The sequence below is a fragment of the Jatropha curcas genome, chromosome 11 (assembly GCF_041381405.1).
Source record: "Jatropha curcas cultivar XTBG-Jc1 chromosome 11, XTBG_Jcur_1.0, whole genome shotgun sequence".
Taxonomy (NCBI): Eukaryota; Viridiplantae; Streptophyta; class Magnoliopsida; order Malpighiales; family Euphorbiaceae; genus Jatropha; species Jatropha curcas.
The window spans coordinates 15,205,705-15,277,793 of record NC_143161.1 but is presented as its reverse complement, the minus strand read 5'-3'; the positions used below and the strand labels follow the sequence as shown (position 1 = coordinate 15,277,793).

General features: G+C 34.0%; 1 protein-coding gene and 1 long non-coding RNA gene across 2 annotated transcripts; both read right to left on the bottom strand.

The window, feature by feature from the left end:
• Positions 1–48,629: 48,629 nt before the first annotated feature.
• Positions 48,630–52,366, bottom strand: LOC110010749 (uncharacterized). Its single transcript, XR_002285761.3, has 2 exons — positions 52,100–52,366; positions 48,630–49,139 (listed from the first exon to the last, which is right to left on the bottom strand). It is a non-coding gene; the product is annotated as an uncharacterized LOC110010749 (long non-coding RNA).
• A 4,318-nt stretch (positions 52,367–56,684) lies between these two features.
• LOC149492623 (plant intracellular Ras-group-related LRR protein 5-like) lies at positions 56,685–59,532 on the bottom strand. The gene is made up of 3 exons (XM_089715830.1): positions 58,722–59,532; positions 57,326–58,272; positions 56,685–57,008 (listed from the first exon to the last, which is right to left on the bottom strand). The coding sequence occupies exons 1-3, from the start codon at positions 59,254–59,256 to the stop codon at positions 56,880–56,882; spliced, it is 1,611 nt and encodes a 536-aa protein (XP_089571956.1). The 5' UTR covers positions 59,257–59,532; the 3' UTR covers positions 56,685–56,879.
• Positions 59,533–72,089: the final 12,557 nt, after the last annotated feature.

Here is a 72,089-nt window from a genome sequence, read left to right as displayed (position 1 = left end):
TTAGGAAAGGGCCTAGCACCACAACATGTGGCACTAGGCACTTCATTTCAAAGGTCCAAAACGTTAACAATTAATAAAATCGTCTTGATTCGGATATCCAGTGGCAAAGCTCCAACCTTGATTTGTTTGGGATGCGTTTTTGTCCACAAATGGGTTTAACAAACATGAATAAACAAGATTTTGAGTACTGATGGGTGTATTTGTTCGTCATTTATAATGAACATCAAGACCTTGAACTCTAATCTTTAATTATTACCTTTTAAATTAATGTTTTTTACTTTCAAGCACTTTTAATATTCTATCCTTTAAATTTATGCCCTTTAATTTATTGTATTATGATTATTGTTGCACTAACCCATTATTCATCGACTCTTGAACATAAACATGCTTCATTTGATCATTTGTTGGATGAATGAATGCTTATGATTCTATGTATGGGGTTATGATTCATTGAATGTGTTTTATGTTTGGATTTGTGTTGTATGGATGCCCTTTTTTATTTCTATGGTTTTACATTGTATATTGGCTTAATGTAAAGGGTCTTAAATGGATTCCTTATATTGCTTTGATGTAATAATCAGTTTAGTTAGGAAATTCTAAAGGAATGAGGGTAGATTATATTAATAGGACATGGATTGTAATTCTTGTCTCCTCCCCCCCCCCCCCCTTCTTTGCATGTTTATTTAATGCTTCATAACAAAATGCTTTATTGATATGTTTTCCAAAAATTGCATTAAAAAGTATTTTATATCTCAATCTTAGTTAATTGTATTATTAAATCATTATGAATTAATGGACAACAAACAGGTTAGTTTAACCGGGCGATATGGGTGCCTAACACCTTCCCATATCATACCTAACTCCCGAACCATATCTTTGGTTTAAAACTCAGTTAGTCGATTCCAAAGAATGGACTAATTCTAGAATATTCCCTAAAAGAGGGTAGCGACTCCAAAAACTAAAACTCTTACCAATGCAAGAGATTTTCTACAATCCCTTTTTCAAAACGATTACCAATTCTAAGGATTTATAAACGGGTTTAATAAAGAGAAGACCACTTTTTAAATAAAATCAACCAAGTCCATTTGGACTCGATTCTTTCCTTCCGTAGATCTATCACGCGTGCTCAGTACCATAAAATGCCCCTCAAACACTAACCTGAGAAACATCCAATTGGCTAACCAAAGTGCGTGCTTTTACCTTGACTAAGGCAAACATCGACCTTCTTTTGTCTGTTCTATGACTAGTGATGGAAGTATACCCCATCACCCTTATCGAGCCTACCCAAGAATGGCCATAATTCTACTTGTTTGACCTAGACCAAACATCAATAGAGATCTCCTTCCCTAATATCAACCCAAGAGACAGAAAATGACCTTGATTCTTTAAGAACCAGTTTAACCAAGCACTTTCCTTCAACCAAAAAGCCTCAAATCTGACCTGAGCACCATTAAACTACTTCATCCAAGCTGCATGCTTTAATCTTGACCAAAGAAAACTCAAACCCTCTTTTGTCTCCCCTCTTAATCCGGATGGAAACAGATCCTATCAAACCAAGTGCCTCTTCAGAACTGCTCCTTGGAGGAGTCATAGAGCATAACCCGGTGTCTACCGAGTCTAAGTCCCAGTCTAAATCCAAGTCTGAGTCATAAACTGAAAGTGAGTCAAAGTCCAGTTCTTTAGACTCTATGTCTTTTCTTTGTCTTTTTATCATACCATAGTGGTTTTTTTTATCAAACCTAAGTGTAGATGCCATTCAAGGCTCTTTTATTTATATTGAAAAGTTTAACTTTCCTTGTTACCATTTTCTCTAGCTTGAGTGAGATTGCTGGGAAAAAAAAACAGAGAGAATAAATGTTGGCACTGAATTTGAATTCAATATACATTTGTACATCGTGATAAACATGGGGCTGACAGAGCTCATTAGATAGTTTCCAGACTGCTTCACAGTGGGGTAAATCCAAAAATTGCTCGCACACCTGTTGACAAATCAAGCCAATCAAGAAGAAGACTATGAAACAGAAGTCGGAGAATTCTTTGAGAATTATGGGGATACATAACCTTCATTAAAATTCCAACCAAGGTAGCGCTTTTTTCACCAGTTCATGGACAAAAACAGTCCTCCATGTAGACATTCAAACTCTTTTAGCCTGAATCATAGGGAAAAGCTGATTGCCCGAAGCAGAATGGGTTGAAGGCCACTATGATCAGTTAAAAGGAGAGTTGAAGCCCTCAAAATCAGGGTTATAAAAAAATAATAAAAAATAAAAAATAAAATAGCATGGTGCTTTAACAAGAACGACCAAGACTGAAAATTAGAAGAAGTGTATCTTGTACTCAAGAAAATCAGAATTCTTGTACACGACCCTCGAGGTAAAATCAAGCCAAACTGAATAAGCCCTTCATATCTTGAAGAAGATTCTCTTTGAAGGAAGTGTCATCTAACCTGACATTGATGGCAACAAATTTACAAACCCTTGCAATTGGGATTAGCCAAAGAGGTGCTTCATGTGAATGCATCGAGGCATTAGCACCTGAAATCCTTCCCCCATATGTAACTATTAAAATTGAACTATGGTGTCCTTACTCTCGGAAATATGTTCGTTAAAGTACGAGATATGTAGGTAGCCCAGCCTGTGGGTGCAGTCAAATAAATAATAAAAATATATTTTGCCCCCTTCATGAAAATTTCAGATTTTCACTGTGCCAACTAAAAAAAAAAAAAAAAAGAAAAAAAAATCATCAAAAGCTGAATTGAAAACCTGAAAAGGACGGTTCATGCAAAAATAAATATAGTTAAGTTGAAAACTTGCAAAGGCAAGCGGCTTAGGCAAAATTAGAAAATCCTACTAAGTCAAAAACTTGAAAGGGCGGCTTAGGCAAAATTTAGGTTAGCTTGCTAAATTGAAAACCCGTAAAGCCAGTTTAAGCAAAATTTAAGGCATAAAGCAGCAATCTCATAAAGGCTAAGCTAAGTGTCCTTTTCATAATATGTGTCAAAATGATTTCTCTCTTAAATGTCTTTAAATCAGTATGGGTCATGAAAAAGAAAGTCAAGAAAGACTTATCATCTAGGTATTTGTCATCTACCACTCGTCATTACCTAGTGTCAAGTGTTCATCCCTATATAGTATAGGAAAAAATATATTGAAAGCCCTATAAAAAATAGGCGAACAATTCACTCCTAGTCAAGATCCAAAATCAGAAATGGATCAAAAGACGAAAGTCAATATCTAATTCAATAAGTCAAAATGCACTATAGATGTAGGAACTCGTCTGCATCACCTTGGATGCATGTCTTTGAAGTCTTCTAAGTCATCGGAGTCCTCCAACACGATAGGGTCGAGAACTATCTTTGAGGTTGCCCTCCGTCTACCCTCAATCCCATGAGTCAGTCTTGCTCTACGGCTTCTCTCATGGTCTCTGTACTCTTGAAATCCAGCCTTCTCTAAAAAGCCTACAAAACCAGACTTTTCGCCTCAATCCAAAAAACAGGCATTCACATGCAAACCCATCCTAAGATTAGACACACTCAACTGTACCTATCTTTAACTCCTTGGCCTTCCTCAAAGCATGCTAATCCAACCAGAAACTTAGAGTGAATTCAGAAATGGCTACCTAAAGCAAAACCAAACCTTGCAACCAACAACAGGCATCCATATGCAAACATTTCGCAGATTAGAGAGACTCATCTATACCCACCTTTATGTCCAACCAAACTTAAAGCAAAGCCAAACATTGCACACAAAATCCATAAAATAAATGTTCCCCAACACATTAACAGATCAGCAGACTCAGTTGTACCCACCTACAATATCTAGCCATATCTAAAAAGCAACCAAACCAAACCAGACACTCAAACCAATTCAGAATTGGTCACTTGAAGCAAAATCAGACCTTGCACCAAAATGCAAAAGACAGGCGCCCATGTGCAAACCATCTTAACCATCAAAAGACCCAGTTGTACCCATTCCTAAGATCAAACAGACTCAACTGTACCCACTTCTGTATCCAGCCTTACTTGAACCAGAATCAGACATTACATCAGAATTTAGAAGACAAGCAGCCATGTGTAAACTATCCTACCTATCAAACAGATCTAGTTGTACCTAACTTCAACACAGCCTTTTCCAAAGGCAAGCCAACCAGATTAGAAACCTAAACCAATTTAGAATCGGTTTCTTAAAGCAAAATCATACCCTGCACCAGAATCTAGAAGACAGGAACTCATGTGCAAACTACCCTACCCTCTAAAGACAAGATCCAGTTGTACCTATTCTAAGTCTAAAAAGATCAACATGTGCTTGTCAGACAGACTTAGCTGTATCCATTTAACAAATTAAGTCATATTTAGCCTCAAGCATCACCCTAAGCCTTATCCTTGAGCACCACAAGCCTCATCCTTGAGCTACCTTTTCCAAACTACCAAAAGCCTTAGATATTCACCTAAGCATTTATCCAGCCTCACTTGAAACAAAACTAGACCTTGCAACCAAAAGGCCTGTAAACCATTCCAAAATTAGACAGACTTAATTCTACCCCTCTTTAGCACTTAGACAGTAAGAAGACCAAATCAAAACAGACTGCGCTATACCCTATTGTAAACACCTAGCCTTTTCGAAAAGGCCTGTAAACCAAGTCAGAAACCAAAAACCATTTTGGGCATGGATATCCTTCATTAACCATGGCTTTCAGGTCAATAAAGAGCAGATAATAGGCAACCATTGCAAATTAGTCAAAAATAGGCAGTCAGTGCAACCCATCAATCAAAAACAAGCAATCAGTGCAAACATTCAAGAACAGGCATCCAATGCAATACTCTGAAACAGGCATTCAGTGCAACCACTCTGAAATAGGTAGTCAGTGCAATGTTCAAGAACAAGCAATCAGTGCAATATTCAGAAATATGGAATCGGTGCAACCAGTCACAAACAAGAAATTAGTGAAATCAACCAGAAATAGGTAATCAGTGCCAACAATAGGCAGCTAGTGCAACCAGTCAGAAACAGGCAACCAATGCAACCAGTCACAAATAGGAAATCTGTGCAATCACTCATAGGCAACCACTCCAAACCATTCATAACAGGAAGCTAGTGCAATATTCAGAAGTAGGCAATCAGCGCAATCGGTCAAAAGCAAATAATTAGTGCACACCATCCATAACAAGGCAATAAATGCCAAGATCAGAAAATCAGTGCAATCCAGTGTAATCAATCAGGGCAGTCAGTGCCAAAATCAAAGAATTAGTGCAATCCAGTGTAGCCATTGTTCAAAATAGTGCAATCAGTGTCGAGATCAAGAAACAAGTGGAATCCAGTGCATTCATGGATCAAAACAGGGCAATCAGTAACAAGGACAGAAAACCAATGCAATCAGTGTAGAAACGGTTCAAAACAGGGCAATCAGTGCCAAGATTAGAAAATCAGTGCAATCACAATCAGTGTAAGTTACAGTTAAGCAATCAGTGCAAAGCAACCAATCAGTGCAGAATGGGTAATCGATGCAGGATGAAAAGGCCAAGCATTCAGTAAAGAACAATAAAAGACAAGCACAAAAGACATGCAGAGATAAACAAAAAATTCGATAAATATAAAAAGGATAGCAGATCATATGATAACGTTTAGTACCTAAACTAGGGTAGCACCTAACCATACATATCACAAGTGGCTACCAGAGCCTATAACCGTCGTGAGTCCTAAAACTGAAAAAGGAAGAAGGAAAAGAGTCAACAGCATTTCCTCGACCTCTCTAGCTTCGCCTCATCCAATTGCTTGCTAGCGAACTCTCCTGAGTGAGTGACTCTAACAAGTGCAACCCAGAGGTGGCCAATGGAAATAGGTATCTCCTTATTCTAACAAGGGGGAGCCTACAAGATAGATAAGACTGACCAAGTCAGTAGGCAACCCTTTCAAAATGACCAAAGGAAAACAGTAATCTAGAAGCAGACTTACCGGCTGACCCATAGGAAAGTCAAGACACGCCTACTGAATAGTCATCAAAACTTGGAAGATCCGGCACGAAACCCAATAGATCAGCCATGCGGTCAGGCTCGAGTAAGGAATGGTCCACATCTATTGGGCGAGCACCAAAATGAATCCCCGCCAGCACTATAAACTCAAAGGGAGTCAATGTCCACTCTCCAACCGGTATGTGGAATGTGTCGGTGGTATCCCACTAATGCTCTACCAAAGCTCTCCATAAGCATGGTAGGCATTGCCAATCTCGAACGTGGCAAAATGATCCAAACCAGAAGGGGATACCCAATCCCAAACCGCCAGATACCTCTAAAAGATGTGTCGAATGATACTCAGATCCTTCAATGTCCCTCTAGAATAGAGGTTGCCTAAAACAGGCACCATAGTGCAAAAGTGTTATATGTAGCAGAATTGACAAATCATCCAGGAAGATAGCAAGCAGGCTAATCACAAAATAACCAAACTCAAAATAGGGTCTCTAGACCAACTACTAGGGTATCCAAGCTGTCAATAGGGTTTCCAGACCAAATATAGGATAATCAGCCTTGAAACAAGGTTTTCATACCAACTCCAGACGAAAAACAAGGTTTTCATACCAACTTCAGACGAGAAATAGGGTTTCTAGGCCAACTATAGAGTAATCAGACTTAAAATAGGGTTTTCAAACCAAATTCAAATAAACTATATGGTAATCGGCATCAGAATAGGGTTTTTATACCATCTCCATATCCAAAATAGGGTTTTCAGACCAACTACAATTTTTTCAGACTAACTCAAATCAGAAATAGGGTTTTCAAACCAACTACGAGGTAATTAGTCTCAGAACAGGGTTTTTAGACCAACTCCAGATCAAAAATAGGGTATCTAGACCAACTACAGGGTAATTAGCCTCAAAATTAGGTTTTCAAACTAACTCCAAATCACGAATAGCATTTTTAGACCAACTACAGAGTAATCAGACTTAGAGTAGGATTTTCAAACCAGCTCCGGACAAGAAGCAGGATTTCAAAAACAACTACAAGATAGTCAACCTCAAAATAGGGTTTTCAGGCCAAGTCCAAATCATACTTCAAATAGGATTTTCAAACTAAGTCCAACTCAGAAATAGGATTTCCAGAACAAGTCCAGAGTAATCAGATCAAAACAAGGTTTTCAAACTAGTCCCAAACAATTAGACTCCTACCGAGACTGGCAGCAAAGTCTAAGGAGGTTACAACTTTGATTAGAGCTGAAAACATGCAACTAGGGTAAAAGACCAATTTTCCCAACAACTAAGTGTAAAACAGTAATTTTTAAATAATTAGACTCCTGCCGGGACTGCCAAGAGGGTCTAAGGAGGTCATAGATTCGATCAAAGCTGAAAACAGGCCACCAGGGCAAAAGACTAGTTTTCTTGACAACCAGGGTAAAACAATAATTTTAAGACAATCAGGCTCCTTCCGCAACTATCAACAGGTTCTAAGGAGGTTACAGCTTCGATCAGAGCTGAAAACAGGTCACCAGGCAAAAGTCTAATTTTTTCGATAACCAGGGGTAAAATTGTAATTTTCAAACTCCTATCAAGACTACCTACAAAGTCTAAGGAGGCCACATGGACTTTTTAAAATCAGCCGAATCAGACTGGCCCCGAAATAATTTTCTCAGAATCAGAGGAGACTCTCACAGGATGTTCCAAACATCGCCACGACCTGCCAGGTAGGGTTTTTAGACCAAAAATACATTCAGAAGTGCTGAAATCAGTGTCCATAAGCTTGAACCTTGATCAGCCCCGATCTTCCAGAGGGGCAAACATTAACCACGATTGCAGCACCGAAGCATGAGAATAGGCCTAATTTCGAGTTTCGAGGTATAAAAGGCTAGACCTAAGGCACCATAGGCCCCACCTATGGTAACGAGATGTAGGAAATTCCGTCATGATTCCAACACATCAAGAATCAACTCAACCAGATGTCATTTGGGCCTCGAACCGGCATCCAAAACTGAAGCAGCGCGAAAAATTAGACTAGACGACATAGGTACCAGAGACCTCTTAAAATGGTACCAGCCATGGTTGCTAGTGGAGGATAAGCCGGTACCAATTTTGAGGTGGTCAGTACCACCGTGTACTTGCCTGGCAGCCCCTTTGGTCTATAAATATGGCCCTTCCCCCCTCATTTCAAGAACCTCTTGTTGCTTGATTGAGCGCTTCTCAAACATCAACGACTCTCATTCACCCTTAAAACTGTTCTAAGGCAATATAATCTGACCTTGCTATTCTTCCTTAGTTGAGTTAAGGCCCGACTTAGTACTCAAAAGTCAATCCTTTCGACTTTCACACGCACTTTGGTCTTCCTTAGACTAAAGCTATTAGCTAGTTAATTTATTACTAATTGATTTAAGCATTAATTAATAATCGATTAATTAGCAATATTATAAGAGTATAATTCGAGTCCTCATGCCCTGCCTTGGCTCGATTTGGAGAAAGACTCAACCTCTTTGGTCGATTACCACTATAGAGCTCTAATCCGACCGCATCACGAATGCAAGGGTATAATCACACTAAACTCAAAACTTTGTCAATTAAGCTCGGTCCGTCCGGTGCCTTATAAAATATCAAGCCCGGTTTGTCCGGCACTTCGCATGCTTTAAGCCCTGTTCATCCCGCACACTAAGCCCGGGCCGTTCGATAAAACCAATAAAACCAAATTTTCAACTAAAGCCCAATCCGCCCGGCAAACCTTATAAGCCCACTTCCCGAGTGGCTCCCTTAAAACCCTAGCATCCTAATCGATGGTAGAACTTCGTGCGGCCTGATCCTCATACAAATGAGGTACGAAGGCATACTTACGGATTTCAGCCTAGGTAGCAGGCCCTGACCAAACTGACTGGTCGGGATTCAGGGAAATGTGTCGCATGACCTACAATCCTCGATAAACATGATTTGAGTCGGACTCTCCTCTGAATTACACATAACTAAAGTTATTTACAATAATCATACGATATGCACATGATAAATGAAGGCTGCTATCAGAGAAAAAAATTTATTGTGGGTCCCGTATACGTATGGCATACAAGAGGAGGGGTGAATTGAGTTTTCTAAAAATTAAAAATTTAACTTTCAAAAACAAAATCATAATTCTGTTGAAGCGAAAATAGAATGCATTTGTGAGAGTAAGTTATAAGATTAAAACTTCCACACAAAGCTCAATGCAAAAAATAGAAAGACTTTGTAAAGAGCAGCTATTGATTAGAATTGCTTCACAAACTTTAAGTAAACTTAGAAAACTGATTAAAATCCAAATTGTGAAATATACTAAATATAGAAGAACAGATTAGAATTTGGTATATTCACAATGCAGAAGTCCAGAGTTCTAATGTTTAATAAAGATAAAGATTATTCGAGTTTAGAACAATAAAACCAATAAAAACTTTGCATTTCTAAAAGATTAACAGAAGTGTAAGTAAAATGGAATCAAGCAGAACTTCAGAAAATAAAAAGATCAACACCAAGATCTACCCTTTGTCCCATTAGATTTTCCAAAGGTTCTAGTCAACCTCAACCTTTTCTGTTTTTGCAGAGAATAGAAACTCAAATCAAGACATTAGAATCTATTGACGCGTGTCTTTATGCCCCCACCTGATCCAATGATGATATGAGGATGTGGAATGAAAGGTTAATGTTATCTAGAAGTCTTTTAATCCAAGGATTTAAATCAAACCAATTTTAAGTTTCTGGTTGGGTCAGTCGCGTCAACCAACTGTCAGTCGCGTCACCCAACTACCAGTCGCCTCACACAGCTATGAAAATGAGCTGCGTCACGCAGCTGTGTCCTGACCTACCTCTATAAATAGATCTTTTTCTCATGTTTGAGACAACGGGGGGGGGGGACGATTTGGAAACCTCAAAAATACACTCTGCGGCCACATTCTCTTCCAGAAACTCTTGTGAGTTGATTTGAAGGAAAATTGCCATTAGATATCAATTTTAGGTGAATCAAACCATAAAAAGAGAGAAAATAACAAAAGATAAAGAAAACACAGTTAAATCCTTAGAAACAAAGCTTCTGGGAAATCTTAACTACCATTTGTTAAGACATTCAATCCATTTACAATCCTCAATCTGAGGATTAGGTAATTTCTTTAACCTTCTTTGTATTTTGTACATATTTTTCGTGGTTTTAGTAATTTAAGCTTCTTTAAATTGTATTTTGTTCATATTTGGCCATTTTATATATCCTTAAATTACATTTAAATATGAAATGATGTAAATAAACCGTTTGAAAACGAGCTTAGGCAAGAACAGCTGCGTCATGCAACTGTTCATCCAAGAACAGCTGGGTGACGCAAATGTTCATCCAAGAATAGTCGGGTGACGCAGTTGTTCATCCAAGAACAGCTGCGTCATGCAACTATTCATCAGGAACACCTGCGTCACGCAACTGTTCATCCAGGAACAGCTGGGTGACGCAACTGTTAGCTGTGTGACCCAACTGTTCTAAGCTTCCAGAGTTAATTTCTTCAATAAATCTGAAAATGCCTAACTATGAACAGATCACAGTTTAATTAAGCTTAGAATACTAAAATGTGATTTTATGTGTTTATTTGTATGAATTTTACAATTTCTGTTTAAATTAAAAATGAAATTAAATTTGTTGTTTATTAATAATTTGCATGTTTAGGATTAAATAGAAAATAATAATAAAAATGTAATTTTTATTGTTAAATAATAAATATGAATGTTTTTGGGTTTATATGTTTTATTTCAAATCGGGTAGAATGTATTTTAGGTTTGGTTTGTGGCCCGCCTTTAACCATAAGGCAAGAGTGCGTCTTTTATTTATTTGATTTAATTACTTTGGTTTGAATGATTATGGATGTGATGATTGGATTTGATTGGGACGATTAATTAATTTTCCACATAGGAACTCGATCCGATTCATTTGGGTTGGGTTCAAGTAAATAAATAAATTGGCTTTTCTAACTAAAATAAATTAGAAATCGTAGGTTAAAAGAGGCCGGTTTTTTCGGGCGTCGGCTACCAACGGGCCGACGTACCTAATTCCCTTACCCAGAATCGCATTGATGCGCCTGACCAGTCTTTTAATAATTTGGCCTTAAACAAAATTGGGCTGAAAATGGAGTCATTTTTATAAAATAAAATTGGAAACGGTCCCATTGCCGAAATAATGGGTGGCGACTCAAAATGTTTTATAAGACCGATTTATCGGCATCGTATTCAATAAAATGTTTTGCCACCACTGTTCAAAGTAAAATCACTTTCCATCAAAAACAAAAAGGGAACGTTTTTCGGATCACTCAGGGGCGGTGCGAAAATAGATTAGCGACTCTGCTGGGGAAAGCATCCACTAATCCCTGGTGATTTTTTAAATAACTAGTTGGTTGCAATTAGAAATTAACTCTAAACCTACGTTTTCTAAAATTGTAAATAAAATTGGTTAGAAAGCCGTGGAAAATTCTTTAATCATCCTTGTTTGTTTATTTGCTTTCCTTTATTTTTCTAAGTTCTTGCATTCATACTGCATTTCTCTCTTCTCACCACTTTTTACCCAAATTATCCCTCGGTATCATTGTAAACTTCGGATGTGGATCCAGCCTAAACCTTGCGTTTTAGGCACTTCCACCCGAGGATTAGCAATTTTACCAACCGCATGCCTAGTACCTTTAAAGGTGCGTCAAAAGGAATAGGCTCACGTAAAAGCCCGAATCCTGTTTACGGAACCCGGACTTTGTAAGCCCAGTGGACCAAAGCCCATGCATGTAGTTGAAAACCCTAGTCACTTCCCCATAAGGAAAACCTAATTCTGTTTGCTGTTGTTTTGCCGCATTCATTTCCGAGAGTTTATATCGTCAATCTCAAGACCCCCTGCTGGTTGTCGAGATTAGACCAAATCCTAGGAAACAGATGTCGAAATTTCTACCAACAGAACTCGTGTGTGGGAGAGATAAGGTTGGAAGGCATGCATTTCCCAACTCCCGTTCCCCTATGTGTTATAAACTGTTCATATGCTGTGACATTCATGCATCACGTGATACTTTTTGTTTCAGCCATGCATTAATAAGGGCTAATTTTCGGTATGAACGTTTGATCTTGCTGTTGAGAGTGGACCTCTAATTTGTCTTGAACAACATAATGCAATCATTTATAGTGAATTAATGCCCAAAAAGAAAAGGGAACTATAAGGGGGTTGCAATTCCTTTGTATTTTCACATTTCTCACATTATCTGAAAGTAAGCCTGAGAGTGCAAAAAAAAAATTGTAATCAATCAAGATAAAGATCCTGCTTGGGACCATCTGTTCCAAGGCAAAAAGTAAGGACACAGAAAAAAATAATAATAAGAAGTATCCCGCTTGGAAATTCTTTCATTCCAAGGCAAAAGTTAGGGGCTCGAGAGAAGATGTCCGACTGTAAAATCCAAAAGGAATGGTCACAACAGATAATGCCGAAAATAGGGGTGGCCATATTACGGTTCCGGGAACCGGAACCATCGGTTCAAACTGGTCCGGAACCGGTGAGAACCGGAATCGGTGAGAACTGGAATCTGGCCGAGCAGGAACCGAAACCGGAGATTTCTAGTTCGGTTTCGGTTCCAAATTTCTGGAACCCAAACCGACGGTTCCAGAGAACCGATCGGAACCGGACTAGAATCGCCGGTTACCCGGCCGGTTCGAACTGCCGGTTCAAACCGGCGGTTCTAGCTGTTATAAACTATCAGACCAGTTTTTTTTTTAAAATTTTGTTGTGAAATCTCTTAATTACCCCTCCCAACAGCCATAAACGGCTAGTTTCAAGGGTATTTTTGGAAAAATGAATTTTTGGATTTATTATAAATACCTCATTTTATTTACAAATTCATTACAAAAAAATCTCAACTCTCTCTACTATATACTACACTCTACTTACTCTCTCTACAATATACTACACTCTACTCTATATTATTCATTTATTCTTCTCTACTCTATAATCTCTCTTATTAAGTTATTATTCTCTCTAATTTTTTTTTTATTCAATTTTCCAAATTATATCTTATTATCATATAATGGCAAGTGGAGGAAACTCAAATTCGGGTAAGGGCAAGGAAAAGATTGGAGAAACACAATATTCATCTATCCCTACAAACGACATCTATGATTTCACTCCCAACCAATTTAATTTTGAGGGATATCCAAATGAAAATTTGGAAATTCCAACTCAAGAATCTGAATTTAATGAGCAATTACAAGAAGAGGAAGAGCAAGAGCAAAAGCAACGAGCACAAATTGTTGGAAGCGCAAGACAAAGTTCCAACATATTCGCCATTCATTTCACGAAAAAATTCAAAGGTGAGAAAATGTACGATGTAATTTGCATTTATTGTGGAAAATCTTATAAATTTAAACAAGCGGGCAGCTATGGATCATTTTGGAAGCATTTGGAGACAAAACATCCAACAAAAATAGGAGTTGATCGGTTTCAAATACAAATTTCCGGGTACGCATCTTCTAACCTTTCTTTATTTCAATATTCTGAAAAAATACAAAAAGAAGAATTAGCAAAAATGATTTCTATGGAACATTTATCTTTTAGTTTTGGTGAAAAAGTAGGTTTTAATAATTATTGTCAAAAAGCTTTAAATCCTTCTGCTAAAAGAGTGCCAAGAAATACTGTAAAACGAACTATTATTTCTTTATATAATAAAGGAAAAAAGAGTTAGAGCTTTTATTTTCTCAAATGAAAATTCGTGTTTCAATTTGTTGTGATATTTGGAGTGATCATTGGCAAATGCATTCTTATATGGGTATTACATGTCATTGGATTGATGATAATTGGAAAATTCAATTTTTAAATCAATTATTGAACTTAAAAATATTTGTGAACCAAATATTGGTGGAAAATTTTTTCATATAAGATGTGCATGCCATGTTTTAAATTTATGTGTACAAAATGGTTTAAAAATTCTTGAATTTTTTATTTCTCCAATTAAAAAAGCTATTTCATATTTATGGGGACATCCCCAAGTGATGAAAAGTTGGGCTAAATTTTGTAAAGAAAATAATAAAAGACCAAAATGTTTTCCAAGGGATGTCCCAACTCGTTGGAATTCAACATATGAATTACTAAACGAGTCTTTTTCTTATAAAGAATTATTATGCTTTTTTGTTACTAATAATATTGAGGATATTAATTTATATCCACAAAATTGGGATATTTGTGCAAAAATTTTAGATATTTTAAAAATTTTTAATGATGCTACCTATAAATTTAGTGGGATTTATTATCCCACATCTCATTTATTTTTACCTATGTGTATTAATATTGTTAGTGCACTCCAAGAATTTGAAAATGATGATTTATTAAAAGATTGTATTTTTTCAATGAAAAAAAATGGTTATCTTATTTTAAAAATATACCACCCCTTTATCTTGTTGCTATTGTATTTGATCCTAGATGTAAAATTGATGTTTTATGTGATTATTTGACTATTTATTATGAAGTATTAAATCTTAATTTAGAAGATAATGTTAATATAAATGTAGTAATGCATGAAGTTAAACAAAATATTATGCAATTATATAATGAATTTGTTCAAGTTTCTAGTTCATCTACTTCTACTTCTTCTCAATCTAATATTCAACAATTTCCAACACAAAGGGTAAGTGGTGTTGGTGTTGCTCAACAAGTTTTACTACAAAGATAAAAAAGAACAAGGGAATTCAGTTCTTTTTCTGAATTTGATAATTATCTAACCACTTCTTTTGAGTTTGGTGATGATTATGCAGATACTGATTTTCCAATTTTAGATTGGTGGAGTCGTCACGCAAATACTTTTCCAATTCTTTCTTTAATTGCAAAACAAGTTTTAGTAGCTCCGGTCTCCACTGTTGCGGTTGAACAAGCTTTTAGTTAAGGAGGAAACATACTTGATGAAACACGATCTCGTATGACACCCGATTCATTAGAAGCACAATCATGCGTGGATGATTGGACCAAGACCGAACTAAGAGCCCAAGAAAATCCAAAAGAAAATGAAGATTCATATGATTTATACGATGGGTCCTCAACGGGAACATCAACCGGTGGTGCAAATAGCGATTAAGGTAAAAGGGGTGAAATTGGTATAAGGTAAGTAAAAACTACGTGGGCTTTGATTCCTCTAAACCCCAAGAGGATACGTAGGCAACTTAATTTTTTTTTTAAAAAAAAAAAATTAAGTTCAAGCCCCCTTTTTTTTTTTAAATTATGTTCAAACTTTTTTAAACAAAAAATAAATTCAGTTGAAAAATTTTTTTTAAAAAAATAATTATGTTCAAGTCTTTAAAAAAATAAATTTAATTGAAGTATTTTTTAATTTTTTAGGTGTATTTTTTAATTTTTTATGTTCAAATAATTTTTTTTTTAAACCGGTCTTCAAAATTTAAAATTTAAAATTATGCGATTCGCCGGAAAACCGATCGGAACCGTTGGTTTTGTCACCGGACCAGAACCGGACCTTTTCGGTTCGGTTCCGGTTCCAGTTTTTCTGGAACCGGAACCGTGGCCACCCCTAGCCGAAAATGTTTAAGTACAAAGTAAATTATTGCTATGTTATTCATGCCGAATTTTAGGTCCAGTCGTCGAAAACGAGATCTTATTTCCATACTGGTTATTAGCACATTAGATTTGCATTTCTCATCCTGTGTGCCCGCATTCTTCATGCATACATGACTCAGATCTATCAACCAAAATTGATCTGTCCCGGGAAATCACTTCGAGAGTTTGGCATCGACAGCCCGGTCAACGTCTGTTCAAAAAAAAATTAATAATTAAAACTTCTGTGCCTTAGTTCAATGTTTAGTCCCTACATGTTGATTTGCTTGTATTTCACTTTTTGAAATGGAAGTCTTGAGTAATATACCATGATTAAGAGATTTCAATGATCATATGTTTAGATTTGATTGTGAACTTAGGTATTAAGGGTTTGAAACATGACATGTGAAGTTTCTTTAGGGAAATTGTAAATCTCTAGTTAAAAAAATCTAGACATAATTTTGGCTTAAGAGAAGCATGAATCCTAACTTGAATAAGAAATAGGAAGAAAAGGGAAACTAAAGCCATAATACAAGTATGTTTCAAGTCAATAAAGGATGAGGGTATTGCGAGAGAAAAATCAAGATTGAGGGAATAATGGAAATCCGTTTTAATGAAAACTGGTATGGAGCATGAAATACAACCACTTTTTGCTTATATTCCCACCAAAAAAAAAAAATGCAATACAAGAGGTAGAGTGGAGCATAAAATGCAACCACTTTGTGAAATAGAACTAGGTTACCCAAAAATGCCTTGAGATGAGAAACATTACATATGTGCTAAACTTGTCCTAAGTACTTTCTATTTTGCATTCTAAGGAAGGAGAATTGCCTATCTCATATTTTAAAGTTTGGCTAGATTTTTAAACTTGAGATTTTGTTTGCTAAATTGAAGTTTTAGATGCCATGTTCACTTAGAATGCTTGATTCAAAATCAAATCAATCTCTTATCTTTTGGTAGATCACTTTAGAAGTCCAAATCAATGAGTAAAAATAAACATGGTCAACATAAAAAAAAAAAAAAAAAAAAAAAAAAAGATGAATGTTTTGCTTAGGGACAAGCAAAGAGCTAAGTGTGGGGGAATTGATAGCCTCGCAAAGTGGGCAAATTTGTTAAGTTATCGCATGAGTTGCATGACTGCATGTTTGTTTTGAAGATGTTTGACTGTTGATCCTACCTGAGTGTTGGATTCTTCTAGACGGCGATCAGGAAGTCAAATGCTATTTTCTCGGTGATTTCCTTGGACGGATCGATAAAGAAAAACCATGAATGAAATTCCTAGCACTTAAATAGGTTCATGCATACATGAGGGAGTTGCATATTTTATCTGTCTGAATGTTACAGGTGATAAAATGATCACCCCATTGTTTGTCAGTAATTTAAGTTTCTGTCCTTAGTTAACAAAAAAAAAATCCACTTTAATATGCTTTCATTTTTTTAATCCAAGGGCAAGAGGCCCAAATGCTAATCCAGCAAATAATTTCGAAAGAAAAGATTTGTTGTCTTTTGTTGTATCTAAGTGCAGAAAACAGGAATCAAAAAGAAGAGAACTGCTGGAATTATTCATTGAAAAAATTCACCAAAATGGAGTCGATGTGTGGCTCATATACTTCAATAATTCCATATACTCACCACACAGGGGGGCAAAATCATCAAATACCCTCAGGTAAGTCTTCTTTCAACACCTAATCAGGAAAAGTCTACCTAAAAATTTGAGACTAGAAAAATTTATCAATTTTTGCTAAAATTTAAAATTTTCTTGCAATGGATAAAAAAATAATAATAAAATTTTCAAGGTTTGCTTAAAAGATAATATTTTTTGGTTCCGGGACAGAATTCCAGACTGGGGACAAAAATAAAATCTTTTGCCCTGATGCAAAATTTCAAATTTCAAAGTTTATCTTTATTAATGCATAGGGGCATGTGACGCTCCAACATTTAACAAAGGCAAAATCTGTTTGTATACAGAAATTGCTCTTTGGACCCATAAAGCGAGATCTATTTGTACACAGAAATTGCTCTTTTCAAATCCTCTAAAGCCGATTAAACTGAGCTGAGGAGGTGAACAACAAAGCCGATTAAACCGAGCTTTGGACAAAGCAAAATCTGTTTGTATACAGAAATTGCACCAAAAGCAAAATCTGTTTGCATACAGAAATTGCACCAAGCAAAATCTGTTTTTATACAGAAATTGCATCAAGCAAGATCTGTTTGTATACAAAAATTGCCCTAAGCAAAATTTGTTTGTATACAGAAATTGCACCAAGCAAAAGCTGTTTGTATACAGAAATTGCATCAAGCAAGATCTGTTTGTATACAGAAATTGCACCAAGCAAAATCTGTTTGTATACAGAAATTGCACCAAGCAAAATCTATTTGTATACAGCAATTGCTCTTTAGTCCCATCAAGCGAGATCTGTTTGTATACAGAAATTGCTCTTTGGACCCACAAAGCGAGCTCTGTTTGTATACAGAAATTGCTCTTTGCCCTGATGTGAAATTCCAAATTTTAAAGTTTATGATTATTAATGCATGGGGGCATGTGATGCTCCAACATTTAACAAAGGCAAGATCTGTTTGTACACAGAAATTGCTCTTTTCTCTTGAAAATATTTTCAGGTCAACCGGTGATGATTTCACGAAGCCGTTTGGTCCCATCGATCAGTGATGATGTATTACGAAGCTGTTTGGATCTTTTTCTCGATTAGTGATGATGCATTACGAAGCGGATCGAGTCAATCCTTTTCCTGATTAATGATGATGGATTACGAAGTTGATCAGGACAATCTCAACCAAACCCTCTGAAGCCGACTACACTGAGCTGAGAAGGTGAATAGCAAAGCCGACTATACCGTGCTTCGGACTCTTTTCAAACCCTCTGAAGCCGACTACACTGAGCTGAGGAGGTGAACAGCAAAGCCGACTATACCATGCTTTGGACTCTTTTCAAACCCTCTGAAGCCGACTACACTGAGCTGAGGAGGTGAACAACAAAGCCGATCAGACTGAGCTTTGCTGTTTAGATCTTTTTCTCGATTCGTGATGATGAATTACGAAGCGGATCGAGTCAAATCCTTTTCCTGATTAATGATGGTGGATTACGAAGTTGATCAGGGCATTCAAATCAAAATCCTTCGAGCCAATCAGACCGAGCTTCGGAGGTATCTTCATAACCAATCAGACGGAGTTTTGGAGATTGTTACCGATCTGACTGGAGCCAACAAAGCTGATCAGACTGAGCTTTGGATGTGACCAGATGATCAAATCAATTCAAATCAAAATCCTTCGAGCCAATTAGACCGAGCTTCGGAGGTATCTTCAAAACCAATCAGACCGAGTTTTGGAGATCGTTATCGATCCGACTGGAGCCAACAAAGCCGATCAAACTGATTTTTGGACGTGACCAGATGATCAAGACAGCTACTTCATTCAATCCAAGGTTGAAGGCGCGTCAATGGGCCACTTTAACATTAATCGTTTACACAATTAATGATAAAGTGGGGGGGCAAACTGTTGACACGTGTCTTTATGCCCCCGCCTAATCCAATGATGATACGAGGATGTGGAATGAAAGGTTAATGTTATCTAGAAGTCTTTTAATCCAAGGATTTAAATCAAACCAATTTTAAGTTTCTGGTTGGATCAGTCGCGTCACCCAACCGCCAGTCGCGTCACCCAACCGCCAGTCGCGTCACCCAACTGCCAGTCGTGTCACCCAACCGCCAGTTGCGTCACCCAACTGTCAGTCGCGTCACCCAACTGCTAGTCGCGTCACCCAACTTCCAGTCGCGTCACGCAGCTATAAAAATGAGTTGCGTCACGCAGCTGTGTCCTGACCTACCTCTATAAATAGATCTTTTTCTCATGTTTGAGACAACGTGGGGGACAATTTGGAAACCCTAAAAAATACACTTTGCGGCCACATTCTCCTCCAGAAACTCTTGTGAGTTGATTTGAAGGAAAATTGCCATTAGATATCAATTTTAGGTGAATCAAACCATAAAAAGAGAGAAAATAACAAAAGATAAAGAAAACACAGTTAAATTCTTGGAAACAAAGCTTCTCGGAAATCTTAAATACCATTTGTTAAGACATTCAATCCATTTACAATCCTTACTCTGAGGATTAGGTAATTTCTTTAACCTTCTTTGTATTTTGTACGTATTTTTCATGGTTTTAGTAATTTAAGCTTCTTTAAATTGTATTTTGTTCATATTTGGCCATTTTATATATCCTTAAATCACATTTAAATACGAAATGATGTAAATAAACCGTTTGAAAACGAGCTTAGGCAAGAACAGCTGCGTCACGCAACTGTTCATCCAAGAATAGGCGGGTGACGCAACTGTTCATCTAGGAACAGCTGGGTGACGCAACTGTTAGCTGTGTGACCCAACTGTTCTAAGCTTCCAGAGTTAATTTCTTCAATAAATCTGAAAATGCCCAACTATGAACAGATCACAGTTTAATTAAGCTTAGAATACTCAAATGTTATTTTATGTGTTTATTTGTATGAATTTTACAATTTCTGTTTAAATTAAAAATGAAATTAAATTTGTTCTTTATTAATAATTTGCATGTTTGGGATTAAATAGAAAATAATAATAAAAATGTAATTTTTATTGTTAAATAATAAATATGCATGGTTTTGGGTTTTTTTGGGTTTATATGTTTTATTTCAAATTGGGTAGAATGTATTTTAGGTTCGGTTTGTGGCCAGCCTTTAACCATAAGGTAAGAGCGGGTCTTTTATTTATTTGATTTAATTACTTTGGTTTGAATGGTTTGAATGATTATGGATGTGATGATTGGATTTGATTGGGACGATTAATTAATTTTCCACATAGGAACTCGGTCCGATTCATTTGGGTTGGGTTCGAGTAAATAAATAAATTGGCTTTTCTAACTAAAATAAATTAGAAATCGTAGGTTAAAAGAGGCAGGTTTTTCCGGGCGTCGGCTTCCAACAGGCCAACATACCCAATTCCCTTACCCAGAATCGCATTGATGCGCCTGACCAGTCTTTTAATAATTTGGCTTTAAATAAAATTGGGTTTAAAATGGAGTCATTTTTATAAAATAAAATTGAAAACGGTCCCATTGCCGAAATAATGGATGGCGACTCAAAATGTTTTATAAGACCGATTTATCGGCATCGTATTCAATAAAATGTTTTGTCACCACTGTTCCAAGTAAAATCACTTTCCATCAAAAACAAAAAGGGAACGTTTTTCGGATCGCTCGGGGGCAGTGCGAAAACAGATTCCCACATAAAGAGAAGGTCGGTTGATAACCTATTTCACAATAGCTTTTCACCTAAGATATTATAAAAAAGTTTTTCAAATAAAATCCTGTCTACAACAAATTACAGAATCTATATAGACAGAGAAAAATACAAATATAAGCACAGGAAAAACAGAAATCAACATTAGAAAATCGTTTTAAAGAACAGAACTGTTTTTCAAAAGAAGTTGTTATAAAATTTTCTTTTCTCTTAAAAATAATACATGAAGCAATAAGATGAAAAGAAATAAGGGGGTTAAGAGCAAGTTTTGAGAAATTAAAAATTTGATCAATGGACTTTCACTCTTAAAACAAAAACCCGCGTCTTTATAAGGGAAAGATGCCTTTTATAGAGAGGGATGTAAATCCCGTTTTAGAAAGTAAAATCTCTAGTTTTTAAATAAGAATATTGACTTTCCAAAACTAGAAGATATGGAGATCTTGTTGCCAAAAATGTTTTAAGTTAAAATCTTTTCTTTTAAGGTAAACGAATAAAAGTAAGATTTTGGGCTTTCCTTAAAAATAGTTTCCGAAAATAAAAATATAAAATCTTTTTCAAAATATTTTGTTACCAAAAATGATTAAGATAAAATCTCTTTCATTTAGGTAAGCGGATAAAAGAAAGATCTTTATAAAGATAGTTTCCGAAAATGAAAAGTATAAAAATCTTTTTCAAAAATTTTATTACTAAAAATGATCAAGACAAAATATCTTTCATTTAGGTAAGCTAATAAAAGAACGAGATTCTTGACTTTCAAGGAAACTTTCAAAATTTATTTTTGAAAAAGAGAAGAAATATTTTTGTGCTTATAAATGAATATTCTCTCTATCCTACAACAAATCTTAATATAATAACCACTAAAATCTTCAATGGTCTTCATGATCTTCAATTAATCTTGGATTTGTAGGAATTTGCCTTGTTTATTAATTTCCATATTAAGAAAAAATAATTCTATGTAAAAGAATATTAACACAAATAAAATAATTAAATTTATTTGTTTTGCTTAATCATCAAAATCTCAAGATAAAATTGACCCTTGAGTCAACATTTATATTCTTTTCTCTATCTGACTTTTGGTCATATCCATGTTCTAGTGTAATTCACAAGGCAGTTCCTCTTCTTAGGCATGTTCTTTAACTCGACCTTCATTCTAAATCATTATGAGTTTACTTTTAATCCTTGAATGAACCAAAATTCGAGGAAGAATTTTTCTAAAGGGGAAGATTGAAATTGCCCAAGATTTTAATTTCAAAATCGATCGGATTAGATTTAATTTTAAAAGCCACGTAAATATCATCCCTTTGAACTAAACTACTTTTATAGGTCGATTTGTACGAACCAAATGGAAAACCAAGTAAACCAAACCAAATCTTAAATGAACCTAAATCAACTTCTTGATAAAGTTGTTGACTAATAATAATAATAATAATAATAATAATAATAAATTAAAACTACTTATCCTAAGCCTACAATGTTACCTTCCCTCTGTCTTTCCCTTTCTCTTTCTTTTTTTCTTTGCTTCTTTCTTTCTTGCACGGTTCCTCTCTCCTCTTACTGCAGGCCAACATTGCTGACTGAAGAAGGACTCGCCAGCAATGACACGAGCTCTCCTACAATCTCATACTCTCTATCTCCTCCCTTTGTTGTTGTACTTGGTTATCGTGCGGTCAAGATAATGAGCTTCAAAAGATTTAAGTTCTTTTTCTAGCGAGCCAAATGATTTCCAGCAACAACCTTCAAATAGGTAGGCATATTTCTACTCCACATCATATTTAGATAAACAATGTTATAGGCATACTATGGGTCTCGATAGCCTTAAGCCTACCTGAGCCCTAGTGCTGGTCCAGCCCATGAAAATGGGTCGTGACAACTATCCACCGACCCATTGGGTAAAGTGGCTCAAATTTCTAAATTAACCATTTGAAAACCTAGAAGGAAGCTTCAAGAATTTGCTAGAAGAAGCCCAAATCGAGAATCTTCCATCCCTTCAGTTATTGAATGTTCGAGAAGCTTTATCGAGGAAACTACCATACTATTTCTTCTACTTCCTATAAATAATATGTGTATGTGTGTGTGTCTGTGTCTGTGTCTGTGTCGTTATATATATTTTTAATATCCATCTTGAGGAATGAAAAGACAAACTGATATAGTTTTTTTCATTTTCTAACATTTGTCAATCTATAATCCAAAATATCGGCAAGTGGCAAATTGTGCTACTTACACATGGCTTCGATATACTCCTTTTAAAATTTTTTTGTATTTTTTTATTAATGAATGATCAGAAATACTCTCGTTACAACTAAAAGCATATTTCAATAGTCTTGGTAAGTCATTCGTTTTTGCCATACTCTAGAATTATTTTTCATCATAGAGAGATTTTTTAATGAAAACTACGATATATAAATTGAAATTGGAGAAAGTTAGCTCTAAGCTGCATATTGGTCAGTTCAGTTATCAATAAACTTAATTTTTTAAAAAACAATCAGTACTTAATTTATAATTCTGAAAGTTAAGTAAAACAAAAAAATTCTATTATAAACTAAAATAAAATTAATTCTAAACCGTATCAAATTAAATGGAATATGCGATATGATTTTTGTTTTTTTTTTTTTTCAAATACTATCCACCCTACCCTAGTGGGCAAAGTGGATCAATTTCTAAATTAACCATTTGAAAACCAAGAAGGGATAGAAGAAGCAACCTAGGTCGATGATGTCGTATTCATCGCAATAGAATGTGGGACCAAGTAACAGCACATTATCTGCTGACCTATTAATGAATTAACAATAAACAGATGGTAATTTGTGATCTTTAATTAATTGTGTTAAGATTAAATACATAATGCATGAGTCGAGTTAAACATATAATAGATTCAACTCAAGTTGATCAAAGTTTGAATAACAATTTATTCAATTTGCATGACTTGGGTTATATGTATTTTAATTTAATTTAATGATATTATCTTGATGGAGAAATTCTGAGGTAGACTCAGTCTACCATATTATTTATAGACCCACCCAATGAAAGAAAATCACATCAACAACTTATTTTTTTCTAGCCTACATCAATCTCTCCTAAACCAACACAACTACATTTCCTATCTCTAATCAAATGGGAAATGTGAAAGAATTAACAGGAAATAAGCTTTAAAAAGCAAGTTATTGTTGTGGGCTTATTTCATTGGGTGGGTCTATAGCTAACGTAATAGACTGAGTTAACCTAAAAATTTCTCATCTTGATGGGGATCTAATGTATTTTAATTTAATTTAATGGCATTTTCTCGATGAAAATGTAACTAATAGATATTATCTTGATAAAGCATTATCTGAAAATATAAAACAACCGATCTCCTTACAATTGTGCTAAATAACTGCTCTCATACACTTGGTAGATTGAGAGACTTGCACTTGGATGTCAATTAAGATAAACTCCTATGCTTTTATATATTTTATGGATTCTTTAAATAATATATTGTAAGAAGACATGTTTTTTCCTTATCAAGAATTAGAAGATTATATTCCTTATGTGACAATTATTTATTTTCTTATTAAAAAGTTATTTCTTATTTTTTTATTCAAGATTTTAGTTTCCGTCCCCTTGGGGACATCCGACAAAATTGCAACGATACGAAGAAGACTAAAATTTCAGTTTTCAAATTAGACTATGAATCATTAAATTGAACGGTCAATTAATATATTGATTAGTTATGTTAATTTTCTATTTGAATCTAAATTCTATTACGAAGTTTAATCTAATTCTAAGTAGAAAATTGTCTTTTGTTTCTTTCTAATTACTCAGGTGTCTTATCATACCAATATATATATATATATATATATATATTTCTTATTTTAAAAACATTTTAAATTTAAAATAAGAAATAGTACAGTTAAGTTAGAATTCACTGAAAAATCTAAGAAGAAGCAATTAAATCTCTTAAAAGCTCATTCAATTAAAATACTAGAGATTAATTCTTTAATTAAATCTAGAGAAGAAGATTTAAAAGATGCACGAAATAATATGTGTTTAAACAAAATTAAACAACAATTAGAGACTAAAGAAATACAAGATAAAATCACAACATTAAAAGAATTTATGGAAAAGGAACTATGTGCTGATCATCCACATGCTTTTTGGGATCGTAAACAACACATAGTAGATTTACCATATGAAAAAGATTTTGATGAGAAAACTATTAAAACTAAAGCTAGACCAATTCAGATGAGTCCTGAATTGATAGAGCATTGTAAAAATGAAATTCAGGATTTACTCAATAAAAAATTAATATCTAAATCTAGAAGCCCATAGTCTTGTGCAGCTTTTTATGTTAATAAAAATGCTGAAATAGAACGTGGTGTTCCGAGATTAGTAATAAATTATAAACCATTAAATACGGCTTTAAAATGGATTAGATATCCAATTCCTAATAAAAAAGACCTTCTAAAAAATTTATATAAAGCAAATATTTTCAGTAAATTTGATATGAAATCTGGATATTGGCAGATTCAAATTGATCCTAAGGATAGATATAAAACTGCATTTACAGTTCCATTTGGTCAATATGAATGGAATGTAATGCCTTTTGGACTAAAAAATGCTCCTTCTGAATTTGAGAGGATTATGAATGATATTTTTAATCCTTATTCTAAATTTTGTATTGTATATATTGATAATGTACTTATTTTTAGTACAACTCTTCATGAACATTTAACACACTTAAAAACATTTTTTATGGTAATTCGACAAAATGGTTTGGCCTTAAGTAAAACAAAAATGGATTTGTTTAAAACTAAAATCAGATTTTTAGGTCATTATATTGAGCAAGGTAAAATTCAACCCATAGAAAGAACCCTGGTATTTGGAGAAAAATTTCCAGATGAAATTACTAATAAACTCCAATTACAAAGGTTTCTTGGTTGTTTAAATTATGTCATTGATTTTTACCCTAATTTAAATTGTATGTTAAAATTATTGCATGATCGATTACCAAAAAATGCTAGTCCTTGGACGGATAAGCATACTCAAATAGTTCAAAAGATAAAATCTTTAGTAAAAGAAATACCATATTTATATATTCCTAATCCTACAGCATTTAAAATAGTTGAAACTGATGCTTCTGATATAGGCTATGGTGGTATTTTAAAACAACAACTTGATGGTAAAGAGCGTATAATCCAATACACTTCAGGCCATTGGACCCCCGCTCAACTTAACTACTCCACTATTAAAAAAGAAATTTTGAGTATAGTAATATGTATAAATAAATTTCAGTCTGATTTATTAAACCAAAAATTTTTATTACGTATTGATTGCAAATCTGCTAAAGATGTTTTACAAAAAGATGTTCAAAATCTTGCCTCTAAACAAATTTTTGCACGATGGCAAGCATTATTAAGTATTTTTGATTTTGATATTGAATTCATTCCTGGTAATAAAAACAATATTCCAGACTTTCTTACTCGTGAATTCTTACAGAACAATGGGCAAGAAAAAGGATAAGGGAAAAGCCATTAAAGAAGAATCCGACTCACCCACTAAAGCTCTTTCTGAGCATTCTGAAGACCTCACTAAAACCCCAGCCTTAAACACTAAAACCTCTAAAGATCTTCAAAAATGGATTGAACAACTTAGTCAATCTCCTGAAGTTTTAAAGGCGTTGCAAGGTATAGCATCTTCTTCCACAGAGGATGCAGGTATGTCTTCTAAACTTAAAACGATCGTGCCCGTTCATGGTACGGCTAGTCTGTCTCAAACGGTAGACAGTAAAGACTTATCAAATCCGTTGATGGCTGTGGATTTGCCAAAAATCCAGTATACCACTCAAGGTATACATAAATGGTTTGTTAAAAATATTTTTGATTATGAAATTGAGATCGAGGATGGGTATAATAATATTAATCCTTGGTCAATTTTAAAACACTATTACCCTGAGGATTGGTATTTTACTCCAAATAATCTTTCAAAACCTCAGGAATATTATTATAATATCTTACTTGATACTGACTCTGTAAAAATTAAACATAATTTTGATCCTAAAAATAAATCTATTATTTTGTATTCCTCCATAAAAATCCACAAAGTAATTCATCCTAAAGATTGGCCTGCTCCATCCCTTTATACTCCAGTAAAATTCAAAGTTTTATATAAGCATGTGCATAGTACTACTTATAATTATTTTGATTATAAAGAAGCATGGGAAAAAGTTTTCTATATTCAAAATCCCACTGCTACTCATTCGTGGTTAATTTATTTTGATCAGTCTTTTCGTACTGATTTAAAGATTCCCAACTGGTTTAAAAAATGGTGGCAAACAAGGGGTTTATCCAATGATATTCTCCCTTCTCCTATCATCTCTTTATATCAGTATTTTAAAGCCCATTATAAACCTAGACCTGAAGAAGCCCATATTCCATCCTTAATGTACTATTGTATGGCCTTCTTTACGCCCTGGGTATATCAATGGTATTTGGACACTCAGTATGCCATAGGAACTCAAATTCCTATGTTGATAAAACGACACAAGATTAAATGGTGGGGCTCTTTCAAGAACTCTACTACTGAACTTAAAATCGATCAATGGATTCGAACTAAACTTTCTGGTACACCTGCATTAACCTATGCTACAACTCTTGCTTTAAAGGATCAACCTACATTTGGAATCCAAAAAGCACAGTGTCAAGCCAGGTTAGCAGCGGCTAAAACACCTGATGAGTATAAAAGAATTTGCCAGGAAATGTTCCAACAACTTTCCACAGATTCTCCAGTAAAAACCTCCTCAAGTAAACGGCCAGCAGGTTCTTCAGATAAATCGTCATCCAAACCCAGTCTTAAAGGCAAAGCCAAATGGGCAGACATGGCGTCCTCTTCTTCATCCTCTTCGTCAACAGCATCATCTTCTCTTGTTTCAAGTAAAGATAGCAATGATGATATTCTTCAATCAATAATAGTAAAAAGTAAAGCTGACAAAAAAGAAAAAGGAAAAGCAAAGTTAAAACAAAAAAGCAAAGTAAAAAGAAAAGAAAAGAAAAAGAAGGACACGTCGTCCTCATCTGATTAAAAGGCAGAAGGAACCTTATTCCTTCACATGCTTCTACAGTAAAAGATAAATGGCCGACCAAGCACTATTCCTCTACAGTAAAAATCCGTGACAAACAGAGTAACGTGTATCAACAGTAAAAGTAAACAAGAACGATTCTTTTCTTTATAAAGGGAGCCTCTCCCCTTGTGAAGGCATAAGTTTAGATAAGTTTTAGTTTTTAGTTAAGTTAACCATAATCCCTCTCTCCTTCTTCGCTCCTAGTTCAAGCTGTAAGCGTTCAAGTTGGAGAAAGTCTAAAGTAAAATTATTGTAAGTTTTAAATATTGTATTTGTATTTTGTAATTAAATAAAGTTTGTATTTTATTATAAACTGCTACGAATATAAGTCCGTGTTTACGGCACCTTTCTCTTCTCCCTCCACACTCTGACTTAATTCTGGGGATCCCAGGTTAAGGTTGCAGGAACCCTAAACCTTTGTGCTAAAATTGTTGATTAAAATTTGTTATAAGTATGCTCTGTGGATGCAGCTTAGTCTGATCTTCCACATCAGAAATATTGTGTAAACTGTATGTTGATTCTGAAGTAAAATTATACTTAATGAATTATATAAGTATTCATATAAACCCAATTAATCATAGTATTTTAGTTCACAGTTATGATTTATCTTTAAATGTTTGTATCTGTATTTATTTAAATCCTAGTAATAATCTTAGCGCTCTACATATATATGACTTTGTTTAAAATCAAGTTTTAAAGTCTTTATACAATAAAAATTAAAAAGCATAAGTCTTTATCAACTTTAAGTTTTTGTTGGAAAACATAAGTCTATATACGATAAACAATAAAAAGCATAAGTAAGTCTTTGTTTTTTAAAGTCTTCAAGTCTTTATCATTTTATTTTCAAAGTCTATAGTCATAGGTCTTTAGTCATAAAACACGCTTATTTTATATGTATTTTGCCTACTGAACCCACGCCTACTGAACCCATGAGTAAGTCCCATGTGAGTGGCGTCTAACGGGTATAACCAGGAAGGGTATAACCAGGTAGTCAAAAAATTTTATCGTATATTATAAAATGGATCCTTTCTTATGTAGATCGGCTAGTAGTAATAGATCTGAAGACTCCGATAACTCAGAAATTAAAAGAGTCATAAATAGAAATGAATTAATTTTGCAAGATTTTAGTAAAGCAATTGATGAATGGGAAATTCCTAAAGTTGATAAAGAACAAATATATAAAGTTTCTAAATTTAATTTATTTAAAACAGATTATGTAATTAAAACCGAAGAAAGAGATTTTCAATTAAGTAAACCCTTTGAAAGAATAACTCTTTTATCTTCTAAAATTTTGCAACATCATAAAAGTAAAAAATATAAATATATTCATATAGGATTAATTCAAGTAGGAATAAAACCTTTAACCAGAGAAGGATTAAATACTAGTATACTTGCAGTAGTAAGAGATGCTAGATTTTTAAATTTTCAAGATTCTTTATTAGGATCAGTTGAAACTAGCTTAAGTGAAGGACCGATCTCCTTTGAGGTCTATCCAGATATGACTGTCTCATTAAATGATTTAAATATTTTAGAAAGTATAGTTTTGGAAATTAAAACTCATAATTATAAAATGAAGCAAGGATCAATTCCTATAGCTTTAATTTATAAAATTCATTATAAGGCAATGAATTCAGCTTTTGGTACTAAATATAAATTACAACCTAAAATTGGTGAAACAAGATTTCTTCAAACAGATTTGACTAAAACAAACACAGTAATTCCTAAAACCATCCAATGGAAGGATATAACACTTCCAGATGAATGGATTTTAGAGGGGGTTGTACCTCCTCCAGTTATTGATAAAGTAAAACCAAACATCAATTTACAAAAAATAGAACAATTTGAAGATGGTAAAGTTACATTAAAATTTAATAGAAGTCAAAGTATGAGGTATACAGGGTCATCTTCCTCTGTAACTACAGATGAAAATGATAAACCTACTTCATCTATACCTTCTGTTATTTATGCTAAATATAAAGAGACTGAGCCTAAACCAATAATTCAAACATTAGTAAAACCGAGATTTTCTACTTCTGATATTCCAAATTTAAAAATGAAAGGTGTTGATTATAGTAATTCAATCCCACAGGCAGTTTATAATCCTGTAGATAATTATGTTAATCAACAGTCCAACTTAGTAAATACATCTCCAGAATCACCAACAGCTTCAGCTATAACTGAAAATGTTAGCGATATCAACAGAGAATTAAATGTCCTTAGTAAAGACGATATTGAGAAAAGCTTAATCAAAGAAATATCTAAAACCAAAAATTTAATTAAAATGAAAAAGATATTAAAAACTTACTCTTTTGAAGAATTAAAATCTGAATATTTAGATTATAAATTAAGTAACCAAACTGAACTTAAATTCTTTGAATAATTAAAGAAAATAAATATGATAAAAGTGTAAATCCAATTACTATAAGAGATAAAAGACCAGAATGGATAGTAAATGATCAAACATTAAAAAGTGATTTTCCTCCTAAAACAATTAGTAAACTAAAATATGAAGACAATGAAATTATTTGTACACCTTATAAAATTGCTCAAGATAATGATGTAAATAAAAAGGTAATTGAACAAAATAACTTTAGTAATGCAAGTTTAATTTGTTTAAACTCACAATTAAAACGAATAGAACATATGCTAGAAGATAAACCTTTAGTGTCAGAAACCATAAAAGGCAAAGAAACTGTAAAAACTCACATGTTTAAACCTTATCAAATTTCTAAATCTAGCCAAAAGGAATTTGTAAATAAATTAAAAGATCAATTAAGTAAACTTGAGGTTCGTTCTGAGACTATTCAACAAGTAGCTCCTGATACTCCTCAAGCATCTGTAAATATTTTAGAAGAAAACACCAACTCTGATGACAGCGAACCTGACTCAGAAAATGCTAAACAATTTGAATTAAATCCTATAAATCATCATCGAGAAATAGTAAATAGGGCACCAGACTTAGGTATTATTGATAAACCTAACACTACATCTCAATTTAAATATAATGCTTCAACAATCTATGAATGGAACATAGATGGTTTAAGTGAATATAATATATTAAGTATTTTGCAACAAATGACTATGGCTGCAAATGCTTATAAAACGCAGTCAATTATTTCTGATAAAGCTATTGCAGAAATCCTCATTGCTGGATTTACTGGACAACTTAAAGGTTGGTGGGACTATCATCTCACTGAACAACAACATTTAGAAATTTTAAATTCAATTCAAGTCAATGATGAAGGTGAACCTATATATGATGAAAATGGTGAAGTAATTCAGGATGCTGTGTCATCTTTAATTCTCACTATTTCACTTCATTTTATTGGAGATCCATCTCACTTAAAAGATAAAAATGCAGAATTACTTAGTAATTTAAAATGTAAACACTTAGGTAATTTTCAAGAATATAAAACTACTTTTCTCACTAGGTTAATGTTAAGGGAAGACTCTAATCAAAGCTTTTGGAAAGAAAAGTTTTTGGCTGGACTACCTTATTTCTTAGGAGAAAAAGTTAGGAACAATATTAAACAACAATATGGTCAACCTATACCATACAATAAATTAACTTATGGTCAATTAATTAGTATAATTCAAAAAGAAGGTTTTCAAATTTGTCATGACTTAAAACTTCAAAGAACAATAAAATATGAAATGCAAAAAACTAAAAAAGAATTAGGATCATTTTGTAAACAATTTGATTATAGTTTAAAATATCCACAGAAATGTGATGGGCAATGCTCGCGAACACATCAATCTAAAAAACAGTATAAAAATAAATATTATAAAAGACGATACAGGTCTACACCTAGTCAAGATAAATTTTATTCTAAAGAAAAATATAAACCCCATAGGAAGTCTAAAAGAAAGCAACAGGCTAAAAATTCCAATAAAACCTCTTATAAAGATTTAACTTGTTATAATTGTGGTAAAAAGGGACATACTTCAAAATTTTGTAAATTTAATAAAAAGTTAAATGAATTACATTTAGATGAAGAAGTGTTAAATAAAATCCACGAATTATATCTGGATTCTGAATCTTCGGCATCTGAGTTTATAGAAAGTGAAAATCAAATTGATGAATTAGGTACAACAACTAGTTCATCTGATTATTCTATAAATATGCTAACTAAAGATCAAAGTACGCTTTTAGAAGTAGTAAATTCTATAGATGACCAAAACACTAAAGCTAAACTCCTTCAAAAACTCATTAAAAGTTTTGATGAAACCCAGATAGTAAAAGAGGATATAACTCCTAAAATTCAACATAATACTTATGATCTCACAACTATATTAAATAAAAATAAGCATAAAAAAGTAGAAGCAGAAAATTCCACTAGTAATTTAAAAAATGAAGTTAGAAATCTAAAGAAGGAAGTTAGTGAATTAAAACGACAATTTCAACTTCATGATAGACTAATAAAGGTATTAGAATCTCAACTTATTTCTAGTTCTTCTTCTGATGAAGCAGAACCAGATAAAGATGAAATAAATCAATTAGATGAAGATGTAGATAGTAATTTTCTAAACTTATTACAAGAAATAACTTCAAGAAAATATTTGGTAAAAATAAATATTCAGGTAAATGATTTTGTGATAGATGCAATTGCACTGTTTGATACAGGTGCAGACTTAAACTGTATAAAATCAGATTTAATCCCTAAAAGATATTGGTCAAAAACTAATGAAAAACTAAGTACTGCAAATAAATCTAAATTAGAAATTATAGGTAAAACAGATGCACAAATAGTAAACCAAGGTTTAGAAATAAACACAGTATTTTTATTATCACCTCAAATAAATTATATGGTTATATTAGGAACCCCTTTTATCAATTTAATAACACCATATTCAGTTAAAGAGGATTGTATTAAATTTAAAATAAGAAATAGTACAGTTAAGTTAGAATTCACTGAAAAACCTAAGAAGAAGCAATTAAATCTCTTAAAAGCTCATTCAATTAAAATACTAGAGATTAATTCTTTAATTAAATCTAGAGAAGAAGATTTAAAAGATGCACGAAATAATATGTGTTTAAACAAAATTAAACAACAATTAGAGACTAAAGAAATACAAGATAAAATCACAACATTAAAAGAATTTATGGAAAAGGAACTATGTGCTGATCATCCACATGCTTTTTGGGATCGTAAACAACACATAGTAGATTTACCATATGAAAAAGATTTTGATGAGAAAACTATTAAAACTAAAGCTAGACCAATTCAGATGAGTCCTGAATTGATAGAGCATTGTAAAAATGAAATTCAGGATTTACTCAATAAAAAATTAATATCTAAATCTAGAAGCCCATGGTCTTGTGCAGCTTTTTATGTCAATAAAAATGCTGAAATAGAACGTGGTGTTCCGAGATTAGTAATAAATTATAAACCATTAAATACGGCTTTAAAATGGATTAGATATCCAATTCCTAATAAAAAAGACCTTCTAAACAATTTATATAAAGCAAATATTTTCAGTAAATTTGATATAAAATCTGGATATTGGCAGATTCAAATTGATCCTAAGGATAGATATAAAACTGCATTTACAGTTCCATTTGGTCAATATGAATGGAATGTAATGCCTTTTGGACTAAAAAATGCTCCTTCTGAATTTCAGAGGATTATGAATGATATTTTTAATCCTTATTCTAAATTTTGTATTGTATATATTGATGATGTACTTATTTTTAGTACAACTCTTCATGAACATTTCACACACTTAAAAACATTTTGTATGGTAATTCGACAAAATGGTTTGGCCTTAAGTAAAACTAAAATGGATTTGTTTAAAACTAAAATCAGATTTTTAGGTCATTATATTGAGCAAGGTAAAATTCAACCCATAGAAAGAACCCTGGTATTTGGAGAAAAATTTCCAGATGAAATTACTAATAAACTCCAATTACAAAGGTTTCTTGGTTGTTTAAATTATGTCATTGATTTTTACCCTAATTTAAATTGTATGTTAAAATTATTGCATGATCGATTACCAAAAAATGCTAGTCCTTGGACGGATAAGCATACTCAAATAGTTCAAAAGATAAAATCTTTAGTAAAAGAAATACCATATTTATATATTCCTAATCCTACAGCATTTAAAATAGTTGAAACTGATGCTTCTGATATAGGCTATGGTGGTATTTTAAAACAACAACTTGATGGTAAAGAGCGTATAATCCAATACACTTCAGGCCATTGGACCCCCGCTCAACTTAACTACTCCACTATTAAAAAAGAAATTTTGAGTATAGTAATATGTATAAATAAATTTCAGTCTGATTTATTAAACCAAAAATTTTTATTACGTATTGATTGCAAATCTGCTAAAGATGTTTTACAAAAAGATGTTCAAAATCTTGCCTCTAAACAAATTTTTGCACGATGGCAAGCATTATTAAGTATTTTTGATTTTGATATTGAATTCATTCCTGGTAATAAAAACAATATTCCAGACTTTCTTACTCGTGAATTCTTACAGAACAATGGGCAAGAAAAAGGATAAGGGAAAAGCCATTAAAGAAGAATCCGACTCACCCACTAAAGCTCTTTCTGAGCATTCTGAAGACCTCACTAAAACCCCAGCCTTAAACACTAAAACCTCTAAAGATCTTCAAAAATGGATTGAACAACTTAGTCAATCTCCTGAAGTTTTAAAGGCGTTGCAAGGTATAGCATCTTCTTCCACAGAGGATGCAGGTATGTCTTCTAAACTTAAAACGATCGTGCCCGTTCATGGTACGGCTAGTCTGTCTCAAACGGTAGACAGTAAAGACTTATCAAATCCGTTGATGGCTGTGGATTTGCCAAAAATCCAGTATACCACTCAAGGTATACATAAATGGTTTGTTAAAAATATTTTTGATTATGAAATTGAGATCGAGGATGGGTATAATAATATTAATCCTTGGTCAATTTTAAAACACTATTACCCTGAGGATTGGTATTTTACTCCAAATAATCTTTCAAAACCTCAGGAATATTATTATAATATCTTACTTGATACTGACTCTGTAAAAATTAAACATAATTTTGATCCTAAAAATAAATCTATTATTTTGTATTCCTCCATAAAAATCCACAAAGTAATTCATCCTAAAGATTGGCCTGCTCCATCCCTTTATACTCCAGTAAAATTCAAAGTTTTATATAAGCATGTGCATAGTACTACTTATAATTATTTTGATTATAAAGAAGCATGGGAAAAAGTTTTCTATATTCAAAATCCCACTGCTACTCATTCGTGGTTAATTTATTTTGATCAGTCTTTTCGTACTGATTTAAAGATTCCCAACTGGTTTAAAAAATGGTGGCAAACAAGGGGTTTATCCAATGATATTCTCCCTTCTCCTATCATCTCTTTATATCAGTATTTTAAAGCCCATTATAAACCTAGACCTGAAGAAGCCCATATTCCATCCTTAATGTACTATTGTATGGCCTTCTTTACGCCCTGGGTATATCAATGGTATTTGGACACTCAGTATGCCATAGGAACTCAAATTCCTATGTTGATAAAACGACACAAGATTAAATGGTGGGGCTCTTTCAAGAACTCTACTACTGAACTTAAAATCGATCAATGGATTCGAACTAAACTTTCTGGTACACCTGCATTAACCTATGCTACAACTCTTGCTTTAAAGGATCAACCTACATTTGGAATCCAAAAAGCACAGTGTCAAGCCAGGTTAGCAGCGGCTAAAACACCTGATGAGTATAAAAGAATTTGCCAGGAAATGTTCCAACAACTTTCCACAGATTCTCCAGTAAAAACCTCCTCAAGTAAACGGCCAGCAGGTTCTTCAGATAAATCGTCATCCAAACCCAGTCTTAAAGGCAAAGCCAAATGGGCAGACATGGCGTCCTCTTCTTCATCCTCTTCGTCAACAGCATCATCTTCTCTTGTTTCAAGTAAAGATAGCAATGATGATATTCTTCAATCAATAATAGTAAAAAGTAAAGCTGACAAAAAAGAAAAAGGAAAAGCAAAGTTAAAACAAAAAAGCAAAGTAAAAAGAAAAGAAAAGAAAAAGAAGGACACGTCGTCCTCATCTGATTAAAAGGCAGAAGGAACCTTATTCCTTCACATGCTTCTACAGTAAAAGATAAATGGCCGACCAAGCACTATTCCTCTACAGTAAAAATCCGTGACAAACAGAGTAACGTGTATCAACAGTAAAAGTAAACAAGAACGATTCTTTTCTTTATAAAGGGAGCCTCTCCCCTTGTGAAGGCATAAGTTTAGATAAGTTTTAGTTTTTAGTTAAGTTAACCATAATCCCTCTCTCCTTCTTCGCTCCTAGTTCAAGCTGTAAGCGTTCAAGTTGGAGAAAGTCTAAAGTAAAATTATTGTAAGTTTTAAATATTGTATTTGTATTTTGTAATTAAATAAAGTTTGTATTTTATTATAAACTGCTACGAATATAAGTCCGTGTTTACGGCACCTTTCTCTTCTCCCTCCACACTCTGACTTAATTCTGGGGATCCCAGGTTAAGGTTGCAGGAACCCTAAACCTTTGTGCTAAAATTGTTGATTAAAATTTGTTATAAGTATGCTCTGTGGATGCAGCTTAGTCTGATCTTCCACATCAGAAATATTGTGTAAACTGTATGTTGATTCTGAAGTAAAATTATACTTAATGAATTATATAAGTATTCATATAAACCCAATTAATCATAGTATTTTAGTTCACAGTTATGATTTATCTTTAAATGTTTGTATCTGTATTTATTTAAATCCTAGTAATAATCTTAGCGCTCTACATATATATGACTTTGTTTAAAATCAAGTTTTAAAGTCTTTATACAATAAAAATTAAAAAGCATAAGTCTTTATCAACTTTAAGTTTTTGTTGGAAAACATAAGTCTATATACGATAAACAATAAAAAGCATAAGTAAGTCTTTGTTTTTTAAAGTCTTCAAGTCTTTATCATTTTATTTTCAAAGTCTATAGTCATAGGTCTTTAGTCATAAAACACGCTTATTTTATATGTATTTTGCCTACTGAACCCACGCCTACTGAACCCATGAGTAAGTCCCATGTGAGTGGCGTCTAACGGGTATAACCAGGAAGGGTATAACCAGGTAGTCAAAAAATTTTATCGTATATTATAAAATGGATCCTTTCTTATGTAGATCGGCTAGTAGTAATAGATCTGAAGACTCCGATAACTCAGAAATTAAAAGAGTCATAAATAGAAATGAATTAATTTTGCAAGATTTTAGTAAAGCAATTGATGAATGGGAAATTCCTAAAGTTGATAAAGAACAAATATATAAAGTTTCTAAATTTAATTTATTTAAAACAGATTATGTAATTAAAACCGAAGAAAGAGATTTTCAATTAAGTAAACCCTTTGAAAGAATAACTCTTTTATCTTCTAAAATTTTGCAACATCATAAAAGTAAAAAATATAAATATATTCATATAGGATTAATTCAAGTAGGAATAAAACCTTTAACCAGAGAAGGATTAAATACTAGTATACTTGCAGTAGTAAGAGATGCTAGATTTTTAAATTTTCAAGATTCTTTATTAGGATCAGTTGAAACTAGCTTAAGTGAAGGACCGATCTCCTTTGAGGTCTATCCAGATATGACTGTCTCATTAAATGATTTAAATATTTTAGAAAGTATAGTTTTGGAAATTAAAACTCATAATTATAAAATGAAGCAAGGATCAATTCCTATAGCTTTAATTTATAAAATTCATTATAAGGCAATGAATTCAGCTTTTGGTACTAAATATAAATTACAACCTAAAATTGGTGAAACAAGATTTCTTCAAACAGATTTGACTAAAACAAACACAGTAATTCCTAAAACCATCCAATGGAAGGATATAACACTTCCAGATGAATGGATTTTAGAGGGGGTTGTACCTCCTCCAGTTATTGATAAAGTAAAACCAAACATCAATTTACAAAAAATAGAACAATTTGAAGATGGTAAAGTTACATTAAAATTTAATAGAAGTCAAAGTATGAGGTATACAGGGTCATCTTCCTCTGTAACTACAGATGAAAATGATAAACCTACTTCATCTATACCTTCTGTTATTTATGCTAAATATAAAGAGACTGAGCCTAAACCAATAATTCAAACATTAGTAAAACCGAGATTTTCTACTTCTGATATTCCAAATTTAAAAATGAAAGGTGTTGATTATAGTAATTCAATCCCACAGGCAGTTTATAATCCTGTAGATAATTATGTTAATCAACAGTCCAACTTAGTAAATACATCTCCAGAATCACCAACAGCTTCAGCTATAACTGAAAATGTTAGCGATATCAACAGAGAATTAAATGTCCTTAGTAAAGACGATATTGAGAAAAGCTTAATCAAAGAAATATCTAAAACCAAAAATTTAATTAAAATGAAAAAGATATTAAAAACTTACTCTTTTGAAGAATTAAAATCTGAATATTTAGATTATAAATTAAGTAACCAAACTGAACTTAAATTCTTTGAATAATTAAAGAAAATAAATATGATAAAAGTGTAAATCCAATTACTATAAGAGATAAAAGACCAGAATGGATAGTAAATGATCAAACATTAAAAAGTGATTTTCCTCCTAAAACAATTAGTAAACTAAAATATGAAGACAATGAAATTATTTGTACACCTTATAAAATTGCTCAAGATAATGATGTAAATAAAAAGGTAATTGAACAAAATAACTTTAGTAATGCAAGTTTAATTTGTTTAAACTCACAATTAAAACGAATAGAACATATGCTAGAAGATAAACCTTTAGTGTCAGAAACCATAAAAGGCAAAGAAACTGTAAAAACTCACATGTTTAAACCTTATCAAATTTCTAAATCTAGCCAAAAGGAATTTGTAAATAAATTAAAAGATCAATTAAGTAAACTTGAGGTTCGTTCTGAGACTATTCAACAAGTAGCTCCTGATACTCCTCAAGCATCTGTAAATATTTTAGAAGAAAACACCAACTCTGATGACAGCGAACCTGACTCAGAAAATGCTAAACAATTTGAATTAAATCCTATAAATCATCATCGAGAAATAGTAAATAGGGCACCAGACTTAGGTATTATTGATAAACCTAACACTACATCTCAATTTAAATATAATGCTTCAACAATCTATGAATGGAACATAGATGGTTTAAGTGAATATAATATATTAAGTATTTTGCAACAAATGACTATGGCTGCAAATGCTTATAAAACGCAGTCAATTATTTCTGATAAAGCTATTGCAGAAATCCTCATTGCTGGATTTACTGGACAACTTAAAGGTTGGTGGGACTATCATCTCACTGAACAACAACATTTAGAAATTTTAAATTCAATTCAAGTCAATGATGAAGGTGAACCTATATATGATGAAAATGGTGAAGTAATTCAGGATGCTGTGTCATCTTTAATTCTCACTATTTCACTTCATTTTATTGGAGATCCATCTCACTTAAAAGATAAAAATGCAGAATTACTTAGTAATTTAAAATGTAAACACTTAGGTAATTTTCAAGAATATAAAACTACTTTTCTCACTAGGTTAATGTTAAGGGAAGACTCTAATCAAAGCTTTTGGAAAGAAAAGTTTTTGGCTGGACTACCTTATTTCTTAGGAGAAAAAGTTAGGAACAATATTAAACAACAATATGGTCAACCTATACCATACAATAAATTAACTTATGGTCAATTAATTAGTATAATTCAAAAAGAAGGTTTTCAAATTTGTCATGACTTAAAACTTCAAAGAACAATAAAATATGAAATGCAAAAAACTAAAAAAGAATTAGGATCATTTTGTAAACAATTTGATTATAGTTTAAAATATCCACAGAAATGTGATGGGCAATGCTCGCGAACACATCAATCTAAAAAACAGTATAAAAATAAATATTATAAAAGACGATACAGGTCTACACCTAGTCAAGATAAATTTTATTCTAAAGAAAAATATAAACCCCATAGGAAGTCTAAAAGAAAGCAACAGGCTAAAAATTCCAATAAAACCTCTTATAAAGATTTAACTTGTTATAATTGTGGTAAAAAGGGACATACTTCAAAATTTTGTAAATTTAATAAAAAGTTAAATGAATTACATTTAGATGAAGAAGTGTTAAATAAAATCCACGAATTATATCTGGATTCTGAATCTTCGGCATCTGAGTTTATAGAAAGTGAAAATCAAATTGATGAATTAGGTACAACAACTAGTTCATCTGATTATTCTATAAATATGCTAACTAAAGATCAAAGTACGCTTTTAGAAGTAGTAAATTCTATAGATGACCAAAACACTAAAGCTAAACTCCTTCAAAAACTCATTAAAAGTTTTGATGAAACCCAGATAGTAAAAGAGGATATAACTCCTAAAATTCAACATAATACTTATGATCTCACAACTATATTAAATAAAAATAAGCATAAAAAAGTAGAAGCAGAAAATTCCACTAGTAATTTAAAAAATGAAGTTAGAAATCTAAAGAAGGAAGTTAGTGAATTAAAACGACAATTTCAACTTCATGATAGACTAATAAAGGTATTAGAATCTCAACTTATTTCTAGTTCTTCTTCTGATGAAGCAGAACCAGATAAAGATGAAATAAATCAATTAGATGAAGATGTAGATAGTAATTTTCTAAACTTATTACAAGAAATAACTTCAAGAAAATATTTGGTAAAAATAAATATTCAGGTAAATGATTTTGTGATAGATGCAATTGCACTGTTTGATACAGGTGCAGACTTAAACTGTATAAAATCAGATTTAATCCCTAAAAGATATTGGTCAAAAACTAATGAAAAACTAAGTACTGCAAATAAATCTAAATTAGAAATTATAGGTAAAACAGATGCACAAATAGTAAACCAAGGTTTAGAAATAAACACAGTATTTTTATTATCACCTCAAATAAATTATATGGTTATATTAGGAACCCCTTTTATCAATTTAATAACACCATATTCAGTTAAAGAGGATTGTATTAAATTTAAAATAAGAAATAGTACAGTTAAGTTAGAATTCACTGAAAAACCTAAGAAGAAGCAATTAAATCTCTTAAAAGCTCATTCAATTAAAATACTAGAGATTAATTCTTTAATTAAATCTAGAGAAGAAGATTTAAAAGATGCACGAAATAATATGTGTTTAAACAAAATTAAACAACAATTAGAGACTAAAGAAATACAAGATAAAATCACAACATTAAAAGAATTTATGGAAAAGGAACTATGTGCTGATCATCCACATGCTTTTTGGGATCGTAAACAACACATAGTAGATTTACCATATGAAAAAGATTTTGATGAGAAAACTATTAAAACTAAAGCTAGACCAATTCAGATGAGTCCTGAATTGATAGAGCATTGTAAAAATGAAATTCAGGATTTACTCAATAAAAAATTAATATCTAAATCTAGAAGCCCATGGTCTTGTGCAGCTTTTTATGTCAATAAAAATGCTGAAATAGAACGTGGTGTTCCGAGATTAGTAATAAATTATAAACCATTAAATACGGCTTTAAAATGGATTAGATATCCAATTCCTAATAAAAAAGACCTTCTAAACAATTTATATAAAGCAAATATTTTCAGTAAATTTGATATAAAATCTGGATATTGGCAGATTCAAATTGATCCTAAGGATAGATATAAAACTGCATTTACAGTTCCATTTGGTCAATATGAATGGAATGTAATGCCTTTTGGACTAAAAAATGCTCCTTCTGAATTTCAGAGGATTATGAATGATATTTTTAATCCTTATTCTAAATTTTGTATTGTATATATTGATGATGTACTTATTTTTAGTACAACTCTTCATGAACATTTCACACACTTAAAAACATTTTGTATGGTAATTCGACAAAATGGTTTGGCCTTAAGTAAAACTAAAATGGATTTGTTTAAAACTAAAATCAGATTTTTAGGTCATTATATTGAGCAAGGTAAAATTCAACCCATAGAAAGAACCCTGGTATTTGGAGAAAAATTTCCAGATGAAATTACTAATAAACTCCAATTACAAAGGTTTCTTGGTTGTTTAAATTATGTCATTGATTTTTACCCTAATTTAAATTGTATGTTAAAATTATTGCATGATCGATTACCAAAAAATGCTAGTCCTTGGACGGATAAGCATACTCAAATAGTTCAAAAGATAAAATCTTTAGTAAAAGAAATACCATATTTATATATTCCTAATCCTACAGCATTTAAAATAGTTGAAACTGATGCTTCTGATATAGGCTATGGTGGTATTTTAAAACAACAACTTGATGGTAAAGAGCGTATAATCCAATACACTTCAGGCCATTGGACCCCCGCTCAACTTAACTACTCCACTATTAAAAAAGAAATTTTGAGTATAGTAATATGTATAAATAAATTTCAGTCTGATTTATTAAACCAAAAATTTTTATTACGTATTGATTGCAAATCTGCTAAAGATGTTTTACAAAAAGATGTTCAAAATCTTGCCTCTAAACAAATTTTTGCACGATGGCAAGCATTATTAAGTATTTTTGATTTTGATATTGAATTCATTCCTGGTAATAAAAACAATATTCCAGACTTTCTTACTCGTGAATTCTTACAGAACAATGGGCAAGAAAAAGGATAAGGGAAAAGCCATTAAAGAAGAATCCGACTCACCCACTAAAGCTCTTTCTGAGCATTCTGAAGACCTCACTAAAACCCCAGCCTTAAACACTAAAACCTCTAAAGATCTTCAAAAATGGATTGAACAACTTAGTCAATCTCCTGAAGTTTTAAAGGCGTTGCAAGGTATAGCATCTTCTTCCACAGAGGATGCAGGTATGTCTTCTAAACTTAAAACGATCGTGCCCGTTCATGGTACGGCTAGTCTGTCTCAAACGGTAGACAGTAAAGACTTATCAAATCCGTTGATGGCTGTGGATTTGCCAAAAATCCAGTATACCACTCAAGGTATACATAAATGGTTTGTTAAAAATATTTTTGATTATGAAATTGAGATCGAGGATGGGTATAATAATATTAATCCTTGGTCAATTTTAAAACACTATTACCCTGAGGATTGGTATTTTACTCCAAATAATCTTTCAAAACCTCAGGAATATTATTATAATATCTTACTTGATACTGACTCTGTAAAAATTAAACATAATTTTGATCCTAAAAATAAATCTATTATTTTGTATTCCTCCATAAAAATCCACAAAGTAATTCATCCTAAAGATTGGCCTGCTCCATCCCTTTATACTCCAGTAAAATTCAAAGTTTTATATAAGCATGTGCATAGTACTACTTATAATTATTTTGATTATAAAGAAGCATGGGAAAAAGTTTTCTATATTCAAAATCCCACTGCTACTCATTCGTGGTTAATTTATTTTGATCAGTCTTTTCGTACTGATTTAAAGATTCCCAACTGGTTTAAAAAATGGTGGCAAACAAGGGGTTTATCCAATGATATTCTCCCTTCTCCTATCATCTCTTTATATCAGTATTTTAAAGCCCATTATAAACCTAGACCTGAAGAAGCCCATATTCCATCCTTAATGTACTATTGTATGGCCTTCTTTACGCCCTGGGTATATCAATGGTATTTGGACACTCAGTATGCCATAGGAACTCAAATTCCTATGTTGATAAAACGACACAAGATTAAATGGTGGGGCTCTTTCAAGAACTCTACTACTGAACTTAAAATCGATCAATGGATTCGAACTAAACTTTCTGGTACACCTGCATTAACCTATGCTACAACTCTTGCTTTAAAGGATCAACCTACATTTGGAATCCAAAAAGCACAGTGTCAAGCCAGGTTAGCAGCGGCTAAAACACCTGATGAGTATAAAAGAATTTGCCAGGAAATGTTCCAACAACTTTCCACAGATTCTCCAGTAAAAACCTCCTCAAGTAAACGGCCAGCAGGTTCTTCAGATAAATCGTCATCCAAACCCAGTCTTAAAGGCAAAGCCAAATGGGCAGACATGGCGTCCTCTTCTTCATCCTCTTCGTCAACAGCATCATCTTCTCTTGTTTCAAGTAAAGATAGCAATGATGATATTCTTCAATCAATAATAGTAAAAAGTAAAGCTGACAAAAAAGAAAAAGGAAAAGCAAAGTTAAAACAAAAAAGCAAAGTAAAAAGAAAAGAAAAGAAAAAGAAGGACACGTCGTCCTCATCTGATTAAAAGGCAGAAGGAACCTTATTCCTTCACATGCTTCTACAGTAAAAGATAAATGGCCGACCAAGCACTATTCCTCTACAGTAAAAATCCGTGACAAACAGAGTAACGTGTATCAACAGTAAAAGTAAACAAGAACGATTCTTTTCTTTATAAAGGGAGCCTCTCCCCTTGTGAAGGCATAAGTTTAGATAAGTTTTAGTTTTTAGTTAAGTTAACCATAATCCCTCTCTCCTTCTTCGCTCCTAGTTCAAGCTGTAAGCGTTCAAGTTGGAGAAAGTCTAAAGTAAAATTATTGTAAGTTTTAAATATTGTATTTGTATTTTGTAATTAAATAAAGTTTGTATTTTATTATAAACTGCTACGAATATAAGTCCGTGTTTACGGCACCTTTCTCTTCTCCCTCCACACTCTGACTTAATTCTGGGGATCCCAGGTTAAGGTTGCAGGAACCCTAAACCTTTGTGCTAAAATTGTTGATTAAAATTTGTTATAAGTATGCTCTGTGGATGCAGCTTAGTCTGATCTTCCACATCAGAAATATTGTGTAAACTGTATGTTGATTCTGAAGTAAAATTATACTTAATGAATTATATAAGTATTCATATAAACCCAATTAATCATAGTATTTTAGTTCACAGTTATGATTTATCTTTAAATGTTTGTATCTGTATTTATTTAAATCCTAGTAATAATCTTAGCGCTCTACATATATATGACTTTGTTTAAAATCAAGTTTTAAAGTCTTTATACAATAAAAATTAAAAAGCATAAGTCTTTATCAACTTTAAGTTTTTGTTGGAAAACATAAGTCTATATACGATAAACAATAAAAAGCATAAGTAAGTCTTTGTTTTTTAAAGTCTTCAAGTCTTTATCATTTTATTTTCAAAGTCTATAGTCATAGGTCTTTAGTCATAAAACACGCTTATTTTATATGTATTTTCAAAGTCTATAAAACACGCTTATTATATATATATATATATATATATATAATCAGTGTTTTGAGAATCGGAGCTGTCAGTGGACTGGTGAAGGTAGGGGTTCACTCAACTGGAGAGTTAGACTGAGTTCAATATGGTTTAATAGGATTTTTATATAAAATATTTTTAAATATATTTGTTAAATAAAATTGAAAATATAGGTTACAAAAAGGACTTTGATATCAAATAAAAAACAGTCTCAAATTTGGTTTCCCAAACAAAAAATAATTTTTAAACAAAAAGGATAACATACGACTAAATTTAATATTAAAAAATTAATTAATTATAATAAAATATATTATTATTTTTCACATCTGGCTTTAAGGTTAGACAATTTAATTGTCTTTTATTGTACAAACCACCGACATTCGAACCCTATTACCAAGGTCCGATTAAATCCGGCTCGGGACTTAGTCATAGTTAAGGCTCTTCGCCCCTTCCTACAGGTGTGTTTAGTGGGGATCAAACCCGAGAGCTCTTCCCACATACGCAACTTGTGTTGTCAATTGAGTAATTGTTTTAATTAACATATTAGAATTTTGAGTTTAAAAATAAAGAGGTCACGGGCCCAAATTTTAGAAAGCCACATTATTTAGAAAACCCACAATCTGAACCGAACTGGTTTTTAACGGGTCATGTTCACCGGTTTTTAGCCAGTTTACATCCGGTTTTTAGCCAGTTTACATCCGGTTTTTACAGATTCAAGCCAATTTTTAAGACTGCCAGTTTTTTTATGCAATCCGGAACGAACCACAATCTGGTTTTCAGTTAAACCGATCGAACTGGCCAATTTGGTCTAGTTTTCAAAACAATGGTTTTAATTGCTTTTGATTATTAATAATTATTATATCAAGCTTTTACTATTTTGAAATTATTGAATTTTCAATCATGTCTTCTTCTTTCAATAAATATAGTCCTATTGCATAAATTGATTTATTAATCATGCATTAAATTGACAAGACTTAATCGAAATAACTATCTATTGCTTGTGAAATGATTAATAAATGATTAATAATTCGCTTCACTCTCCTCTCCTCCCACCTACTGTTAGGTGCTTGATCTTAAAATCCACACCTTAAATGCATTAGGCCATTGATTTATTAATCATGTATTAAATTGATACATATAGTGCATAAGTACATAGTTTTTTATAGCACCATGACTTTTGTATTAAGCTATAAAATTTTTTTTTTCAAAGATCGACACATTTTACTGCCTTATGTCCTTCATGTTCTTGTTTGTATTTAGGTTGGTCTTAGTTTGAAATACTAGCCATTGAACAGTCAATTTGGTTCATTGTTCGATATTCTTATAATTTGTAAAAAAAAAAAAATCATGAAACGAATGACTATCTATTCCTTTTCAATTTGGTAATGTCTTATTGAATTTTATAAATTACAGTTTGCTGCCAAGAATCAAGAGGAATTTCTAAATACTCTACTGCTAAATGGATTGCCTTCGCACAAGCTAGAACTAAAAGTCAATTATCCAATAATACTACTGAGAAATTTGGATGCGTCGAATGGTCTGTGTAATGGAACCAAAATGACGTGCATCGGAGCGATGTAAGGCATGTGGAGATAACAGGTGAACAATAGTCTGAAAAAGTTTGACGCGCAAGTACGAGCAAAGGGCCATTTTTGGGCTTTGTAATTGTCTGTTTGGGCTTTGTAATGTTCAACTATTAAAGTAACTCACTCCGCAGATGCTGCCGCTGTTAGTGGGCAAAGCCCAGCACATTCTTTAACTGGCATGTTTTGGACATAATGTTCTTTTCATGCTGCTGTATCAACTAACATATATTAATGGCACAGAGTTGATATACTTACCAATTTATTTAACTTACAATTTATGGTAGTTACTTCTGTCTGTAGACAAAGAATGGTCAACCATGCTATTTCCTACATTTGTTGCCTCATATCAGAGTAGCCCTTGTTACATGTCTTTACTAATTGATGCGGGAAAACATATGCTTATTTATTCTACATTGAAATACACATGCTCATTTACCTAAACTATTTTGTGATCGCAAGTTCCACAATAACACGAATAGAATATCAATTAACACAACATCATTGTACATTTACATGCAATCATTACCTGTTAGCACCATGTATTTCAACCATAGTCGTCCAACAACGTGTGATGTATATAGAGCCGCTATGAAATACTTGGCAAATTGGGCGCCAACTGAGGCCCGTTATATTTCACGCTGGCCTAACACAACATCCACATTAGATTTCACACAAAAAAACATACAGAGGACATTTATGGATTGGGCAATGCTTCCCGCTTAGTGATGCTCACAGGGCAAGGAACCCTTTTCATAAATCGTGCCAATGCAACCCATGTCTCACATGAGGGGTCTGTTTTGAATTTCAAATCTTTGTAAAATAATATACCCTGCCCTAAACTATCTTAACCTCTTATATAATGCATACGATCCAAGAGTCTAATAGTAACAATGTCCATCTTGCCCTTTATTGATCGTCTCTCTAGAACTCAAACATGGATTCCAATCCTGGATCAGAAATAAATTACTCGATCAGCAAGGATGACCGGATGCATTCAGTCATTCTCTGTTTGTGTGGCCGCCCTTGTGTTCCATTTATTTCCAAGCATCCAAATTTCATGGGTCGTATATTGCACAGATGCGCAGAGACAGAGGTGAGCTGCCTTGTAGCTTCGCGTCCACCCTGTCATTCATTTATCAACGTGCAGTTTATAGGACCATTAATTCAGAATTTTATTTATAAATTTTTATTGTCCACTTGTTAATTGCAGGATGATTTCTGCGATTTTGTCATTTGGCATGATGAAGTTTTCCACCACAAGAACTGAACCAGAATTGATCAAGTTCGGCGGATGAAATTTGCTGGTCACAAATATGACGAACCCAGTGGTTAGATCACGACGTTTATCAATGCTGTGGAGGACATCCATAAATATACTACAGAAACGTGGTCGACCGACCTCATCGTGTGATGTCATGAGGTCCACGGAGCTGCAGATAGAGTAGAATGTCAATGTTCTGCATTTTCTGCTTTTGTGAAGGAGTCTGAGGAGATTAAGTTGATAGGAAGAGACACCCTTAGAGTTTTGAAACTTCATTATATACTCAAGTGTGTGTTCGTATGGTTAGGTTGTTTGTCGCTCAAGTACTTGTGCGGGCGTAATTGGTAGTTTATTGGTTTGTGGTTTATGCTTCGCCGGAAGACTTACAAATTTACCCTACCTTGAATATGTCATCCATTTAATCGCGGCTGCCACTTACTTAGTGGGAGCACTGCCTTCGTTTTCAACCACTTGCCAACCATGTCGCCAATTCATTATTTTATCAAGTTTTTGTTGAATTGAATTCACGTCGGAAATAAGGGTAACTATCCATTGCATACCAACTGACTATTCGATTCATATGTCAATGAATCCCCATTTCAACACGTGAACCCCCTAAACTTATATTTTGTTTTCGTTGCACTTATAATTTCGGACTACACGAGCTGAGCTTCAAGACAGCCAGAAGCACCAGTATCAAACTATATATATCCATTTCAAAGGCTTTGAGCCTTTGAAATGAGGCATAACATAAAAAACAATCAATCCACGTATAAATTGGGCACAAAATATCAAGGTTACGATATGTTCTCATCACAGGCCTAACGACAACGATTTCCCGACTTTAGTCATTGTGAATGAATAGAACACTAGTTATTTCTAAATATCAAAATTACAACATACTTTAGTCATTGTGAATGAATAGAACATAGGTGATTTCTGAATATCAAAATTACAATTACCCGCTTTACTAGTTCTTGGCAGACCTTCGTTTGCCGAGGACGACCAGGTGTATCTCCTCCTGATGGGATCCCAGAAACCCATTAGAAGTGGTTTGGCAAAATTCGTACCGTTACCCCTCTTGGTAACTCCCGATAAACTTTCTCTGTGTTGAATTTATCGTAGAGCCAATAGCATTTCCTTTTCAACATTACTTCCAACATTTTCATCAACTCTCCTGCTTAATTTTACTGTGAGGATATCCATGCTTTTGTTCCCATCTGTGTCGGGAAAATCGCTATTTTTTCGCCCTTCGGACCGGCTTCAAGCAGGAACAAATGAGAAAATAAAATAATGACTGAGAAATTAAAGAGAATAAATAATACGATAGTTTAACATGGAAAACTCCCCAAGTGGAGAAAAACCACAATCGTTGCCAAACGACAATCAAGAAAAATATTCACTATGCGGCAAATTATTACAACCACAATTACAAAATATTTTTCTACCCGACATCCTCAAAACACTCCAAATATTTTATACTCCAAGGGACTCCAAAAGACTTGCTTTAAATCCCTAATATAAAACATATTCAAGTGTTTTGTGTGTGTTTAGAAATCTAAACCTTGGCTTCTTTTTATAGCCAATTCACCACCCCCAAATGCTCTTCTCCCTGATGTGGGATTGAGCAAAACTAAATTTTATATATTTTTTTTCTTTTGTTTTCAACAAAGGAGGCTAACAATCTCCACCTTGAAAATAAAATTAAAAAAAAAAACACAACATTGTCTGCTACCGACAATCATAATTCTTATCGTCAAGAATTATCATACTCCACCATAAAAGAGTATCGCCACTTGGAACCACTTTATCGACTCCAAGAATTTTCCATCGGCCATATCGAATCTCGCTAATAGTTTATGGTGCAACCCTCCTATTGACTTTTCCGAGAGTTCATTAGCCATCAACATATTTTTTCCACCACACACTTTGCATCAACTGTCAACCAATGCCATGCGCATTTCCGTGGACCAACTACCAATAATCTGTCCTCTTCCATGGCATCACAACGGGTAGCAATCATGCCATGAGGACACACATCTCTCAATTACAGAGAGAACACATCATCTCCTTCGCCATAGGAGATCACATTGGCAGCAACAACGTTAGAGCTTCTAGCTAGCCGAATCAGCTCCACCGTTCGGGCAATTCTTCTTCATGTGTCCAGTTTGACCACAACCCCAGCAAACAACCTTCCTCTTTCCGGAGCTTTTATTCTTTTTCCTAGTACCGACAAATAAAGCTGAATCCTCATACGATTTATTTTTCATTTCATTCAGTCTTCTCTCCTCAGTAATGAGCTTACTAACCACATCCGCATACACCACTTCCTTATTACCATATTTCAGAACAGGTTTCATGTGCTCATATGTTGAAGAAAGTGACAGGATGAGTCGAAGAGCTTTATCTTCATCTTCGGTTTGCACTCTAAGAGTTTCTAATTCAGAGACGATGCCATTAAGAACACGCAGGTGATCTGACAACTTTGTACCTTCCGCCATTTTCAACGTATGAAATTGCTCCTTTAAATATAACCTGTTGGATATATTTTTTCCCTGGTACAATTCTTCCAGTTTCTCCCATAACTCCTTTGTCATGGACAATCCAAGCACATTAGCAAGAACATTTTTTGCTAGACACATGCGAATTTGACTTGCCGCTTTGATATTCAGCTCCTCCCATTCTTCATCGCTAATCTTGGATTTTTCTAAGTCTCCACTGCCACTTTCTTTTCCTGAATTCTTTCCGCTGACTGGTTTATCCTGCAAAACCTTATGTAGTCCAGACTGAATCAATACGTCTTTGACTTGCACTTGCCAAGTGCAAAATTCATTCTCTCGTCAAATTTCTCAATCTCACATCTCATAGCCGACATGCTTACTTGTGCTTATAACAGTGAACCCAATAATTAGTGAAGTAAACCAATTCGGCAATACACAGGAAAGACCACAATGATCTCCTAGACAGTATTACCATTCCACATAAAATCCCAGTTGGGCGGAGGGGTCACAAGTGATCCCACTTAAAATCCGGCCTTCTAGAAAGAAGTTAGCTGCATGGTATATTAATAGAACTTTCGTACTAGAATAACTTCAATAATTATCGTCAGGACCTTCACCACCGGTACTCAAGCACACCAAAGCAAAGCTCCACCCTCTTCAAGACTTCCAAAAAACTCCACCTGCTTTTAAAATAAAATAATTTCTAACAACAGTATTTCTAATGTGGAAGATCAGACTAAGCCGCAACCACAGTGCAACTTATAATTTAAATTACAAGAAATTATTTTAACACTAAAAGCTCCGCCTAACAACTAGGCTCTGATACCACTTGTTGGAAAAATCGCTATTTTCCCCGCCCTTCGGACCGACTTCAAGCAGGAACAAATGAGAAAATAAAATAATGACTGAGAAATTAAAGAGAATAAATAACACGATAGTTTAACGTGGAAAACTCCCCAAGTGGAGAAAAACCACGGTCGTTGCCAAACGACAATAAAAAAAATATTCACTATGCGGCAAATTGTTACAACCACAATTACAAAATATTTTTCTACTCGACACCCTCAAAACACCCCAAATATTTTATATTCTAAAGGATTCCAAAAGACTTGCTTTAAATCCCTAATATAAAACACATTCAAGTATTTTTGGTGTATTTAGAAATATAAACCTTGGCTTCTTTTTATAGCCAATTCACCACCCTCAAATGCTCTTCTCCCCGATGTGGGATTGAGCAAAACTAAATTTTATATTTTTTTTTTCTTTTGTTTTCAGGCTAACAATCTGCACAGACTCTACTAACCCCCGCCCTGCATGCGATTGTAATCATAATTATATTGAATATCCAAAAAAGCATATCATTTATCCACAACCCAATCATACTCCACCCCCTCGGCCAACTCACTTTTCCTTGTACTCAATTTTTGTAGATTCTCAACATTTTTCCTACCATTAGAAAATTCACACCACTACTATTACAGGCGCTAATGGATTCGGTCGGCGATTACTGCCTATATTCACTATTATACACTTCAACCTCGCTTATATTATTTCGTAACTAGAAAACTATAGGCGTTTTAGTAAGAAATTAAAAAACTACTCATGCTACCTCCAATCTGTTTACATCCCCAAATGGTACAAGACCATTAACACAACTGCATCATCTTACAATCCCTAACCCCAAATCATTTTGAACATAATTACTGAAACCAAAGTTTACCTGGTAAGAGAAGCCCGCCAACGCGCCATTCTTCTCCTTTTCTCCGATTACCCTCCATTAATTATACAACACTTCAAACTTCAAACTTTGACCTTTTTTCCCTCTCGGTTCATAGGCCAACGAACGCTTCTCCTAAACTTCAACGACCATTTGAAGGAGCAAGTGGTTTTACCTGATATTTGCTAATGAGGACATACGCGTATGTCCTTCTTAGCAAACACAAATAATTTAACCCATACAATTGTCCTTACGAGCAAATAGAAGTACTTTCCCACCATCAAATACTTATCTATACCCTCATATTTACGGGCCCAATGTCCATTTGTTTCCCCTGCAAAAGTAAAGCGCTTTTTTCCATCACATCACCAGTAGAATCCCTTCAATTTCTCGCAGGGACATCACCGTCTTTTAAGCGCACGATGCATTAATTTCTTTTTTTTTTTTTTTTGACATTATGCATTAATTTCTCATGGGGCGTAATTGTCCTTCGGTCCAAATGCACTGTGGCTGTGCCAGGCGCAAGTTGGGCCAACAATATTTATCGTTAAAATTTTAGTTTTTACAATAAAATAATATTTTAAATTCTTAAATCTAAATTTAAATTGAAAACTTCTGAATTTTATAAATCGATCCTGCAAATCATACATTTTCTATAGGAATTTTCTCCCTATGGAATTACCATTTCTATCCTGACACCATAAACTAAAATAAATAAATAAAGAGTTCTACATCATCATCCTTCATCGCATGATTTCCTCTAAACATTAAAGAGTATAATCATTGAATAATTTTCGGATATAAGAATCTTTTTGATGCACTTGCATATATATATATCAATAATTTATTGATTAAGTGTTACAAAAGCATACGATGTTCATAACCACGTAAAATTAAAATATCATATGCTGAATGGAATTTGTGGGAAATTGTGGAAACGTAAATTTAAAAATATTTAACTACTTTACAGCATTCACTTGTTTCTTCTTCATCGCATGATTTCCTCTTAAAAGAGAGCCTCAAAACTGCTTTTTTTTTTTTTTTTTTTTTTTTTTTGAGTCGAAGAATTTATAACCTTGTCATTGGATCTTATAGTGGGAACAACCGAGCTATGCCTAAGAATGTAAAAATAAATAATATACTCCCGTCTCAAAATATAGTCTATTTTTTATTTTCACACAAATTAAAAAATATAGTTAAGGAAAATTATATTTATATAACTTTCTCATTATGCTCATTTTAAATAACACATAGGGTAATTATTATATTGAAATAATAATTAAAAATTAATAAAATTATTGAAAATAAGATAAAATTTAATAAAGATATAGTAGATAATTTAAGGATTAACTATAATGCAAAAAGGAAAAGTGGATTATATTTTAGATAAATCAAAAAGAAAAGATGAACTATCTTTTTAGGACATAGGGAGTAATTAAATAAAACAATTTGAAATTTTTCAATAAATTTGAAAATTAAATATTTTCATCTAATTATCTTTAAAATATTTAAAAATAATAATAAAAAACTAAATATATTAGATTAGTTAAGTCAATTAGTTTAAATTTCAAAGTTTATTGTTATGATTAGTAAACATTAATTATAAATTAAAAAATATTTAACCATCCAATAAAAAAATAAAGAAAAAAATTAAAAATTAAAAATTCTTAAAAATACAAACTGAAGTGCTGAATGAATAGAGTCCCAAGTGAAGAATTTTTCCTTCGACTTTATAAATTACTAGTCGTATACCTGCTTCGCGGCGGTTATAAATATATTGTTTAAATAATATTATTATTTTTTTTAGTAATAATATTAATAATTAATATATATATTTTTTATTTGAAACTTAATCATATAAAATATATTTCTCCTTTTTAATTAATAAAGTTTATAAAGAAAAAAAAAACAAAAGAAATGATATTTGAAAAAGAGAAAAAATAAATTCACTGACAAAAAAGACTACCGTTACTCACGAAATTACAAAAATTGCAAATTTAATTTTATGCCTAAAATGCAATTGCTTTTACTTCAATTGATTGAAAATTTTTTCTTTGCTAAAAAAAAAAAAATTTAAAAGTTTCAAAACAACGTAAGTATTAATATATAATTTTAAAAATTATGTTACTAATAAAAAAGATAATTTTGTTATTAGTTCATTATAGAAAATTGCTAAAAATTTAAATATATTATTCTATATTTTTCATTGTTTTGTTTTTTTTTTTTTCACTATTTCAAAAAAGCAATTTAGAGAAGCCGCTGTGATATTAAGCTAGTTGAAATAGACAGATCTGAATAAGATTACATTCAAATTTTCAAATTAGAGTCCTAATTATCTACATGCTTGTATATTTATTTAAAAAACACATTGGTAGCAAATATATTTATCTAGTAATTGTATATTATTCAATTAGTTGTTGTCTTTGTGCGCATTTAAATGAAGAACTCCTGAAGATGTAGCAAGTTTTAGATCTTAACCTCTCAAACCATCTGTAATTAGCAACATACAAATAAAAATTTTTTAAATATGAGGAACATGAAAGTATTTTCTAAATATAGGGACGAGGAAGAGAGCTAAATATAGAGGAAAAACATTTAAATAAATAAAACTAAAAGAAAATTAGGTCATCAAACATACTTCTGCGTGAAGGATGAAGCTATAACATAAAAATAAAAAATAAAAAATAAAAAATAAAAACCAAATCCAAGCAACTCAACAGTGAGACAAAGAGGAAATCAAATAATAAAGAAAAATAAATGACCACCAAAATACATGACCTGTGCATTTCTTTGTTGAAGTATCGATAGTTCCCTCCTAACACCAACAAACCATTATTGGTTGTAATGAATTAAATAATGCTTATACATGCAAAAATCTAAAAATACATTAAAAAAAAATACAAACTCTACATGAAAAAAAAAAAAAAAAAAAAAAGAGAGAGAGACAGAGGCTACTATCGCAAGTTTTGAAGAGACCAACTATTAATGAAAAAATAAAGATAGAATATTTACATAGAGAGAGATGGATAAGAAAAATTAAAAAGATTTTAAAGTTGGAATTATCTAAAAATTTCAAACTCATAATTATATATATATATATATATATATATATATATATATATATATATATATATATATTTAAAATTTTGAAAATATATTCAACATCCAATAAAATTTCTAAAAAAAGAAAAATAAAAAGCTGAAAGGAGAAAATGTATATAGATATTATAAATAAATAAATAAATAAATATTAAAAAAATATATATAGATACATAGATGCTGTGCCTTTCTAATGCTTTGTTGGCTCAAATGTAGGTGCTACGGAGACCGATAGTGATTTTGGGAACACTTGCTTGGTTTGTCCAGAACTTTTTGGAATATTCAGCCTCCTGATATACAATTATCATATTATATATTCATTTTCCCTAAATTGAAAAGAGGAGTTTGTCCAAAATGATAATATACAAAATTGGGCATAATTTTCAAGGACTCAATATCGTTGTCACAGTTATATATATAACAATAATAATATATGACAACAACTATGTTTATTTTATAGGAGTAAACGCAGCCTATAATATATATATATATATATAGAAACATGATAAAGATGTTGACTAGGAATGGAAGGAAGACGCTTATTTTAGAATACCGATTCGATTTCGATACGTTTAATGAGACTACGGATAGTTATAAATGGGTTTGAAATGGATACAGATAGTGAGATTATTATCCACAACAGAATACGAGTATAGATTCAAAATACCCACTACCTATTACTCGCTATAATAAAAATAAAATGTAAAAAATTTCAATATACTCATGAGTATATATCTATATATTATTAAAAAATACAATGTTATTAGTAAAAAATACAATGTAAAAAAGTTTAAAGTTTCAATAGTTCAAAATTTCCTATATACTAAACTGTTTAAGGGAGGTTTGGGATGAATACGAATAGTAAAATTTTAAACAGATTCGTATATAAATACTTAAATAAATATTTAAATGAATTTAAAATAAATATATGTAATAAAATTTTAAATAAAATACAGATACAGACAGTATACGGATGTCCGCGCTGCTTCCATCCCCGAATTGTTGACTCCCCTCTAACTAGACTAATTTGGATAAAGTTTCACGGCAACCTTATCATACCTGAATTTATTATTGCTGACAAATGACAATAAATAACAGTTCACGCTAAAAGTCCGCTGATAACTACTGTTTCTTTTTTTTCCAAGAGAAAAAGGTTTGCTAACAACTGATTGATGGAAAGCTACACAATATTTGATTTTAATCCATAAACATTAATCAACAAAGTCCATAGCAAAACCAATTGCAAGTTAAAAGGACATTTGATATTACTTTTGTTTTTGATCTTTTACTTCTGTTACTAAGACTCTCTCTCTCTTCTTCTTTTTTTTTTTTTTTTTTCTGTGTTTTTGAAAAATGAGGTAACGAATAACAAAAAAACCACTTTTTTGAGTGAAAATCTGTTCTCTCTTTTAAAATATCATATAAATGCATTTTTTAGTAATATTTAAAATAAAAACAAAAATAACGACCAAGCGCATAGAAATAAGCGTGTATGAAATGATAACATTTTATATAAAAAATAAAGTGTGTATCACAATATTTCTCATTACATTTGAACTCAGAAAACCAGAAAATAAAAATCAAGTTGTCTCAAGGAGTAATATGTACAAAAAGCTTAGAATAATATAACAAGTTATTTACAAACATTTCAACTTATGCACATGAAGCTTGACATGAATAAAAATTACTGGGTATTCCTCTGGAAAGGCCAAAAGATTAAGCAGACTCTGTACCAAAAACCCTTCTTCTTCTTCGATGGTTGGAATTTGACCTCTCTCTTAGCAACAAGGTCGGCCATAAACTGAACAACAGCCTGATAAATAAATTCCAAACAATTTAGGCTCTATTTGCTATAAATGAAAATGTTTTCATGTTTGATAAGAATGAAAATGTTCGTTTCATTCTTATACGTCCAAATATGCAAGGTCACCCTTGTATAGGACTTATTATACCCCTAAACTTCCGAATTCGGCCTTCTTATGAGTATAATCACAGAATTCAACAAAACCACATTCTACAACTTGTAAATCAATTATAAGATTCAGTTTCATTTATATCAAAGAAGGGTCAGTCCAAATTAGGAAAGATGCAAGATCAACAAACCAACCCAAAGATAGAAACAGACATTACCTGAGCACCCAGTTTTGTTACTTGTCTTGGTGGAACTTCCAAAGGAGTTTCATCTGCCCGAAAAACTCTCAATTTTGACAAGCACCTGAAAGAATCTGGTAACACTCTTATTTGATCATCACTTATATCCAGCTCTTCAAGCATTTCAAGATTGCCAATGGATTGCGGTAAGTCTCTCAAGTCTGCAAAGTTCTTCCCCACATTTAACTTCCTGAGACTTACTGCAAAACACAGGTTTTCAGGTATAGCTTCAAGCTCATTGAAGCTAACATCAAGTTCCCTCAAATTGGAAAGATTTCCCATAGTCGTTGGTAACCTTCTTATTCTGTTATAGTGCAAAGTAAGAATCTCCAAGCTTTCCAGTTTTCCTATCGCCTCTGGTAGTGCTTTAAGCTGATTGAAATCTAATTTCAGCTCCATTATTGATAAGCAGTTCCCAATCGTGTAAGGAATCTCCTCTAGTTCATTTGTTTCTACATTCAATATCTTTAATCTAGTCATATCTCCAATAGTCTCTGGCAACAGAGAAAACTGATTTGAGCTCAAATCAAGAGTTAAAAGGTTCTTCAAATTCCCAAAGGAAGAAGGAAGTGATTTTAACCTATTGGCATGGAGATCAAGATCGGTCAGATTGATTAGATCCCCAAATGTATCAGGAAGGTTTATTAGCTGGTTTGAGTGAATAGCAAGCTTCGTTAAGGCTTTAAGGCTACCGATAGTGGTTGGAAGCGCCATGAGTCGGTTTTCAGATAAGTTCAATTCAGTAACAAGTGACAATTTCCCAAGTGATAGAGGAAGCCACTCAATTTGATCCATCAACTTTCCTTTTAGATCCAGAACAATAGCTTCATTTTTTGCAGAGTTTTCTATAACAGCTGCTACTTTCATTAGACTCAATTTCTCAAGTTCATTGTCACCTATAGTCAATTTTTCAGGTTCACTTTCACCTACAAGTACAGCGAAATCACACAAATGTTTAAGGAACATAAAAAAATTATCCCCAAAAAAGAGAGATGTCAATTCACCACACAATGATAAGGAACTCAAAAAAGAGAAAAACCTTCCAGTTTTTTTCTGTCCAATGGAAAAATAACAAGAAGGCAACAAATGGAACAAAATTCAATTCAAAGAAAATTATCCATCTCGTATCAGATAATTAAAGAGAGATGCAATTCAAAAGATGTAAATAATCCAAAGTCTATGTTCTTCGTCTCCCTATTCTATTTGTATAGCCTTTGAGTAATCAAAACAAAGTAAAATAAAATCATCAATTTTCAATTACAGGGATTAATTAAAGTAGTAAACTAACTAGAATCATTATTGACCTTTAAATCTCAAATTACCCAGATATGGATAAATAATAATCTTCAATTAACATAATTAATCTAAGTTTTACCTGAACACAGAACTCCCTTAGTAGAAGAATTCTTCACCAAACCCTTGAACCCATTTTTCTCCAATTCTTCATCTTCTCTTCTATTGATTAAACTTTCCTCTTGATGAACCAGACTTTCTCTGCCAATTTTCTCAACTGCATCATTAGAATCAACCATTTTATCCCTTTGGGTATCACCAGAAACCAAAAAGGAAGCTTTTTGTATTAAAGCATCAAAGGTAACAAAAATCTTGTCAACTTCAATTAAGTGAAGAGCCTCTTTCTTCTGCTCATGGCTGTCAAACAAAACCTTAGTCTTCTTCATCATTTGCCAAACAGAAAAGAGCTCCATAGGAACGTCCTGAGGACACACTTGCTTTGAGATTTTTTCAAGATTTTCTTTCTCTTCACTATTTACAGTCTCAATCACACCCTTGGCTGCTTCAACTTCTTCAATGGAGGGTCGTGCTGGCAATGATCTGTAGAGTTCCATAATTTCCTCTACTGTTTCTATAAAAGCAGGTGATAGGTCTTCATTACCGGGTTTCACAGCCATGGCTATGGCGATAAATCGATAACGATCACGAAGGAGAAAAGGCTTAAATTCAAGTCTTTGCGTACTTGTGGGCTAGCCCTTGTATTTTGTGTGTACATCTATCCATCAATAAGAACCAGCGCGAATTACACACCAGCGTGGGACATTAAAAAACAAAAATTTCTTTCGCGTTTTCCTAGGGTACCAATTGCTGAGAAATTCAGCGGCCGCTATCCCAAACCACTCTTCCATGCTGAGGTCCCATTTCACGGTTTTTCAAACTGAAATCGTGGGTGGCGAGCCGATAAAAATCGAAACCGATTAAAATTGGTATCGAAACTTAGGGTCTATGTTTCAATTCCGATTTTAACTTTTGAGGATACGTTAACCGACGATTTTTCCAACTAGTTAAAATCAGCTGTTTTCATGATTCGAATCGGCGGTTTCACCCATTTTTAACAATTTTTTTTTTCAAATATTTTTATAAAATTTCAAATTAACTCTCTTAACAACTATATAATGGTTAGTTTTAAGAGTTTTGTGAAAAGTTAATTTTTTGAATTTACTGTGAATATCCCTTTCATTTAAAAAATATAAATTAAGTTCAAGCGTTTTTTAAAAAAATAAATAAATTCAAGCATTTTTCTAAAAATAATAAGTTCAAGCCTTTTTTTTAACAAATAAATTAAGTTAAGCCTTTTTATTAATTTTTTCTTAAAGTTTTTTCTAAAATTTATTTCATAAATATTTAAATTTTAAATTTCAAAAAAAAATGTTCACTAATTTTTTATTTTATAATTATGTGATTAGCCGAAAAATCAATCGGAGAAGCAGCCGAAATTATTGATTTTGGAGCCGTAAAGGAACCAGAATCGGAACCATAACTATTCGGTTTCAAACCGTAACTGGAACTATCAGTTTTCGGTAGTTTCGGTTTGATTTTGATTTCATATATTTTGGAATTGGAACCGTTGATTTTGAAATCAAAATCGACAGTTTCAGAACCATGCCACCGTTACTTCCATCAATTGTTTCCTCAAAAGCCAACATAATCTCGTACTCATGTCAAGTTAAACATCACAGTAATATATAGTTTCACCACATACATTTTTTCTTTAATCCTATGACATCTTGCATTTTTTTAAAATAAAAAAAAAAAATCTAATGTGCACCTAAAATTATAAAAATAGGTAACATCATACAACTTACCAAGCTGAAAATAAACTATGTGTCTTCAAACAGTATTGAGTTCTTGAACCCTCTCTAACCTTCTCTAGAGGGCCAACGTGTCAGATTTCAAAGGTCATCTATTTGCTCTCTCTCCTATGAATAGTTAGGGTAAATAAATTTCGATAATCACCGATTTACCGAACTGTACCAATATTATTTGGTAAAAATAATTCAGTAAATTGGTAAATAATCAATGTTTCTTTTGCGTTTCCCTAGTGTAGCAATTACTAAGAAATTCACTTGCCGCTATCTAAGCCACTCTTCCATCAACTAGTTTTTTCCAATCTTATTTGTAGTCATTTTTATAATAAATTTAATTTATATATAAATTTATATTATTTTTTATTATAAATTATGATCTATTATATATGTGTGTGTGAGAATATGGGTTGATAAACATAGATTTACCAATAGTCGAGGATCACTCCACATAATAGAAACGAGAGATATGGGCAAGATTTTAGGAGATAATACCTGGATTTCGTATTCCTGTAATCACGTACCTCATTTTATATTTTCAGCATGTATATAAAAGGACAGTTATCTAAGTAAAGGGCTAATGTCACTTTCGATTATCTTATATTATTAAGAGACCATTGTTCAGACTATTATCACATTTTTGCTACTATCAAATTGGTGCAGTGAGTGTGGAACAAGCGAAATCGTAATACCTTCAAAGTGTTCAGTCACTTAACTCACCCTTCTCAACATCCCAAGCACCCTTAGACACAATAATGGAGAAAACTCCCACACTAGGAATAGGAAATGTTGATGGAGCAAGCAATTCAGCTGAAAAGTTGATGCCTAAACCCATAGACGTCTCAGCACTAGATCCGCAAAGGTTCTATTGACCAATCAGTTTCGTAATGCATCATCACTAATTGGTGTTGAGATTGTCCTGATCAGCTTCGTAATACACCATCACTAATCAGGATTAGAGTCAACTTCGAAAAACTATCACTGACTCGATTAAGGATTGACTCGATCAGTTTCGTAATGCATCATCACTAATCGAGAAAAGGATCCAAACAGCTTCGTAATACACTATCACTGCTTGGTGGGACCAAACGGCTTCGAGAAACCATCACCGGTTGGCCTGAAAATATTTTCAAGAGAAAAGAGCAATTTCTGTGTACAAACAGATCTCGCCTTTGTTAGATGTTGGAGCGTCACATGCCCCCACGCATTAATAATCATAAACTTTGAAATTTGAAATTTTGCATCAGGGCAAAAGATTTTTTTTTTTTGCCTCCAGTCTGGAATTCCGTCCCGAGACCAAAAATAGTATCTTTTAAGCAAACCTTGAAAATCTTATTTTTATTTATTTATCTATTATTTTATTATTTTTATTATTATTTATTTTTTTATTCATTGCAAAAATTTTAGCAAAAATTTTGTTAAATTTTTCTAGTCCTAAATTTTCAGGTATACTCTTCCTGATGCGGTGTTGAAAGAAAACTTACCTGAGTGTATTTTGGTAAATTTGATGATTTTGCCCCCTGTGTGGCGAGTAGATGGAATTGTTAAAGTAGACGAGCCACACAACGACTCCAAATTGCCTAAATAAGCTGACTTGAGCTTTGATGGGTTCTTGACGGGCTTGGGCCCATTAACCCTTTTTCTTTATAAATTGCCTAAATTCCTGCTGATATCAGGCAGGTTCCGCCACAGCTACAGCTGGATCTTGAGCATGCCACACATGTAAGTATAAAAATGAATTTACTAAGTCAGAATTATTTACCTGGAGAATTCTTCATTGAGTGCCTTTCTTCACTTGCAGGTGCCTGCTCAAAGGTATCAGGAGCTATATCAGAGGTTCTGCTTTGCCCGAACCTATATTGCCAGACTGTACCCGGAGCACCGCGAGATGGTATGGTTCTTTTACTCTTTGCTTTGCTTTCTTGCTTTGTGTACTTCTCTTACCCTTCTTCCCTTTTTTTTATTTCACAGGAGTTAGAGATTGGCAGGCTACGGAGACATTAGACCCGCCAGGCCACTGCTGTTTCTCGTCTTTAGATGGAGAATGACAGGCTTCACACCAGACTGGAGGTTGAGGGGATTCCCTTAGACTTCTCAGATGAAGAGGAGGATGATGATGATGAAGCTTCGTCTGACGATGCTCCACCACCTCCATCATCTTCTGTCAGGCAAGCAGCAGCTGGTCCCAGTCGGAGGCGACCTTAGCCTCATCCTCATTTTTGACTGGATTTTTTTGATATTTTGTAGCTCCTTTGAGCACATTACAGTATTATTTACATTTCTTTTGGTTTCTGCACATTTATTTTATTTGTAGGCATTTTGATTTTATTTATGATATATATTTTTTGAGACTTTGCTTTATTCCTGCATAAAGAAAATAAAACAACAGAAACAAAAAGGAGGCATCCCACTCACTTGCAAGAATGGTCCACCTTGTTAACGGGGGCATAAATGCCCATCTACTTTATTCCAAAATTGACAAAAGACAATAAAATGAAAGCTAGAATTGATACAAAATAAGAGTTACTGCTTTATTCGGTGCCAATTGCCCATCTGTTGTATCTCCGGATGCTTCCACCGCTACTTTTTCCTATTTGATTCCTTGTAATGGCGAATCCACACCCTATCACCACCGAAAGCAGATGCCAGTCAGCTGGTGATGAGCATCATTTTTAACCCAGTAAGGCCTTTCCCCTCCTATAAATAGGAGTTCCATTCTTCATTCTCTTCTCATTCCACTGCATTCGAAACAAACTGTTTTAACAACCCTTTTCTTCCATGGCTTTCAGAAATCAAGTCTCATCTTTTGTTCAATCACTTCCTGATAACCTGTGGGGGATCCACCCCATGAATCAACTAGCCTGGCTGAAATACTTCAAAGACTTGAAGCCTGACCATGGTTTCTTGTCCTGGCTCGTAAGGCACTTCAACCCCAATACTATGATTTTTCGATTTGACAATTCTGAAGTGACGCCGACCTACGAGGAGATGTGCGCCATAATGGGTCACCACCCTGAACAGGATGAAACTCCAGCTTTGCCCCCAAGCCCAAGATATGATCTGACCGAGGTTGCTGCTCTATGTCCTGTTTACCTTCCTGGTAGAATAGATCCGGACCAAGGCCTTCCCTTAGAGCCTTTCCTGAATAGGGTTCTGTCCATGGATGCGAACCCCTCTTGGGTTCGGGCTTGTTGTTTCCGATTGCTGAACATGTATGCTATCAAAAATCGCCAACTTGGAATTGGAGATTTCCGACTACTGACCGTCGTCCGAGACATGCAAGTGTATCATCGCACCGTCTTCATGATGATCATGGGAGAGACCATGTGCTGGGTTAGGGACATTGCCCTTCAGGTCACCAACTTCAACGTTCACCATCGGGGTTGCCCGATGTTACTGCAAGCCTGGGCTTTAGATAAACTGAGCATGATTCCTCTAGTCCCAGCTCGTTCAATCCCAACTTATGGTCCTGCCAATTTTCGCACCCGCTCCCGAGGACACTTTGATTTTGGAGATAACCCCATGATTCGGTGGACTTGCCCTTGGTGGAGGATTGGACTGGTCACTGCCAGGAGCATGAACCTCAATTATGTGCTATATGCCAGTCTTGATCGCTCCATGGCGTACTTTCCAGACAGAGTCAACCGCCAGTATGGTGGCGTTCAGCACGTTCCTAGAGTCCATTAGTTCGAAAGCGGTCCCATGATGCAGAGTCTGTTGACCAACCTAGCTGATCGTTGGCGGAATCGGAATACCTGGTACATGGGTCAGGGGGTGATGCATGACACCGTGACACCCAAGTATGCTGATTGGTTTTATTCCCAGTGATGAAATTGGGTCTTGGAAGGGTCGGTGTTTGATGATCCAACCACTGTGATGACTGCTGCTGCTGCTTTTCTTTTTATTCAATTTCCTGTATTTCGGAGGGCTATGAACTCCCAATCATTGTATCCTTTTTTCTTTTTCTTTTCAATGAATAATTCCATCGGTTCTCTTCTTATTGATTCCTGTTTTCTGCACTTAGAGACAGCAAAAGACAACAACAAATCTTTTCTTTCAAAATTATTTGCTGGATTAGCATTTGGGCCTCCTGCCCTTGGATTAAGAAATGAAAGCACATTAAAGTGGATTATTTAACTAAGGACGGAAACTTACATTTTTTGAAAAAAAAAAAAAACATGGGGTGACCATATTATCACCTGCAATATTCAGAAAGAGATAAAATATGCAACTCCCTCATGTATGCATGAACCTATTTAAGTGCTAGGGATTTTATTCATGGTTTTTCTTTATCGATCCTTCCAAGGAAATCATCGAGAAAATAGCATTTGACCTCCTGATCGCCGTCCAAAAGAATCCAACACTCAGGCAAGACCAACAGCCAAAAATCTTCAAAATAAATGAGCAAATTCTGAGCAAATAAGCAGAGAGGAAGGTCTTGTAATCAACAATCATACCCCAGAAACAAAAGGGAAGAAAAATCTAAAATCAAGCTCTTTATTGATCTTAATTCTTTCAACATCATACAGAAGTAAAGAAAAACTATTTTAATACAATAGTCGTTCATTCTAACTACTCATTCGCCTATTCTCCTTCTAGTCAGGTTGATGGCATTGAGCAACCAGTCGCAAGTATGTCACAAATGCATGGCATAGATTTTGCATTTAAACTAAACACCATGCGTTAATCTCAAATTTTTTTTTTTAATGATCGAAATCGTCATCTCAGATATAGAACCTTTTCATCTGGTCTTGATTAACGATCCGATTAAAAGGCTTCCCTTCCGTAGTGACCAATTCAGTGGCAGCCTTGGCCAACAGCTTCTGAATTCTGAATTGTCCATGCCAGTTTAGGTCTGAATTTCCCTCCAGGATGACTCTGCGCTTCGTGGTCCAACAATCTGACCAACACTAAATCTCCATTTTTCAAAGCCCTTGGATGTACCCGCTTATTGTAGAAACAAGCAATCCTTCTCTTTCTCATCTGAACCTGGAATCTGGCATTCAATCTTCTGCCATCTAAAAATGCCAGATCTTCATATCTTTTCTTGACCCACTCTTCTTCGGTCAGACCAGCTTCCACAAGAACCCTGAGAGACTTCTTTTTGAGCTCTACTGGTAACACTGCCTCCATCCCATATACAAGCTCGAAAGGAGAAGCTCGATTCACTGATTTGGAGATAGTTCGATGCCCCAAATGTGAAAGGAAGTTTCTCAGCCCAGCTTCTATACTTCTCGCACATTTTGGACAGAATTCTCTTAATCTCTTTATTGGCGGCTTTCACTGCACCATTAGCTTGAGGCCGATAAGGAGAAGAATGGTGATGCTCAACCTTATATCTGTATAACAACTGACTGATGTCTGCTTGGAAGTGAGAACCATTATCTGTAACTATGTGATGAGGAACACCATAGCGACATAAAATGTTCTGCTCAATAAATCTAGCCACCTGTTTGGCAATCAAAGTTTTGTAGGACTGAGCTTCAATCCATCTGGAAAAGTAGTCCACAGCGACTAAGATATACTAATGACCATTTGATGCTGGCGGCGTGATCCTGCCAATAACATCTATACCCCAGGCTGAAAAAGGCCAAGTAGGAGTTGTTGGATGGAGCTCAACAGCAGGCAAATGATTTTTGTTATCGTTATAATGGCAGGCTTTGCAATGATGAACAAAGCTGACACAGTCACCTTCCATCTGCACCCAAAAGTAGCCTTGCCTCATAATCTTTCTGGCCAAACTCATGCCACTCAAATGAGTACCACAGACTCCATCATGGATCTTCTTCATTATCTCTTCTCCTTCCTTCTTGCCTACACATCTTAGAAGCATTCCATTCCAGGCCTTCCTATACAGTTCACCATCGGCTAGGACATATTTCAAAGCCATTTTCCTTAGAACCGATCGGTCTTCTTTTGTTGCATCATCAGAAAAGGTTCCATCTTTCATGTACTGCAAAATATCCGTAAACTAAGGTTCTTCCTCTGACTCAACCTGATTCACAAAATGTTCTTCATAGTATGGCATATTTGCTGCGGTAATGATAAATGGCTTCTTTGGGATCTTACTCAAATCCTGCCACGCTGAGGCTAGGTTTGCCAAAGCATCTGGGATTCTGTTATGAGTTCTACCTATGTGAGTAAAAGTGATCTTGTCAAAGAGTGCTGCTTTCTTTAACAAGTATTCAACATAGGGCTTCAGCCTATCTTCCTCAACTTTCCATCTTTCACTAGCATGTACAATAACCAACAATGAGTCTCCTCTCACCTCAACCTCCTTAGCGCCTGTTGCAAGAAGAGACTCGATTCCCATAATACATGCTTCGTATTCTGCCATATTGTTGGTGACTGGGAACAACAACCTTTTGCACATTGTTGTCACCTTGCCATTGGGCGCTTCTATCACAATACCAGCTCCAGCTCCATTCCTATTGGCTAATCCGTCAAAGTATAGTTTCTAGACCCCTTTTTCAACACATAACAAATGTTCGTCTGGAAATTCTAGTTCCCATGGTTCATCATCTGCGATGGGATTCTCATCCAGGAATTCTACAACAACCCGACCTTTGACTGTCTTCTTTGTGATAAACTTCGCATCTACACTGGACATCTGAATTAACTATTTGGACAACCGCCCTTCTAGAGTAGGTGTTTTCTGAAGATACTTCATAGGGTCAATTTTAGAAACAAAGGTGATCCTGAAAGAATCAAAATAAGGCCTCAACTTCTTGATCGACCACACCACTGCCATACATGTCTTCTCTATCAAATTATACTTCTCCTCAATAGGCAGTAATTTCTTACTGATATAATAGATGGCCTTTTCTACTCCAACAGCATCTGGCTGTGCCAACATAGCTCCAACTCCTGCATCCTCTACAGACAAGTACAGAATCAAAGGTTCTCTCGTTCAAGTACTCCTTTATATGGTTAAAGGCCTTTTGACAATCCTCATTCCATCTGATCAGCTGGTTCTTCCTAAGCAACTTGAAGATTGGAGCACAGGTAATAGATAATCTGGAAATGAACCTGCTGATATACTGGATCTTCCCCAAGAAGCTTCTCACCTGGCTCTCTATTCTCGACGGTTCCATGTCTTGAATGGCTTTTATTTTATCTGGGTCAATCTCAATCCCGTTAGGTCCCACAACAAAACCTAACAACTTCCCCTTCATTACTCCAAATATGCACTTTTTGGGATTGAGTCTTAAATTGTATTATTTGACCCGTGCGAAGAACTTTTCCAACATCTCCGTATGTTCTTCTTGTGTTTTTGTCATGATCACCATATCTTCTTGTTTTCGCCCCGCCCCCGACCGACGCGAAGAACGCTCAATTTTTTTTATTTTTTGGAGTTATTTGGAAAAAGGTTGATTTTTATTAAGGAAATGGTGACTGTGAATACTCAAATTTTGAGGCTCAAAAAAGCCTGTTTTCTCGAACTGCAAACAGTCCGGCCGGACCGGAGGCCATTCGGAAAAGTTCACCAAAAGTATGCCAATATGGTACTTGAAACGTCCGAAAAATTACGAGGATCGCAGAACTGGTCCCGGAATATTTTTTGGAGGTACAGAACTCTCGAAAAAGCCTTTGGAACGAAAAACTAACGAGTGGACAGCAGTCGCCGTCCGCGGCGGCAGCGCCCGCCGTCCACGGCGGTAGCTACCGCCCTACACGGCGGCAGCTACCGCCCTCCAGCCCGGGTTTTCCTATAAATATAACCCCGATTCGTCATTTTTAGGGACTCGGTCTGTGTTGACAAACGCTCTCTTCTCCCCTACGCTCCTTGCGGTTCTTTTACTGCTTTTCTGCATTTAGTGTAGGCTTTTATTACTCTGCTGTTGTGATATTTGGTCACTTAATTAAATTAATTTTAATTAAATATTCCCCAAACGAGGAGCTTAATCTGGAATTTTCAAGCTGAAGCTAAGAAGCGGCCGCCGATTAACTCAGGTAATAACGAAACTCTACCCATTTAATTTCAGCATTTTGTGCATATTCTCTTCTACTCTAATTCTGAATTAAACTGCTGCATAAATGCATTCACGTCATCAATTTGGCAAATAAACTGCCTCAATTAAATATGATTAAGCTTAAATGCTCGGTTAATTAATAATCGTGGTGTTAAAGCCTAAATCCGACAATATTGGCTAAAGTATCTGGTCAATTAATGACAACGGTATATCACCTTTATTTCGAACAGTCCGGCTTAAGTCCAATTAATTAATAATTGTGGCTAAATAGCCTTAATTAACCACGTTTTTTTTTTTGGCAATAAATTGCTTATATTGCAATTCAATTGATCACTTTTGGCAAACAAATTGCCTATAAATAAGATCAGCCATTTTTAGCGACAAATCGCTTAAATCGAAGCTTTGGCAAAATGCCTTGAATTAATCAATCTTTTGGCTAAAAGCCTTAAATCAATCATTTTGGCGACAATCGCCCAATCAACACTCTTGGCAAACAAATTGCCTAAATCAACCCATTTTGGCCAAAAGCCTTCAAATAATCACTTTTGGCAAACAAATCGCCTAAATCACATCAACTTTTGGCAACAAATTTCCTAAATCCATCTTTTTGGCTAAAAGCCTTAAATCAACACTTTTGGCAACAAACGCCTAATCAAATCAATCAATTCTTTGGCAAAATGCCTAAACAAAATGCACGAAGCATACACACACTCATGCATTAAGCATACCCATTCAAAGCCCTTTAAAAAAGGCCTATCGAACTACGTCGACTTTGATCTTCCATTCAAACGGAAGTACGTAGGCACGTTTGGGATTTAACCCCGAGCGGCAAGTCGAAATCACTTAAACATTTCATTGGTCCAATTACATCATTTACCTTGCAAAGCATTCATTCATTGGTTAGTTCATCAACATGACATGGTCTCGGGATCCACCTCGGGTTCACAAACTATGCCTTAAGCATTGGGATAATTAATCTAGTAATTAGGTTAATTAAAATTGGAGTCCACTTAGGGTTTTTTCCTAGTTTACCCTAAAATAATTAAACAAGGTGGCGACTCACACATTCACGTGCATTTCTGCCCTTAGTCATATTCATTATATGCCTATTTTTGGGTGAGGGGTTCACAGTTTGGCGACTTCACTAGGGATTATTAATTAAAATTGCATAAAGTGGACTACGATTATTGTGTAAACTAACCGGCCCTTCTTCAGGGTATTATTTTACCATGCTTTGTTTTGCAGGGTACCCCAACAAAGATTAAGTATTCTTTCTTTAAGAATGCTTAATAAGGAGAATTTGGACCTAATTGAAATTTACTTTAAATCATTTAAATTTGTTTATTTATTTGCACGAATTGAGAATCCTTTTCTCCATTGCATAAAAAACGAATTTCAAATGAATTTCTTCTCTTCTGTTCAAATTTCTGAGTCTGGATAGCAAGTAGCGCTGATCGGCAGGTCTCCTTGATTATGTCGACGGACAGCCAAAGCGTCCTCCCTGTTACCGCAAACCATCCCTAATCCTTTTGGGGGTGGCCCATGAGTATGCGTACTGTCAGACCCACGCGAAATTCCTTGTTTCACATATGGTTAGGTATATCCATGCTCAAGGTTCAAGGGTCCCTTTATAAGCCTATTTTCTATTTGTGTCATAGCCTATAATACCTATCCTTTAGGGCTGTATGTACCCAATGCTTGAAGCATCTCATTAAAATGGATTATGACGTGTTGTTGTGCGCATTCACGACATATCATAAACATTGAATAAACACAAAAAGAACACAAAACATTCTTTTGTTTTTTTTTAGTCATGCACAGTTGGACAAAGAGTCGATCTACCTCACATCAGCTACCCTGATACACGAACCACTATACCCTAATCCAATTACCCTTATACTTACCCACTGTTCAAGTGCCAACATCAGTGCCAGTCACACCTACGGTACCATCCCTAACATCACTAGCTTCACCAGCTTCACTAGCTACACCGGCTTCACCTACAACTCCAACAACCCCACCTGCATCAATGGCATCAATCTTTGACATCCAAAACCTTATGAGCCAACTGGAGAAGACAAGGGGCTAGCCTCTCTTTCAGGTCAACCCTGAGAATGCCAACCTGCCCCTCTCAGGATTTCAATATGACACAGTACAGTGCATAGAGGGAAAAACTGCAAACTCTAGAATTCTCTTTGATTTCAGGATGATGCAAATAAAATGCATAGTGCCTTTGATGCTGAAAATGTCCTACCTGCCGGGAATGGTTATGGCAAGGTCCGGAAAGACATACCCCGCACTGCAAGCTTGGGAATGTCCAGTGAATAAAGGGACTTTTGGGCTAGGATATGAGCCCACTGATGAAGACCTGGCTGGAAGGACCAGGAGAAGAAGGAGAAAGACACAGATGCGGCCATACTTTTTGACTTTGAATGGTCACTTCTGCAAACTGGGAGAAACGATTCCTTATGATGGCTTCCAAGAACCATTTTACTGCCCGACTGCTAAGAAGATGCTGCCTGGGTTAGAAATATTTTCTCATGTCTGGGGCAACAAGCCTGAAACAATAACTGAACTGGAAGTGGAAGACTTCATGCAACCCAGTCTCTTTGACGAGGTTGCGGTCATTACAGGAAATGATGGGAACCAAGACCTGCTGAGCCTGATCAAGCCGTACAAAGGGCCTCTCACCAACTGGTACGCCGAGGAGGAGCGCGCTGCTGATAAACCCCCTCCCGAGTCAAACCTAGAGTCAAAGTCTGTAATCAAGTCCTGTACTGAGTCTGAGTCTGACCCCGAGTCTGAAACCGAGTCAGAGTCCAGTTCCAGTTCTGAGTCGTCCGTGTTGGATTTAGAAAATCCAGTTTTGAGGACGATTCCGTCCTAATCAATAAGAGCTTGCAAATTATTGGCTACCCCGCGTGTCTATCTTTCCAAGCATTTCCAAGCAAAAATAATGAAAATCAAATAAACGAAATAAAAAATGAAAAAGAAGAAATAATAATTGGCAAAGAAGAAAATGAACATACATACATTGCATCTGATTGTGTGAACAGGGAACAGGTCATTGAATGCTTGAAGAAGTTTGCCGATTGCTTCATGTGGAAGGCAAGTGACGTCACGGGAATTGACCCGGCAATAGTGGTGCACAAGATTCCAGTATACCCTGAGGCTAAGCCGGTAAAACAGAAGCTAAGAAGGCTGAAAACAGAATGGTCCTTAAAAATCAAGGAGGAAGTAGCCAAGCAACTGGAGAATAAGTTCATAGAACCCATTGCCTACTCGACGTGGTTAGCGAATATTGTGCCGGTGCCGAAGAAAGATGGCAAAGTCAGAATGTGTGTGGATTACTGGGATTTGAATAAAGCATGTCCGAAGGATGACTTCCCCCTGCCACATATTGACTTATTGGTGGACCGAATGGCTGGACACGAGATGGTCTCCTTGACCGATCTTGCTGTCAGATACAATCAAATAATGATGTATTTGCCAGACAAAGAGAAAACAACATTCATCACGGAGTGGGGGAACCTACTGCTACAGGGTTATGCCTTTTGGGCTAAAAAATGCCGGGGCAACCTATCAAAGAATGGCAACGACCATCTTCCATGACATGATTCACAAAGAAGTAGAAGTGTATGTGGACGATATGGTTGTTAAATCAAAAACAGC

Bases quoted from the DNA above. Each gene is read 5' to 3' on its own strand.
- LOC149492623 (XM_089715830.1), bottom strand. From the start codon at position 59,256: ATGGCTGTGAAACCCGGTAATGAAGACCTATCACCTGCTTTTATAGAA. The intron at 58,273-58,721 runs GTAAAACTTAGA...CTGTACTTGTAG, and splicing joins TAAGGGAGTTCTGTGTTCAG to GTGAAAGTGAACCTGAAAAA. The intron at 57,009-57,325 runs GTAATGTCTGTT...TTTATTTATCAG, and splicing joins TAACAAAACTGGGTGCTCAG to GCTGTTGTTCAGTTTATGGC.